The sequence below is a fragment of the Mixophyes fleayi genome, chromosome 3 (genome assembly GCF_038048845.1).
Source record: "Mixophyes fleayi isolate aMixFle1 chromosome 3, aMixFle1.hap1, whole genome shotgun sequence".
Classification (NCBI taxonomy): domain Eukaryota; kingdom Metazoa; phylum Chordata; class Amphibia; order Anura; family Limnodynastidae; genus Mixophyes; species Mixophyes fleayi.
In genome coordinates, this window is record NC_134404.1 from 26,822,538 (window position 1) to 26,894,626 (window position 72,089).

General features: G+C 40.0%; 1 protein-coding gene across 1 annotated transcript; it reads left to right on the forward strand.

Annotated features, from left to right (window-relative positions):
• Window positions 1–4,451: 4,451 nt before the first annotated feature.
• On the forward strand, window positions 4,452–41,382 carry LOC142143435 (cytochrome P450 2K1-like). The gene is made up of 10 exons (XM_075201276.1): window positions 4,452–4,515; window positions 8,723–8,918; window positions 11,096–11,258; window positions 15,864–16,013; window positions 25,698–25,858; window positions 30,889–31,065; window positions 37,264–37,405; window positions 38,810–38,991; window positions 40,335–40,476; window positions 41,158–41,382. The coding sequence occupies exons 2-10, from the start codon at window positions 8,736–8,738 to the stop codon at window positions 41,364–41,366; spliced, it is 1,509 nt and encodes a 502-aa protein (XP_075057377.1). The 5' UTR covers window positions 4,452–4,515; window positions 8,723–8,735; the 3' UTR covers window positions 41,367–41,382.
• Window positions 41,383–72,089: the final 30,707 nt, after the last annotated feature.

Below are 72,089 nucleotides of genomic sequence, written 5' to 3' on the forward strand. Positions count from 1 at the left end.
GAACCACTCCTAGACCTCCTCTTAATCTGTCCCCCTTTGAGATACTGTTCGGACGACAACCTCATTTGATCGTGAGTCTACAAGACGACTTAAAGTGTAATAATGAAGTGACTGTACAATATCTTATAAGAATGAGTAGACAGCTGAAACAACAACAACAAAAACTAAAAATGCTGTCACCTGGTATGCCAGAGACGAACTGTCATGATGTTGAACCTGGAGACTATGTTATGATCCGCAATTTCTTACGTTCAGGTTGTTTAACAGACCGTTGGGAAGGCCCGTACCAAGTGCTGCTGACCAGTACTACATCACTGAAGGTTTCAGAGAGAGACACTTGGGTCCATTCCACCCACTGCAGGAGAGTCCATAATCCGGAGAAAGTGCAAGACAAGACTCAGACCGACGACATAGAGCTGTCACTTGTGAGCCTGTTCCGGGAGACCTAAAGCCTGCAGTTGAGACACCTGAACCAGAGACGTTGCCTCAGAACTATCTTTCCAGCGATGGAGTGGCGGTTTTTGTTTTTCTTTTGTTCCAGGATTTTCCTTGTTTTTACTTTTTCTAGGACATTCTATTTTTGTGAAGGAGGATGGAGGACGGAGGAGAGTTCTGGGAGTGATACGGATGAAATAGAGGCCGAAGAAAAGTTAATAGGATATCCTGAGCAGCCCATTATTAAACTTGGTCCAGGGGTTATGAAAAGGTCTGCTAGCTCAGGAACTCGGAGGCAGTGTGAGGGGCTATTGTCTGATGAGTATTGTATCTGCAAGTTCTGCAACTCCCTAGTTGACGAGAGATGCATCCAACGATGCCAGTCCCCCAGTACTCTGAATATAGGCGGGCATCCTTTGGAGGATTATCACTCCCTGGTGGGTAAGGTGCTAAACCAAACTGAGTATTGGGTGTGCTCTCACGTGCCTCAAGGGCAGCATAACATAGGACTAGTGCCATTCCCTCTAAACATATCCGAAATACTCGAATTAAGGGGTGGGAGGCCCATAGAAGGGAGGTACAATAACACTAGGTCCCCTAGTCTGACGCTTCGACAATACTCCATAGGCAGATCTTTGCTGTGCCTAAACATATCTCATGCAAAGCGCCTGGAGAATTGGGAGGCTGACCTATCAGATCAGACAATGGCTCGCCACACTCATTTTAGAGAGAGACTCACAAGGTCACTACTAGGCAGGAATGCTGATGGAAGTCACAAGTTAGGGCGTATAACCAAACATAAGAAGGTATCTATTGGAAAAGTCTCTACAGATAAATGTGAAAATATCATTAATGCCGACACGTGTCTAGAGCAGATGGAGACACTAGGCATGGGTAGTTTTATCAAAACTCTGTGTGATATAATTCATGGGCATACTGTTCCTTATGTTCTCCCTGATGATGTGTATTTTGTTTGTGGAAGGAAAGCTTATTCCTGGGTGACTCCGAGTTCCAAGGGCTTGTGTTTCATAGCTAAACTGGTTCCTGAAATCATGACTATTACTCATGAAGAAATGGTAGATATTCACAAGACTACATCACCACCATACATACACACACAGTATGAACACCGTGGCAAGAGAAATATGATTCCTGGTGAGGAACCCATAGCTACAAAATTGATTAGTGAAACTGCTGGTTTCCAAGTTATGGTTGCTCTAGATCTCACCAGGACCGCTCGGGGAACATTAAACTTTAAATATATCCAAGACCTAGCTAAATTAATAGATAATATCACCGAGATGTATGATGACACTTTCAGGTATACTGGAAGGGAGCTACAAGCGTACAAGAAGGAGTTGGTGCAACATAGACTGGTACTAAATTATCTCACCTCTATTACTGGTGGGTACTGTGTGACACTGGCCACCCAGTTCGGTGTCAAATGTTGCACGTACATTACAAATAATACGGAAGACCCTAAAGAGGTTATAGACCGGAAGATGGATGAAATTTTGCAGCTGAAATGGGAATTTCGAAAGAGCCATAATTCTTCGTTATATGAGGTCGGGGGAAAAGGTGGCGGGTTGGTTCTCATGGTTGAACCCAGCAAAATGGTTCTCCGGTCTGGGGGAGTGGGTACAGGAAATGATTGCGAGTGTAGGTAAGCTCCTTCTCCTTATACTGGGTGTCATCTTAGCAATTGGTTTAGTTGTCAAATGTGTTCCTACTGTGTTGAAGTGTGGAAAACGGTCTCATAAGAGTAACACTGAGAAAGAGACTGAAAGGGTGGTACCAGATACCGAGATCATGGTCTGTGGAGAAGTATTGTACAATCCTGAACTTGAAACGGTGATTGGGTGATAGTTTATTACACTATCAAAGGGTGGAACTGTCGAAGTCAGTAAATTGGATAAAGTCATTTCAATTAAAGTCTAGCAAACTTGGTTGTCTTTGTTTGAAAAGATGCGTACGGTACGCATCGACGTACAAGGGCACGCTACGGCGTGAAAGGGCGTACGCATCCACTACACGTGGCAGCAACAGTAATTGGTCTTTTACCATACATTCGCAGAAACACGCATACTTATAAAATAGTACACATTAATGGTAGTTGCAACACATAGTCAGTTATGTCGAAATATAGTAGTATTTATATGTTATATCAGAGTTACATGCATATTAGTGAAATACACGGAACGGGTTAAAGGAATAACATCATGAGTGGTATCATAATGAACCTTGTTACATATCCTACTGTTTGGTTCACTCTGCGAGGGAATCGCAGAGTGCATACGCAAGTTATGAATGATAGGGAATTATGAACTACTTAAGACTAAGGAAAGGGAAAGAATGTGAAAAGGAGAGACAAGGATAAAAGAAAGAAAGGAAATACTGGAAAGAGTGGAAGTGTTAGAGAACAAAGGAGGTAGGGGAAGGGGGGCCATCATCAAGTGTAGAGAGTACTGCTAATTAAACATTTAATGGGACTTCATGGGACATAACTAAGTGTTTGTTTGGATGGTGAAAAGGGTCAGACTGAGAAAAGTGGATTAAGATACATATATAACCTAGGGCCCATATTTTATCTTTTCAATATGAATGATAAACCAAATGTATGATTTTAGTAATGAGACACGGGAAGGCTCATTTTGCTTCTAAAATTTGGCAAATAGCCGCAGTGCAAATATTTTTAAAACATGACATAGCAACAGAAATATCACAACTAACCAATTTACTGAACTGGTGGAATAAGAGATAAGACCCAAGGAGGCCAAATTTTCTATAAAAAAAATGATTTGTGAGAAAAAAAGATGTGTACACAAATAAAAGGTTTCCCAAGTAGGGTCTCCAAAACCAAAAACCACAGCCGATCAGAAGCTAGGAGTTTGGGCCTCCAGTCTACAGATATAATGCAGCTTCCTGACAATGATGGAGAGAAAGTATGGACTTCTTCCACTGAGATGCTGTATGAATTCTTACAGTTGAACAGATGATTTTAACCAAGTGATTGCTGGCCCATCTTAATCTTGTTTTATTATCAAACTGTATGCAGGGCCGGATTAAGGGAATGGAGGCCCCTGGGCTAAGGGCGCCTCCATTCCCTCGTGAGGCCTCCAATGTGAGTCACCCGCCGCCCATCCCATACCCCGTGAGGGCCCCCCCAAGCGCTTACCTGTCATTGTAGTCCGCCGTCCCCAGCGCGCTGTAAGCTCCTTAACTGAGAAGATCTCGCGAGAGTTCACTCGCGAGATCTCCTCAGTAAGCAGATTACTAAGCGTCGGGGACGGAGGACTACAGTGACAGTGCTCAGCAGCATTGATCGGGCTGGGGCGCCCCCGCCCCGGATCTATCAATAATGCTACTGAGGACTTTGAAGGGCCCCCTGGATGCCCGAGGCCCCTGGGCTATAGCCCAGTTAGACCTCGGGTTAATCCGGCCCTGGCTGTATGTGATATATGTTACTGTATGCAGCCTACGTTAAACCACCCGTTCTCTCCGCTTCTCTCCTCTTAAATCACAAGCAGGTGCATGTGTTAGGTGCAAGCAACTCTGCATATGTGTCCGGCTTATTTTGTGGGCATGCGCAGTACAAATTTGCAGATTTTGTGCTATGCAACTCAGCATTAGGCTCTCAACTGTCCCTAATTTCCAGTGACAGTGCGAGACCCCTCTGGTACTGGTGTTGTTCGGTCACTTATTTGGAATGTTCTGTTGCTTGATACCCCACTAATCTCGCTGTTAATAATGCACATTAAATTGTACAAACTAAAACAGACAGAAGCTGCATTTTACCAGGTTTAACTTTGGCCTCTCTCCTGTGTGATAGAGAAAAGCAAGGGTTAAATCAAATAGCTGTACTTCCAGTTTTTCCACAGTTGTTAACTAACTTGTATTTCAACTGGATTGTCCACATGTCTTTTCATGCCCCATAACACTAGCACTGTACATTGCAGAACTTTTCCAGAGGCTGAGAAAGTAATAGGATAATCTGGGTGGAGTTACTTTACGCACAGGAAGATCTATGTGCTGAAAAGCAAGCTATAGCTGAATATTGAGTGAAGTGTAGCAGACAGACAGGTAAGACAGATCCAATGTGTATGTTATTCTTTTCTTTGCTTTCAATACTGTAAAATATAGATTGGTAAGAGATGATGCACTCCCTACTGTAAATTATAAGATTTTTACATGAATTCCATGACTATATACAGTGAGTTTTATACATGAGGTCATCTAACAGCAAAGTGACTTCTAACATTCATAAAATAGGGAGAACGTTATATCTTTTGAGAAAAAACAAAATGTGAATAGCCCACACACTTGTGTTTTATACTTTGCAATATCAATGTACAATATAATATCTAAAATAAACATGAGGTCCTTAGTGCACATTTTGATCATATTGTAAATGCCCATGAACTGTAGTAACAATTCATTTCTGTAGCATGGGCACACACCTCTCTGCATAGAGGTTAGAGTTAATGCTGGTAGGCCCTAGGTGAAAGTTACACTAATTAAAACACCTATGAATAAATGTGTGGGGTGAAGGCAGTCACAGCCCTCAAAGTGTAAGCAGAAAAAGAAAAATGATCAAAATGTGGACTTCATCTCAGATATTATATTATAGAGTGATATTACAGAATTTAATATGCAAATGTTTGTTATTGTGATTAGTATATATTTAGTTAAACAAGTGTGCTCCTGCATAATAAACTTCCATTTTCACCAGATATTGGGTTTTTCACTGTTTGATAAAGACGGATAAGGAGGTTCATTTTGTAGTCTAGAGCATATTTGCCCACTCTCCCGGAATTTCCAGGAGACTTCCGAATTTCTGGGAGTCCTCCCAAACTCCCAGGAGAGCAGGGAAACCTCCCGGTTACTAAATAACTCTATATTAAAGTGGTGGGGGTGGTGCATCATCCTGGCCCCACCCCCTGCTGTAATTGGACAGAAACTGTGATGACGTTTAGGTGCGGGCCCACATGACGTGACCCCTGGGGCCCTGCCCGCAACATGCCCACCTTCCCCCCGATCTCCCAGAGTACCTCTTGCCAAATTTGGCAAGTATGGTCTAGAGTGGTTGTAAATTCAACTCTGCATGACCTGGTGTAGACAGAGTAGCATTCTTGGCAATGGAGTCAGCTAAGGGATTTCCTTTGGAAACCACAACTTGTTTTTTTTTATAGATGTGCAATGCATTTAATAATATCAACAGCAGAATGTATTAAGCATCTAAAACTGGAGCGCTTTTGACTTGTAACTCAGCTGAAGTAAGGACTCATTTGTTTCCATGGCTGCCCATATTCAAGTGCTTCCCAAATGTATATACGTAATCATTGTAAATGTTTACAGGTTTTTGTCTTAACAAATGCAAATGCTCTTGTGACAGCTAATTAGACAGAGGGTAAATGGCTAGATTGCAGTATATTATGAACCAACAGCTCATCCTGGACTAGTGTTCTTTTGTCATTTCTAAGACGAGACCCATCTACATAGAAAACACAAGTTTGTGAAAAGGTGTTTCTTGAAATTGATGCATGGCATAGACCTGTGATGAACAACAGGGAACACTTCAGGTGCTGCATGGTGTGGATTTCTAACATTCAAAAGGACTGCAAATTACCCTTAATCTCCGGAATAGGGACCGATGTACTGGTTTTTTTTTAGATATTGGTAAATATTCCATATCATCACTGCACCAGTTATCTATAATGGGATCAGAATTTTAGACAATGTTAGGCTTACTCCTTTAAACTGTTTCCTTAAGAAATGTAATGCTATGTTTGCATCTATATTTGTAGCTAGCTTTTGTAGTGTGAGATTAGTGGGGGTTAACTAGAGATGAGCGGGCTCGGATTATCGCAATCCGAGCCCACCCGAACAGTGCGGATCCGACGGCGATCCGAGCACTGTTCGGGTATTTCCGGCGGGGAGAATCAGTGAAACCGAGGCTGAGACTCCAAATCCCGCCATCGGATTCTCACAAGACTCGGATAGTATAAATTCCCTGCTTGCCGCCACCATCTTCAGTCGGGCTCAGATCAGGGAAGAGGGAGGTTGGATTTTTTAGTGGTGCTGTCTGTGTCCTGTCACTCTGTCCTGCTGAATCCAGTGGTTACTTCGTCCTGTGCTCTGTCCTGCTGAGTCCAGTGGTGCTTTGTCCTATGCTCTGTCCTGCTGAGTCCAGTGGTGCTTTGTCCAGTGCTCTGTCCTGCTGAGTTCAGTGGTGCTGTGTCCTGTGCTCTGTCCTGCTGAGTCCAGTGGTGCTGTGTCCTGTGCTCTGTTCTGCTAATTCCATTGTTATTTTAAAATGATTTAAAAATTATACAAAAATTATACAAAAATAATTCAAAAAAATTATACAAAAATAATTTAAAAAATATATAAAAAAATTATAAAAAAAGTATAAAAAATTTCTACTGCAATATATAAATACGTTCACTGTTCCTGCAGTCCAGAAATATGAGTACTGCAATATTTAACTACGTTCACTGTTCCTGCAGTAAAAAGGAATTTCTACTGCAATATTAAACTACGTTCACTGTTCCTGCAGTCCAGAAATATTAGTACTGCAATATTAAACTACGTTCACTGTTCCTGCAGTCCAGAAATATTAGTACTGCAATATTAAACTACGTTCACTGTTCCTGCAGTCCAGAAATATTATTACTTCAATATTAAACTACATTCACTGTTCCTGCAGTCCAGAAATATTATTACTGCAATATTAAACTACGTTCACTGTTCCTGCAGTCCAGAATTATTATTACTGCAATATTAAACTATGTTCACTGTTCCTGCAGTCCAGAAATGTTATTACTTCAATATTAAACTACGTAGTGCCACTCCTAGATGGGCCACGTGTTTGTGCTGCCCACTTGTGTCGCTTAGCTTAGACATCCAGCTACCTCGATGCAACCTTTTGAACTAAAAACAATATTGTGAGGTGTGAGGTGTTCAGAATAGACTGGAAATTAGTGGAAATGAATGTTATTGAGGTTAATAATAGTGTAGGAGTGAAAATAAAAAAAAAATATGGATTTTAGCACTTTTTATGCTTTTTTAAAAAATAATCAGAACCCAAAACCCAAAATCAGAACCAAAACCTTTCGTGGGGTGTTTTGGCAAAACAAATCAGAACCCAAAACCTCAAGCTAATCAGAACCCAAAACCCAAAACCCAAAACACCAAAAGTGGCCGGTGCACACCCCTATTTAAAAGTAATGTCCGGTATTATGCCCAAATAGTATATTAGAGTTGACGTTTCTCCCCAGAAGCCTTTCTTTCTGAGCAACAAAAAAATTAGCTTTGCTAGCTTAAAAAGCACAATCATTATAAAATAAGTAAACTTAAATGGTATACAGGTTAGACTAGTGTTGGACTTGGAAACAACAGGAAAAACAGGTAAGACAGAAAATTCATCTTTGTTAACAACTTATGTCTTGCACAAACCCATAAGTATACTTGTCTGTAATTTAGAAGAAAGCATAGATGTGTTATAATGTGATAATGTAGGAATAATTATACTTTGTTTCAAAAGGTCCTGTACAACAGGTCTTATAAGTTCCTTAGCTAAGGGAGACAAAGGATACTGAAGGACTTTAGCTAGTGGTTTGTGAGGATTTAAGCATATTTCAAACACACCAGTGATAATTTGTCCTCCCTAATTCGAATGTTGTGACCCCTAACAAGCTGGTAGAAAATATAAGTCTGTATCTTTGATTAATGTTATACAGATTGGTCTACAAAAATGACCAGTAACTCCTGTTCACTGGTCAAAAGTACATCTAAATACGTTCCAACCATGGAACTTAAAACAATACAGCCGAAAGTAAAATACATTCCCTGGAGATTAACAGCAGAAATAAGAATGCATGGCAATCAGTGGCAGGTCCAGTGGTCACAGAGAGAGGTTGTCAGACAAGCTGCATGATAGGCTGCTAGGTTAAGTGTTTAATGAAACACTTAGGGCTAGATTTACTAAGCGGCGGGTTTGAAAAAGTTGAGCTGTTGCCTATGGCAACCAATCAGATTCTAGCTTTCATTTATTTAGTGCATTCTACAAAATAACTGCTAGAATTCTTATTGGTTGCCATAGGCAACATCACCACTTTTTCAAACACGCAGTTTAGTAAATATACCCCTTAATTTTAGTAATACAGCCCTTACAACATTGTCGCTTTAAATTATAATCTTGACTATTCAAATAATTAGGTTAACATAATTTAGAAAATGCACTTGTGTACTGCAGAGGACATATGTATTTCTACATTTTATATTCTAGGTTTGCTGAAGTCATGTTCATTACTGATCCTGTGACGATTCTTCTACTGATTCTGCTGTGCCTGTTTTTAATACATATTTTCGATGGCTCCAAAGAAAATCTTTACCAAAATTTTCCACCCGGACCAAAACCACTACCGATCATTGGCAATATGCACATTTTAAATCTGAAGAGACCATACAAAACCTTTATAGAGGTATATCACTAATATATATTGTATTAATAAATAATCCAAAAGTGTTGTTAATCTAAGGGTATATCTGGAAACGATCTGTATAATGAGTGAGTTCTGATGTTATCAACTCAATGTTCATTAGGAAATGTTCTGTATTGTAAATTTCTATTTATGTGAACTGTGTAAAAGTGCTTAATTTATTAAATAGGCCAGAAAAGATGTAACAAGTGTTTTCTTAAACCTACAGCATAGTATATAGAGATATATATATATATATATATATATATATATATATATATATATATATATATATATATATATATAAATACATATACATATATATATATATATATATATATATATATATATATATAGATAGATAGAGTTTTGAGCTTTTACGTTATATAGATTATAGTAGATTTTATAAACATAAAAATTATCATATCAAATTAAATTGATTACATTAATCTATAAATGAATGGTGATGATGTCCCTCCAAATAATGTTTTAAATATGCATTTTTTTATTCAGTTAACTCTATCTGGTGTTTTGGAATTTGGATCTATAAAGAGTTGTTGTATCTTTAGGGCACAGCGCCTATTTATTATATGCTGGAGGAAACCTCACTTATCTATCGCTACATAGTGCTACTATGTACCATTTGGAGCTGCTCTGGAAGCCCCCTCCTATGTGGACATTTCTTCCTACACACCAGCAGCCTTAACACTTCTGGAGAATGGAGGAAGTGCTATGCGCAGGGCCCTAACAAGGGCTGTGCGATAGGGGCGACCGCCCAGGGCACAACGCTGAAGGGGGGCGCAATTTACAAATGTTTTAGGTTCATTTGGATAAAATTGAGGGCTAGGGGGGCGGCATTTGTCTTTCTTGCCCCAGGCGCTAGAATTCTAAGTTACGGCTCTAGCTATGCGTATGCAAGTTTCACTGTCATAGAGTGATCTGCCCAGCCTGTATAGCCTGGGGCTAGTTTCCCAATTAGCAGATGTAATCCATTCCCCTGTTTTAGTTGGAGCCAAACAATGGTGTCTATCACGCATGTTGGTTAGGATTTTTTAGGACTGGCACATCGCCCATATTTCTTTATTATGGGGTTTTCCGATTAATTTCAATGGAAATTCCAGTGCAATGTGGCATCTGCTGGTAGAAAAAGGGCACTGCATATATAAAAAACGAAAATGAAACTTAGCTCTTGAAAAAAGCTCTTTACGTTAAGCAATGTGTTTCCATAAAGAATGACAGCACATTACAAGAATGGCAACATAATATGCCAGAGTCGCTGTAAAGAATGTTACATCTGTAGATACATCTAAGAGGATTCTCAGAAATGTTGTCAGTGACTGCTGGTCATTTGTACGTATCATTGGATTAGAGCGTATTGTAGTACATAATGCACCATTATCTTATCTTGTAACAGTGTCTACCAATATCCATTCCCTTATTTTCCTTTCCCTTTCTTTACTTTATTTCCTTGCCCACATACATTAAAACACCATACAAGCATTATAAAAAAATGGATTGGTGTGCTGGAATTTTTTTTTTTACTTTTCGGAATACAGCACAAGCCAATTGCTGGTATACAGCTTAGACCCCATGTCAGTATATAGCAGGCCTGTCCAACCTGCGGCCCTCCAGATGTTGTGAAACTACAAGCCCCAGCATGCTTTGCCAGTAGACAACCTGTTGAAAGCTGGAAGGGCATGCTGGGACTTGTAGTTTCACAACATCTGGAGGGCCGCAGGTTGGACAGGCCTGGTATATAGTATAGTTATTTTCCAAAAACAGTATAGTCTTATGCCAAGACACAGCAAACGCCTCAACCAATCCATGGTTTACTGTCACATGCCAGTAAACAGTAATATCGCCAGACAACATATTCATATATTGCATGTCAGTATACAGTATGCCTCATGCATGGTTGGTCTTGGTCATTGTGTTTACCCTCTGCAGCCATTCAGAAAAGACTTGTCCACACACAGTAACATGTAACACGTTATTCCATTTTCACTGTATTCATCATCCCTGCTTCCACTCAGAACACCGAGGGCTGCTGCTGTTTATAGAGTGCTTAAGACTATAGTTTGCTGTTAATCTCTTGTAAGGCTGGGATGTGTTTTTCTATGAAAAATATGTGAACTATATGCACTGCAGAAGACTGATCATTAACCTTTACTTCTTTGCAGCTATCTAAGAAGTATGGTTCGGTGTTCAGTATACAAATAGGGGTTCAGAAGACGGTTGTCTTGTTTGGATATGAGACTGTGAAAGATGCTCTCGTAAATTATGCTGAGGAGTTTTCTGAAAGACCGGATATACCCATATTTCATGACATATCAAAAGGATATGGTAACTTTTGTTTTCAGTTGTCATGACTATAAGGTGTTCTTCCATATGATAAGTAGGGAAGTTTGCATCGTTTGTTACAGGTGATAAAGACATATCCTGCAAATCCTGCTGCTTCCTTAATGCATTATCCACATTCAAAACAATTTAATTTATTTGCTTCTATACATCCTCTTGTAAAATGCTTTCGCTCTCTGGGTTGTCATGTATGGTTATCATTAGGGATAGCTAGTTATCCCAATTGCATTTGCATATAACACAAATTCTGGACTCTTTGCTTTGGATACATCTATTTCCAGGAATACACTTTGTTATTTATCCCAGTCAAAATACTGGTAATAGTTACAGGAGAGTATGTATGAGCTAATAAATTAGAGTCATCTAAAGGTATACAAACTCTTTTATGACCATGTGTTATAGACACTAACTCTTTCAAGGAAATCTTGACGATGTCACTGTACCTTAACCATTGCAGAATCCTAGTGGTTTATGAATGTTGACTCAGCACAAACCCTGTCCACTGCTAACTTGTGTATCTGGACAGATGGTGGTAATAATGATCTTCTTGCATTTATTTACAAGGGCGGATAATAGATATGCTTAATATTTTTAATTGGTTCAAAAACACCTCTGTGTTTCATGTTCACTGTTTGAGTTACACCATTTTTGATTGAGATTTTCCATTTGCAGTTTGCAATTAAAAACCCACAAATGTATTCAATGTAGCTTGAACCTGTTTGAACTGTTTTGCACATGTGCAAATGGGCTCTCTTGTGTATGAATGGCTCAAACACATTCAAACATTTTCAAACTTGGTCAAATTGTAGTCAAATCATAGTCGAACCTGTTCAACTTTCTCAAACTCAATTTTTTTTTATCAATCTGAAATACCATATATATTTCAGTGAACATTAGAACACATTCTTTGAAGTAATTTGAGAATCGATATGCAGCCTGTTCAAGCATATCTAGCGGTTAGCAAGTAAAGATTGTGTAGTTTGCTAATCTGTTGATAGATGAGAGGTTCAATATTTTCCTATTGAATCAGTGAAATAACTATTGGAGACCAATGTTCACTTCATCATCATCATCATCATCATCATCATTTATTTATATAGCGCCACTAAATCCGCAGCAAAGTGGTGCTGCACATGTGGAGTGTTGAGAGAGAAAGATCAGTCTTGTAGCAGTATTTAGGATGGTTTGAAGTGGGAATACATGGGTGTCAGGAATGCCAAATAGCAGGAGGTCAAAATTGTCAAGACGATGATGAGAGTATGCATGTTGCACATTCTGGCAATGTTTTAAGTCGACAGGACTAGGAGAGTCTGGATGTGAGGAATAAATCAGATGACGGAGTTAAGTTGGACACGAACACAGCAGGCTTGGGAGACTAAGGAAATTGTTGTGCTATCGACAATGAGGGAGATTTGTATGGGAGGGCAGTGACTCTGGTAGAAGGGAAGATAAGTTATGTTTTGGACAAGTTGAGCTTTAGGTAACATTGAGACATCCATGTGGAGATAGCAGAATGACAGTTGGTTACACAAGATAGTACAGCAGGAGAGAGGCCATGGAAGAGATATAGATTTGTGTCTTTAGCGAAGAGGTGGTACTGGAGGCCGACTGAGCAAGTTAATCACCAACAGAAGAGGTGTGCAATGATAAAAGTAAAGGGCCAAGAGCAGAGACTTGTGGAACCCCAACAGATAGTGAGAGTGGAGGGAAGGACGTGCCAGATGTAGAAATAATAAAGTAGCGGCTCGATAGGTAGGAAGTGATTCAGGAAATAACTGTGTCATAAAGGACAATAGAGTGAGTGGTGTGTAGGAGAAAAGGGTGATCAACAGTGTAAAAATCAGCAGAGAGGTCCAGGACATTGAGCAAGGAGAAATGACCCTTAGACATTGCAGTAAGAAGATCACTGATCACATTGTGAGAGCAGATTCAGTGAAATGTTGGCAGATTTAAGAAAATCAGGAATGGAGTGAGAGGAAAGAAAGTGAGTCAGGTGGTTGTACATTCGTTCAAGCAGTTTGGAGGCAAAGGGGAGGAAAGAAATAGGGCGGTAGTTTGAGCGAGAGGCTGGAGAGAGAGAGAGATGATTTCTTTAGAATTGGTGAGATGAGCGCATATTTAAAGAAGGATGGAAATGTGCCAGTGGAAAGAGACAGGTTTAAGGGTTGAGCTAGAGGTGGGCATGGAGTGTGTGGAGAAGGAGAGGAGAAGATGGAAGGGAATAGGGTCAAGGCACACGTTGTAGGGTGAGATGATGAGATGAGTGAAGAGACTTCTTCAGTTAATGGAGAGAACAAATTGAGGGTGGATTGCAGAGTGTAGTTGAAGGTATGTTGAGTGTGTGTGTGTGTGTGTGTGTGTGTGTGTGTAATTTGACACTAGGAAATATCTTGTCCAATGGTGTCAATATTGTCTTTGAATTAGGTGGCAAAATTATGAGCTGTGAGGGAGCAATGGGGAAGAGCTGCAGGTGGGCAGAGAAGTTAGTCGGTTAGAAGACTTTGTGGATATTAAAGATCTGAAACATATTTGTTTTGCAATTGAAAGGCCAGTGCTGTAAGATGAAAGGATAAATTTAAACTTTAGGGAATCAGGATAGGAAAGAGATTTCCTTCAATGGCTCTCTACAGTGCAGGAGAAATTTTGCAGGTAGTGGGTTTGCTTGGTGTGCCATGATTTGAGTTTGGATCATTGGAGACTGTATGTGGAAGCTGAAGCTGCTTTGTCTAAGGCTGAAGTGATTTGTTGTACAAAGAGGCAGCCTGATAAGATAAGGACAAAGCAGTTCTAAGAGAAAGTAGTTGTTTTAGTGAAAATGAGACATGGATTGAATACTTAGGTGTCGCTGTGTACATGTGGATTGGGATGCATGGAGGAGGACATGTGGTAAGGTGAGGCTGAAGGAAAGGAGGTTGTGATTAGAGAGTGGGAAGGCTAAGTTGAAGAAACTAGAGACAAATCAGTAGCAGGAAAGACAAGGTCAAGGGAAGTTCCAACACAGTAGGTGGGAAATGAGGTTCACTGAAAGAGAGCAAAGAAGGAATTAAGGAAAAGAAGTTTAGTGGCAGAAGAGACAGTTTGATTATCAATGGAATTATTAGACAATCTGATCTTATTTTAAGTGTCATATTGAATGTTATGAAAGCCAAGTATATTGCTGTGATAAAGGGAATTTCATTTGAAAGTATACATGAAAGTCTATTCCTTACAGTGACGTATTGTCTTTATTAAGATAATGTTTTTTAATCTCTGAAGATCTTGGAATTTCTAATAAAAATAAAGGCACTGGATTATCATGGTCAAAATCCAGACGGTCTGTTTATAATAGCTATTAAAAAAGCTGCATGTGACCCACAAATTGAGGACACTTACTACAATCACAGATGCAGGCATCTTAAATACTGTCCTGTAATGTAAACTTTCACATGTATAATAATGAATGTAATCCAGTTCTACAGTTATGTAATACTGAAATATCTATTTTAAGGAGCAAAATGAATAGATAAAAAAGGAAATAATATATTATGCACTATAAGACTTGTCATCAATTGTTTCTATGTTATCTCTGCTTTATTTCACAACATGAGGATTCCTGATTGTTTAGGCAGAAGAATGTAATGAAACAATGCATCAATAAGAGGTATGTACCATTAATTATTTGTATTATTGCACAGGTTTTGTATTGCAGCTGTAAATTATTTTTTATTAAAACATATTGGAGAAGCCATGCCTTTATTAACATGTTAAATAAAGTTGGCATACCTGCGCTTCATAATAAAAATGAATTTATCATTAATTTATTGAGCAAATTATTTTTTTAGTTTATAGAGTCAAGACTAATTTATCATATTAAGGCTGCAAGATTACTGGATTGCTAAAATTATTTGACGTGATCAACGCTTAATATTTTATGATAGAGACACCATTTTTACAGCACATTTTTGGCACTGAAAATGCCAGCATGAGCATGGACGTAAGTGCATGCTGGCACTTATAGCCCCACAAGTATTGTGCATAAAGTATTGTCCTTAGCATGAAATAATAAGTATTACTCCTGCCATAAATAACTATTTGCCTGTTAGCAATAAAACAATATTGCCCCCCTAATATATAGAACAATCATTTTGTATTTTAATAACTTGATTAATTAATTTAGCGCCATAAATTAATGGTAATTTAATTTCCCCCTTTAACATATAAATAATGATTGCGCCCATAATACATTTGTCAATGGTGTCTCCTTTTATGGTATGAATGGCAAAATAGTTTATACAGCATGGTGTTTGGGCAGTTTTGCCTCTCTGAACCATCTCTATTTTTCTGTCAGTCTACCGGTCCCACGTTTCACAATAATCGTTTTTTTTTTTATTTAGTATATCATATTTCAATGTGTGTGGGGTGAAGGGAGCTTTTAGAGACCAGAAGTTACATTACACATGCTGAAAGAAATTTCACATTCATGTTTAAATAACTTGAGAATGTGTGAAGTAACAATAGCGAACAATTAATCTTGTGCCGGTAGGTGATACTTTATAAGCATTGTAAATGGTCCCTTATTGGTTTTGTTTTTCCTTTTAGTTTTTTTTTCAGGTGTTATTTCTGCTCATGGTGAGAACTGGAAAGTGATGCGACGATTTACTATTTCAACACTACGAGATTTTTGGATGGGGAAGAAAACTATTGAAAATAATATAAATGAGGAATCTGTCTTCTTAGTAAATAAGTTTAAGTCCTTCGGAGGTTAGTCCTTTCTCAGTCCACTCAACAGGTCATATTTTGAACCTTTGTGCTAATTTAACTACCAGCCAGAGTTTAGGGCTCTTAACTTGAAAAAGTAAATAAGGGATATTAAGAAAAACTGTAGCATGACCAGTCAGTCAATAAACAAACAAAATGGGATATATCTATAACAGAAAGATAATATGTAATCTACAGTAAAACAGGGAACATAAAAAACTACAAGATACATTAAAAAATTATTTTATTTTTTTCACAAGATTTTTTACTATCTGCTCATTCGGTTGTTATATCCTCCATGATTGATATGAATCTGCACTAACAGTAATGTAAGTGTATGTTACTGTTTTTTATCAATAAATTTATACAAGTTTTTGACGAATATTGTTTAGTTTCTGACCAATAAACATATTCCAATTGAGGTGGATATAACAACCGAATGAGGAGACTGTTATTAACTTTTGTCGCTATTGGTAAAAGGCACAGCCAATGCATCCTTGGCAAAAGACACATCATCTACAGAGAAACAATTGAGGACAAAGATGACAAACTACAACCTAGATGTGGGTACTGAAATACTTCACTTCATATCTAATAATACGATTATGTACTTCCCCTTTATGTCTACATTGGACACATAATTGGGAGATTAAATTCATCACAAGTAAGGAAGGATTCACGCTGGTTAATCATAGATGAATAACTCATTATCAAGACACTGTCACACCTGAGCATCTGTCTGTACCCGGACTGGTTTTTGTTTCTGAAGCTGAACTGGTGGCTACGTGCACAAAGCTGGCTGACTTGATTATGTTCCTTTGCATGGAAGTGAAAGGACTGTACAGATGGTGGTTACTGTAAGTTCAGGAGACTAGAGAACATGAATGGCACTGGAGACTGGCAAGCAGTCAAGAATAGTAGGATAGAGATCAGATTAGCAAAGGAGACCAGACAGGAATTGGATTGCTGGGCTAGAGTGGACCAAAAATGTTGGACCAGACTGTAACCAGAATGCTGCACCGGACTGGAACCAGAATGCTGGACTAGACTGTGACCAGAATGCAGACTGCACTGTCTGAGCAGGAATAACTGAGAAAACTGCAGACTGCTGGAATCCAGGTTGGCGTCTGAAGAATCAATGTTGCACTGGCAACAGGTTAGGGATCCAGGAAGTCCTTTTATAATAACTGCTGTCACCTGATTGGAGGCTGCGGTCAGCTGAGCTAAAGCAGCACTAAATGACTGAGAGGGACCAGGTAATCCAAGATGGTGGTGCCCAAACACTGGTTTTGGAGGGCACTCTGGAGTAGAGACAGACTGGGCAGCATCCTGGAGAAAGATCTCTGACCAGAAGAGCCTGTGGACCTCAGGGACAGCTTAGGAAGACAGCAGAGGGGTCAATAACAGGACCTGAGAGCCTGGTATGTGACAGTAATTCCCCTTTTGTGGGTGTAACCTAGACACCCCTTGGGCTACAAAGGGAATTTTGCATGAAAGATATGGACCAAACTTGGAGCTGAAGATGACCATGACAAATCCATGATTCAAGTATCCTTTCTATTTCAAATTCATCACTTCATTGTGTCTGGAATTTAGAAGACTTAGGGAGTGTAGAATGAAACCTTTTCAAGATCAAAGGCTTCAACAAGGGTATGTAAAAAGGGTTTGGGATTCGTGAGTTTGTTACGGTTCTCAGGAGTTAATCTCAATGTTAACGCTGGCCTTCCTAAGGCGCGGAGTCTAACAAACCCCCTGGTCTTCACCAAGAACCGCCACAAGGCGGCATGGATTTTGCTGCCGGGGGTCCGCAGGTCGCTGATGAGAGCTTCACCTATAGAAACCCCCTTTCCCATAGACCCGGATATGTTAACCGGTACTCATTTGTCCCCAGGACTTATTCTCGAGTAATGATAACTCAACTCCGGTAGGTAGGCACCACAGAGGACTTGACAGTGGGATGCTGAACAGAGATACTCCTGGACCAGATTAAGCAGGAACACTGAGTAGTAACAGGATACAGTACCAACCTCCACCAGTATTACAGGCTGGCAGTGTGGAGTAGAGGATGGTGTAGTACCAGCTGTGGCCTGAGTGAGGTGGAGCTAGATAGCAGCACAGTGTCAGGGAAATTGCTGTAGCAAGATGGAGCAGTAAATCTGTATTGTGAAACACTGCAGACACAGGTGAGCCTGATGGAGCGGAGAGCTGGCACCACGATCCTACGGATGGGAGGAGATCTCTCAGATGAAAAGTCCGAATCCAAGTAGAAGTCAGAGACACGAGCAAAAAAAACAAGGTCAGTATTTTTGCAGAGGACAAGGTCACAAGCAAACAGGCAAGGTCGGTATCCAGGCAGAGGTCACAATGGGTATCAATCAGGAAACTGGCAGACAAATCACAGAACCAGGAGCACGGAGAAGCAAGCATGTGAACGCTATAACTGGCAAAGGCAGAGTGAAGCTGACAGGTATTTAAACCAATAGTAGCTAATCAGGGCAGGTGTCAGATATAGCTGCAGGTGAGAGGAGTTCAGGTGATCACACTCAGGCTGAAAACAACACTGCAGCAGCCAAAAAGAGAACAGCAGTTACCCGCTGTTCCTAACACATGGGAGCAAGTAAGTTTGTGACAGAGTTTGAGTTTGTAAGCTACTGAGTTGATGACTCGCTCTATGGGAAATGGACCAATGTTGCGAGGGGCAAAGTTCATGGTAGTTTCTTTAAGTCTCAGGTTGTGAGAGGAAAGCCAGACTCGATCCTCTTGTTTGAGGCTGGGTATTGCTCGACATATGAGATCAGCAAATTTGTAATTAGAGGAAGCTTTTAACAGGGAAGAACGAACATCCTTCCATGTTTTAGTGAACTTATGTAAAGTATTATCAATAGCAAGTACAATGGCAGAAGGAAGAGGCTGGAACTCGAGTATTCTAGGATGAAGTCCATAGACCGCTAAAACGGTTGTAGACCAAGAGGAGGAGTGGTAAAGATTATTGTGGGAAAATTCTGTCCAGGGTAATAGTTCTTTCCAGTTATCTTGTACAGAAGAGACAAATACACAAAGAAAAGTTTCTAAGTCTTGATTCACCTTTTCACTTTGACTGTTTGCTTGGGGGTGATAGGCAGATGAAAACTTAAGCTTCACTTGTAGAGCTGCACACAAAGATCGCCAGAACTTACCCACGAAGTGGACCACACAATTAGAGATTATTTCTGAAGGAAAGCCTTGGAATCTGAAAACTTTCTGAATAAACAATTGATCCAGTTTTGGAGAGGAGGGTTGGTTGTGAGGGGGACTAAATGGGCCACCTTGGAAAAGCTGTCAACTAAAACCCAGATGGAATTGAACCCCTTAAAAACTGGTAGATCTGTAATGATGTCCATAGGCAGATGAGTCCAGGGATGGTGAGGAAAAGACAATGATTGAAGTTGACCTGCAGGTGTCTGACGAGATATTTTATGCTGGGCTAACTTGGAACAGGACGCTATGAATTTCTGGATGTCCTGCTTGAGAGTAAGCCACCAATAGGATCTTTGAAAGATTTTGAGAGTCTGGCTACCGCAACAATTGTCCTTGGATGGTTCTCTTACACACTGAGTTGGCCCTGACAAACAGAAGGACTCAAATCATCCACTTCAAGTAATAATGAGAATGTCTGGAGAATCGGGAGCATGAGATCATTGATGCAATTTATTGCGAAGTGCTGGAGCTACGAAGATTTTCCCTGGAGGAGAGGTAAAAACAATGTTGTAGAAAAAGACACAGGATAGATGATGGGTCTTCTTTTAGAGAGACAAACCCCTCATCTTGAACCATAGAATGAGAAAGGGCATCAGCCTTACAATTCTGGGATCCTGACCAGTAGGTTACCATGAAGTCAAACTTGGAAAAGAACAAGGTCCATCTAGTTTGTCTTGGATTGAGACTCTGGGCTGACTTTAGATACAGAAGTTTTTTTATGATCGGCGATGACAGAGATGGGATATTTGGTATCTTCCAACAAATGTCTTTATTCCTCCAAATCCAACTTAATGGTTAATAATTCCTGATCTTCTATAGAGTAGTTTTTCTCTGCCAGCATGAATTTGCGTGAACGTTTCATATCTAGTTAAGGAATATTGCCCTGATTTCAGCAATGAAAGCGTCTTTTGTTTAGTGTCTAGCGGATTGGTTAAATCTTTATAAGCGTTCAAAAGACTGTTTGCAGATAGTGATTTTCTTGTACATTTGTGAATCTGTGTTGAGATAAAAAAGTATATTTGTGCACTGCTTCTAAATCTGTCATAGGTTTATGGGATAGTTCTAATAGATCTCTCAATTTAGTTAGTCTCTGTTAGGCCCATCTGATGAAAGGTTGTTCAGTCTTGCCTTCTAAAAGTCAAGGTTTCCCAGATAGGTAAGGAACATGGATTATCATCTGACACCCTAGCTAGGCTCCACGTTTCCAGATGGATGATATTAGTATGTTGTCAATATTGACCTATTTAAGTTTAGAGATAGGTGTGTAAAGGACGTAGCTGAGTGCAAGATGTTTACATAGTTGAGTGTCTAGTAGTATGTTGGTGTAATTTTTTGAATTTAGATTCCAGTCTAAAGTAATTATGAATGTTATAATAATAGGGATTGGTAGATTTTTTTCTATCTCTTTGGGCTGATTGCTGCAGTCTGGCCAAAATGATTCTGGCTTTATTTCCAATTCCATATGAAATTAGAAATACTTATAATGAGTTTTTGGATGTCTGTCCTTCATTATAAGAGAAGGGAATGTATAACAATTTCATGAAACTGAACATCTTGACCAAGTTGCATTAGAAAAGGTTAAGGTATACAGTTTGTCAAGATCCCAATTATTTTCTTAATTGTTTGATGACTAGCTTAATATTATAAGAATATAGATGATTGGGATATGATGGTAGTTTTATCCCCAGGAAAGTTATATGATTTTGAGACCACTGAAATGGGAAGGAGTTATGCCAATCTGTTGTTGCATGTCCAAACATTGATAGTGCTTCAGACTTCTTGAAATCTATTGTGAATCCTGCAAATGTTGTGAGTTTGTGTATTGTTCCCATTATTAATAGGCTAGATTTGTTGGGGATTTGAGGTATCAATAAGCAATCAGCAAAAGGTGTTTTTTTTATTTCTCTGTTTCCTATATGATATCTCAAAACTCTTTTAATAAATGTAGGTGTCTGATTAAGTGATTTAAGGTCAAGTTAAATAGCAAAGTGGAGAGAGGGGACCCCAACCAAATTCCTCACTGTAGGATAAATGAGTTTGTGCTAATGTTATTGACTGTGCATTATGCCAAAGAATTGGTGTAAATGGTTTTAATAAGATTTCAGAAGACTGTACCAAAATTTTAAAATTTAAGGAATCTTGTGAGGTGTAGCCACACTATTTTGTCAAAGGATTTTAAACATCTAGGTTAATGATGCTGCTCTGGTTTTGTTATAATAGTTGGATGGCTGCAATGACTGCACGCATTCCCACCACAGGTATCTGGTTTTTGGACAGCCCATCATTTTTGTGAGAAATTTGAAATCTTGGTTAAGGGAGAGATCGGTCTGTATCAGCTTACTAGGGTAGGGTTTTTACCAGGTTTTTGCAGGACTATGGTTTTGGCTTCATTGAACCTATTAGGAGTATTTCCTGTTGTGTGAATGGAGTTATAGAATCTGGTAATAGGATTAGTTCTTCCATTAGGATTTTATAATATTTCACCTGACCCAAGTGATTTACCATTTGCTAGTAGTTTTATGGTATCTTTTATTTCCTGTTCTGTTATTGGCTCTTCTAATATTAACATTGAGAGCTCGCGCAGTCCCACTACTTGCAGCAATTTAATACCTTCCTCTTTTGTTATCGTGATCTGATGTGTATAAGGATTATAATATTGCATAAAGGTGTCACAAACATCATTTGTGTCTGATATTGGTATGTTATTCCTTGGTTTCCTTGGCTAGAGTCTCTACTTACTTTACAGATTTGTTTTCCCATCTGTGGAGTTTGTTTTTTTTGGAAATTATATTGCACTTGGGCTCCAGCTGTGAGAACAATATCATAAATTTGTTTTCCTTGCCGTTATGAGGTTTTATTGTTTGTTGTTTTGTGTTATTTGTATTTTTTTTAGGCTGTTGTGAAGGTTGAACTTAGAAATTTCAGCTTGCTGTGTTACTCTATGTTTTTGCTATGTATATATCACATGATGTGCTCTCTGAGTAGCACTTTGGAGGTCTCCCAGAAGAGATTGGTGTTGATCATGTGTTTTAGGTTATCATCTACATAGTAATGCCATGTTGATTTTTATAATTTTTGGAATGGTTCCACTTAATGGAGGTAGCGTTGGAATCTCCAATTTTTTGTTTGTTGTTTTGGAACATTTAGTGTCATGGTTATTGATATAAAAGCATGGTCTGAAATAAAAATGTGTTTTATTAGGACTTTTTCTGTTTTGTGGAATAGGTGTTGAGAGATTAAAAGGTAGCCTAAATGGGAATGTGTTTCATGGTGATGTGTTCCAAAAGTGGACTCCCTTTGTAGTGGATTACTAACCATCTGATCTGTCCATGGATGTCTCCTCTGATAATGAGATTTTGTCCTTCCCAGTCTATAATTTTCTTGAGAATATCTGCAAAGTGTTAGGCTGCTAGTAGTCAGATAACGAACCTGCAGAACAGACTGGCGGAGGTCTTCGCCTATAGCAGCCGCCTTTACCGTAGAGCTAGACGTGCTCACAGGTACTTGGATGTCCCCAGGACTTAACTCCAATGTAGTGTAGGATCGTTATACTAACCGCAGCGCAGACCGGGAGACAGTACAGATGGTAATGGATGGTCGGGCAAAAACCAAGGTCAGTGGTCACTTGCAGAGTAGAATAGTCAGAAATCACACCAAGGGTCAGGGTCACGAGCCGATCAACAGAATCCAAGGTACAGGCCAAAAGGTCAGGGTCACAGGCAATAAGGCAAGGTCCAGTAAACAGGCAAAAAGGTCACAACAGAAATCCAACAGTATATCAGAGCAGGTCAGCACAAGTACCAAACTAGGACGCTATAACTGGCAGGGAGGCTAAGCCCTTCCTGCCTTATATACCGACATTGGCCAATCAGGGCTTAGCCCTGCAATGATTACCAGGCTTAGACTAATAAATGAATCCACAATAATTAATTAACCTGCAGGCTATAACCCTAGCGCATGCGCCCGGCTTCAGCACTTGCAGGGGTGCACTGCTTAATACACTCGGCGTGCAGCCGTTGCCTTGGCAACGGTCAGATCTGAGTAACAGGAAGTGATGTCCCGGTCGTCATGGAGACGATCAGGACGTTCACAACGGGAGGAAGTGAGTTGCAGCGGTGCCTGTGCCCGCCGCGGCTCCTGACACAATGAAGGAATGATTAGAGTAGCTACGAGCATACTGATAAACTATAGTATATGTAATTTTGTTAATATACCATGACATATCTACCCTAGGGTCAGTTTAGTGTCTGTCTATGGTATATGTGAGTGATTTACAGAATAAGATTGCAGTCCTTTTTCTTCTTGTGGTGTATGAGGCAGAGGTACATTCCCCTATCCAAAAGTCTTGCAAAAAAATGGGCTCATCAGTTTTTGGTGGCAAACATGGGTGTTCATGTTTACTAACCATTGGGAGTTGTGGTTTCAGCGGTCTCATGCAATCTTTCAGTTTATATGTTTTTTCGACTCAATTGGGTCTTCAAATATAATTGTTTTGTTTCATTATTTTCAATTTGGCAGTGTATAACAGGGAGAATTTGATATAGGTTTTAAACATTGTCTAAAATTTGGTTTTAATTTTTTCTGTTAATGACTGAACGATGAGTAGCTTTTCCCTTTGTAGTTGAGGTTTGGGTTCTTCTGTAGTGTTCCAATAGTTTAGCTTTGTCTGCATAATACATCATTCTCATTATTACTTGAAGTGGATGATTTGAGTCCTTCTGTTTGTCAGGGCCAACTCTGTGTGTAAGAGAACCATCCAAGGACAATTGTTGTGGTAGCCAGGTGGTTTGAATAGACATTAGTTCTGGACCCTTGATTGATTCTTGCATTCCTATTGTTCTGAAGTTGTTCCGTCTGCTGCGGTTCTTCAGAACATCTATTTTTTCTGTCAGAGCGCTAATTATTAAGATTGTGCATCTATGGTTTGTTTGGAAGATTTTAAGTCATCATCTGCAGATGAAATTTGTTGCTCTGCTTCAACGAGGCATTGTTTTGCATTTGTGTCTTCTCTAAGGATTCCTAATGCCTGCAAGCTTCTTGTTAGGAAGTAGTAAAATTGCAACTATTTCTGAAGGTTTCATTTTTGATGTTTTGGGAGTCTGAGGATTGATGTGTTTTCTTGAGTCTTCAGTGGCTGTTCAGAATCACTGGGGTAGCCACTTTGGACGTCTCTGTTGGATAAAGCTTTGCTTGTTTAAGAAGAGGTGGATTTAGGTACTTTAAAATTAATTTTATTTTAGAACTGTAAATGTAGTATGTAGCTATTGGGTGGATAAAGAAGGATGGTCACAGATGAAGTGAAGTTCACACTCTGCTAGCTGTTCAGATTCTGTATTGACTTTGAATGTGGAAACAAAATGAATGAATACATTGGAAATGAAGCTTGTGAGTTTTGTTAATCTCTTAGTAAAATTTTTTGGTTCCTCACTTGTATATGAAGAAACTTGTATATGTGGTGAGGCTGCAGTGAGCACAATCTGAGCTGTTTTGCCGAGGTGTAGAAGCTCCTTCTGGGTGCAATCTAGCTCCCGATGTAATCTGGCATCACCTAGGAAGCTTCTGGGGTTGTGGTTGATTAGTTGCAAGCCCATTTTCTGTGTCCACATTTACCCGCCTATCACAGGATTACCTGTGTGTGTAGTCCAGAGGCGGGAATGGCTGCTGAATAGTGTTGGCAGCTGGGTTCCATGCTGCAGAGATGGTACAGTGCCCACATTGTAGGGCAAGCAAGATTCCATTTCATTGGCCTGGATCGATGATGCTTGATGCCAGTGCATTGATTTGGAGCCAATCGGTGCTCCATGGGGAGAACTAAGCCTCTTTTTTTATTTCTTTAAAGACCATATTATTGGAACCAGTGGGTAGCCTGTCACTTGTGCCTGATAGATCTGTCAGTCTTTTACAAATATCTGCGGCTAGATAGCTAATGGTTTAGGCTTTGCAGTTGGAAGTGGCCAGAGCTCTCACAATGAGTGTCTGGCTATCTTGGTTGTTAAGCCATGCCCCACTAACATTTACTTTTTATTTTATTTAAGTTATGTCTTTGATATTAGTACAAACACATTGACAGCACTGTTAAGCTGTGGTTGGCATTACTGCCTCAAACTGAGGCCATGGATTCAGTTCCAACCAGGAGACTATCTCTGTGTTGCTTGTATATTTGTGTAGCTTTCCGCAATATGCTCTGGTTTTCTCTCAGTTTTCTTATGACAGAATGGACCCTAGTGTGTATTATAGTGTAATTAAGTTTAGACTGCAAGCTCCACTGGGACAGAGATTGATGTTAATGGTTAAATTTTATCTATAAGATATCACTTAATATATTGATGCTATATAAATTAACAACAGTAATAGCCATCTTTACTTATCGTGCATCTTGTATCGTGTAACCTACATCTTTGCTACATAGACAATTTATGTTTTCTCACTTAAGATGTTTTCTTATTCTAGGAAAACCATTTGAAAACTCCATGATAGTGAATGCAGCTGTATCTAATATAATTGTGTCCATAGTACTTGGCCATCGCTTTAACTATGAGGATCCTGTATTTCTGAGGCTAATGAAATTAATAAATGAAAATATAAGACTATTGGGATCTCCTATGGTCATAGTAAGTTTATTTACAATATCAGTAGACATTTATTGTTCTTCCCTCGCCTACTGCAATTACGCTGAAGACCTATTTTTCCCTTTCAGTTGTTACTCAAACTACCATAACTGCTACCATAGCTCCCCCTTAAAATATTTCACCAAAGCCTGTCCTAACACTAAACAGCCCGAATTTGTGTATAGGAAACATTCCTGTCTACATTTGTCACTCTTTACAGCAATGAGACCAAGCATGGCAGGACCATGTCCCTACAGACGCTTGATTTTGCACTGCCTATGTCACTCTTCTGTCCCAATGGGTGTGGTACGGCATATCGATGCCAAGAAGAGCGACAAGACTCACACCATCGTGACAGTTCAAAAGGAGCTAGTTCCCGACCATGAGCGATGACAACTCCTCTTCACCCTGACAGCAGCCAATGACAATGAAGCAAGAAGGCGGCTGTAGCTGATGACATCATTGAGCATGCCGACGGGATTGTCGCTGTTGTTAAGGGAATGAGGTAAGTATGCACCCATGTACAATGTATTTTAGAAAGGATTATACATTGTACATGAGTGCATACATACCTCACCCTTTTAACAACAGCGATAATCCCGTCGGCATGCTCAATGACGTCATCAGCTGCAGCCGCCTTCTTGCTTCATCGTCATTGGCTGCTGTCGGGGTGAAGAGGAGTCGTCCTCGCTCAGGGTCGGGAACCAGCTCTTTCGGAATAGTCACATCGGGGTGAGTCTTGTCGGGGTAGTCAGCATCGATATGCTGACTACCACCGGTCCCAATCTCCCACCAACACCTTGTCCCAGACCCAACTGCATCCATCTGTGCCAAATAAATCAATGGAAATAATGCAGACTAAATTGTTCACATGGTTAAAAGTTTGGAACTTGTAAATAATAAATTATCACTATAGAAAGACATAAAGAAGCAATCATGAAGTGCCTATGTACCTGCATAAAAAATAGAGATGGGCGGGCTCTGTTTCCTTAAAACCAAACATACCCGAACTTCAGGGTTCTGAGAACCGAGCCGAGTCAGATTTCATAACGAGGCAAAATGTCATCGTGACGTCGTCGGATCTCAGATCTCTGGACTTTTAGAAGCAATGAATACCCGCCTCCACAGCGATATAGCGCCATTTGAGAAAGGGACAGAGAAGGGTTAGGTCACAGGAAGAGAGCAGTATAGAGCAGAAAAGAGCAGGCATTTTGCTGAATTTGCACTACAAAGTGTATGGGGTGTCATATCCCCCCTTCTAAAAAAAACTGTATTTGCTGAGTGCTGAAATTGCAATATAGCAGCACTGTATATTTCTGAATTTGAACTGCAAAGTGTTTGGGGTGTCATATCACCCTTCTAAAAAAACTGTATTTGCTGAGTTGTGATATTGCAATATAGCAGCACTGTATATTTCTGAATGTGCACTAATAATTGTAGGGTGTAATATACACCCTTATAGAAGAGCTGCTTTGGTCATTTCTATTTATCTACAAGTCTTTGCAGGCTTGTTTTAGTATTTTGCACTAATAAGTGTAGAGTGTAATATACACCCAAAGAGAAAAGGTGCTTTGGTCATTTTGATTAATAGCGTCCTTAAAGCAATTCATTGGGGCTGATTCTAAGCTCACTGATGAACTGGCTTTTTACTGTGAATTTCAACAGCTCTTTTTAGTGCGTTGTCTGGCACCCTGGATTAGTTTGTCTGATAAAAGCACGCATCCTGGGGGGGGTCAGCGTTCGTTGCCATTTATTAGCTGTAGAATTACCTCACTTATCCAAGAAACAGGTGGATCGATCAATGCCATATATTAGCTGTAGAATTACCTCACTTATCCAAGAAGCAGGTGGAGCGATGTCACGAGCCGCGGCGGTACTCACAGTCGCCGCGGCTCACATCCTGTTGGTCCCGGCCATCGCTATGACGACCGGGACGTCACTTCCTTCCAGCTCCCGACCGTTGCCAAGGCAACGGCCGGCAGCGTCGCTGCAGCCAGGCACGCCTGCGCATTAGGGACTAATAGTTAGATTCAGCCTGTGGCTGAATTAGCAGTCTTTAGCATGCAGGTGTGAGATTCAGGGCTAAGCCCTGATTGGCCTTTTAGTATCTGGCAATTAGTCTGCAACTGTGGCTCTGTTTGTGATTGGCTCTGGGCTGCATTTAAGGCAATGAGGGCTGATGCCTCATTGCCGGTTATAGCGTTCTGTCCTCAGTCCTGCTGCCTGCTTGTACTATCCGTTTAGGTTCCTGCTACCTTAGATTTGACCACCCGTGTTTGACCCCTGCTTGTTATTGGACCCGTGAACCTTCTCTTCTGACCTTGACCTTTTGCCTGGAATTCGGATTTTGCTTCTTTGCCTGTGAGTTTGACCCTTCGCTTGCCCTTGGATATTGCATCTGTGCCTGTGACCTTTTGACCTTGGATTTCTCTTATATACCGTCCACCAATCACTCCTGGGAAACTCCTTTAAGTCAGTATACGCTACTCGACCCTCGGTCGGCCCGCAGCCAAGTCTGTCCCCACCACTAGAGGCTCCAGCGAACACCTGGCCTTCTGAGTAGTTCCCGAGTTTCACTGTACTGACTTGGGAGTTCCTAACAAGCAATTGATCGTTGCCATGTATTAGCTGTAGAATTACCTCACTTATCCAAGAAACAGGTGGAGGGCTCGTTGCAATGTTTCCTAGATGTGGTAGGAACTGCCGTGTGTTTGAGTCATTGCTCTGTCGCTTACCATCCAGCCAGATCGCTGCAGTATTTGGCTGAAAGTGTATGAAAAGCATATTGTGACCTGTGAGATGGTAAAAATGGAATGGAAATCACTGGAATTTAGTGTTAGTGAGGTTAATAATAATGTAAGTACAAAATAATAACGAAATTATGTAATTTTACCCCAAAAATGAAATTTTAAAAAAAATAGCTAAACAAAACCAAAGCCAAAACACGCAAGGGCAGTTTTGGCAAAACCAAATCCCAAAGCTAATCCAGATCCGAAACCAAAACACGGGGGTCAGTGAGCATCTCTAATAAAAATACAAATTACACACTAAATCCATATATTTATAGAAGCAGACATGAAAGAGTTCTCCAAGGTGCTATAAAATAGTGATGTAATGAACAGTGGTAGTGTAAAATAAAATAAACATGCATTTATTTATAGGACCATAGTACAAATGTAGCCTCTGGCCAGAACTGTTAAACATCATAAATTACATCAAATACAAATAACAAAATGCAAAATTACATATTCGGATCCCAAAGCATGTACAGCTTTATCACTATGGTTGCAGGTATAGTGAACCAAAAGTCATATAAAGGTATCTGCAGGGCAGAAAAGTCTACCACCAGGTTGTTGTAGTAGAGTTATAGTCATTTTCCAGCTGTAACATATGACATGAAAGTTGTAGGTGCAGGCACCTGTAGTTAACAGTTCGGTGTGTATCACGAAGATAGGGTGATTGAATGAGAGGAGCTGGCTTCTCAAATGTCCAATGTGTATGCAGGTGTCTCTGTTATTTTCACTTGTGTCTCTCCCACTCTGTGCTGGGTGTCGGCTAGCGGAGAGCTCAGCTGGTGCTTGTGTCCTGATGAATAAAGAAATTATTTTCCACTTCAATAGATGGGAGGCACAGTCAAAACTTATTAGTGCACAGTATATTAGGTGTAAATATGTGTAAACAGGTGTAAATATTCAACATGTTTCACTCGTCTGATCGAGCTTCCTCAGGGATAAATGGGGTCTTGTCGATTGTTAGTAAGAGGCAGATTGGCAGGTGGGAGAGACACAAGTGAAGCTAACAGAGACACCTGCATACACATAGGACATATGAGAATCTGGCTCCTCTCATGCAATCACGCTTTATCGTTAAGTACAGGTGTCTGCACCTACAACTTTGTGCGCTAGTGGTCCATTGTCCATACTATTTCTCTATCTCTGGATCTTTTGAATCACAGAGGTAAAGGGAAGTACAATCAACTGCAATATTACAAAAAAAAGATGCAGCCAACCATTTCTCTGAACTAGAGTAAAGGACTGCTGGGAATGCAATCTCCATTTTCCCCTCAGAGATCGAGTGGTAAAAAAAGAATTACTGTTAAACAGCTCTTCTGGAATATATTAATAAGACATATGGAAGACCGCAAGAGTACCATAGAAGCTGTCACTCTGCAGAACTGTAACATACTTTGCATATATTGAAGTCAGTCTATGCTAAATATCACATGCCGCTTTGCTTTACATATCAAAGTGAAAGGACTTTTATTATCAGTATCTTTATAAAGGAGCATTTAACACCTTGCATTAGAGCTCAATCTTGAATCATATGTTACATCTGGAGAATGACTATAACTCTATAACTACCTGGTGAGCAACTTTTCTGCCCAGCAGATACCTTTACACATACTATATAACTTTTGGTTCACTGTACCTATAAACACAGCGATAAACTTGTACATGCCTTGGGATCCGAATTTCTAATTTTGTATTTTGTTATTTATATTTGCTGTAATTTATGTTGCTTAACAGTTCTGGCCAGAAGCTACATTTGTGCTAAGGTTGATAATAAATGCATGATTATTTTATTTTACTCTATCACCGTTCATTACATCACTATTTTATTGCGCCTTGGAAAACTCTTATATATGTCTATTGATGCTTTAGGGGATTTTAGGTTTATCTTATACCCCCACCTATTGGCTGCATTTATTCTCCTACATATATGGGGAAGCACAGAGAAGGCCAACTCTGTTTCTCATATTTATAAAAGTACTTGTCAGAAGAAACACTGACATCTGCAGGAAGCCTCTCGGCATCATTGATTTAACCACTGAGATCCTTTCCCATATTAAATAAAACTCTTCCAAGGGCTTTCATCAAAATTCAATGAATTTGCCACCAAGTCATTAACTGTACTACACTATTTTTATTTAAAAGGGAAATCAATTTTAGTTTTGGTGTAAGCTGTAACTAGGTATGGGTATAACTTTCTACACCAAAGCTTTTCATAATTAATTACCATTTTCTTCCTCCTAGTTGTACAATATTTTTCCATCTGTAATGAGATGGTTACCAGGAAGTCACAAAGCCATACTTGAAAATGCCACTGAGACACAAACATTTATCAAAGAGATAATCAGAAAGAGCAAGGAGGAGCTGGACATAGATGACCAAAGAACTCTTATCGACAGGTTTCTCATCAAGCAACAAGAGGTATTTTTCACCTAATTGTAGATGTAAATGTTATGGTTCTGTTCAAAACCGATTCCTTAATTATAGCCATGGAGCCAGACACGTGATATAAACATTTAAACTGTTTATTGCAGAGAAAGTATAGTCCAGAGTAGGCAAAATAAACAGTAAACAGTTCAGGCTGAATGAAACAAAAGGACTTCCAGATCTTGGCAAACAACAGGTAAATAATAATAAAATGCAGCAAATAACTTAACTGAAACCAGTTTGCAGTAGCAGCCAGAAACATGCAGGTAATCCAGGAACAGAGACACATGAACAGGCTAGGAACTTCAATGACCAGCAAAGGATTCTGGAAAAGGCAGGCATATATAGGCCACAGACAGGTGTGGATAATTAACTAGCAGTGCTAGTTAACCCCTGATAGTAGGAAAGGCCGAACAGCAGCACCTCTGGAGAATCACAGGTACTGCAGGGTAGTATGCACACAGGGTAACAAGGCAAATAATAACACAGAGTAAAATGCACACAAAGATACAAGGCAGATCATAACAGTATAAAAACACTACTTTTCATATTATTGTCCTTTATGTATAGAGCATCAATATATTATACAGCACTGTACATTGAGGGAATCAAGACGGAGATAAATACTGTACAGTGACATTATGCAGAAAGAAAAGATGGCCCTGTCCAAATGAGCTTACAATCTAACAGGTTTGGGGAATAATTAATTAATTAATAATAAGTCAGTGGAATAACAATTGTTGGCTGTAGGTGTGTGTGGCTATTGTAAACATATTAGACACCAGTAATAAAGCAACAGTTTTCTACTAGAATTTCTGTGCAGCTGGTTATGAGGAGAGACATCTATCTACATCAATAATCACTTGTATCATCTACGTGTCTTTTTGTCATATTATACATCAAATTTTGCAATTATATTTAAAACAAAATCACATCATATTTATGGTATATGGCACATCATATTTATAAAACAACAAATATAGACTACCTAATATTATTTGATCAAAGCAGTCTGTTCTTGGAGATACGGTAGAGCCCTACGGGGGTTAATATTATCATGTTTAGTTTTGTTAATATACCGAGAACAGAGAGTTTGAGCCTTACTTAATTCACTATATATTTCATTTTTATGCAAATACTTTCAGGTTGCCATCCAATTAAGTATTAGTCACATGATACTGTTTGTGTGTTTTTTGTTTTTTATAAGATACTAGTATGGGTGATATTCTGCCATTCATGTTCATGTTCTGTATATGTTTTCATCATATTTGTGCTTTAGCTACATTGCTATTGCATAGTCTGATGCTGGAAACTAAGCAGGACTCTGTCGGGTCTTTATTAGGATGGGAGACCGTATTTGACCGGCTAGTTTGCAGAGCCTGCCGTATTTTTAATTGGAATCTAAAGTAATAATTTCTAAACCGGACTTGAGCCCAAGTATTTTTTATAGATACATCTCCTGTTCACATGGTTTTTATTATAAATGTCATTTTTTATTGATATCTATAGGGATTTTGAGTCAATTATGCCTAATGATAGGTATCGGGAACTTTTAAAGGTTGATACTAAGGGCTAGATTTACTAAGCTGCGGGTTTGAAAAAGTGGGGATGTTGCCTATAGCAACCAATCAGATTCTAGCTGTCATTTTGTAGAAGGTACTAAATAAATGAAAGCTAGAATCTGATTGGTTGCTATAGGCAACATCCCCACTTTTTCAAACCCGCAGCTTAGTAAATCTAGCCCTAAATGTTTGATTGTATAATATGATTATCTGTGCTTAAGATTTGATTATCTTTGCAATTGGGTTGTTGTCTATATCATATGGGTTTATAGACATAGTTTATAAACAGAGACCACTATTTATTTACTTATTTATTTGTTCACCAAACTGCCGGATTTCCTTGAATAAACCTAATGAAAGAAACCTGCAAGCTTTGAAGGTCATATGACCGTTTAAGAAGGAATAGGCTAATTGGATGATTCAATTTTGGCTTTATGTGATAAATACCCACTCATGCCAGTACTAGGAATATGCTTCTGAGGAAACGGCATCTGTGCCTAGAAACGCATCAAGCAGTTTTATAGGACTTTATGCTCCCTATTACTTGGCTTTTGTGAACCCCGGGGTTACTACATGTTTCAGCGCTTCTAGTTTTGCGGATTCGAGACTGAACTGATCACACACTCCATTATCTTCTGCTACTTGTCCACTCCACGGGCTGGATTCCTCTGTAAGGTATATTCTAATACTGGAACATACATTCGGACAAAGGTACCGATAATTACTTAATGCTATTTGCATAGGGAGTTGGATTGTGTATCATATTGACAGCCTCATATTGCACACTGTGCTTACTTGTATACTGGAACTGGTTACATCATAACAACCACATTACGGGGAGGACATACATCTATCTTTCTCCTCCATCCAGGCTGAGGTTTTCACAGATGGATACCGCATATTATCCTGTTATCATTCAAGTTGATACATTCTTGATTATGTATACTGTCATAGATTTATTTGTTCAAACTGTGTGATATATATTCAGCGCTTAACCCAAAGTATGCTTACTCCCTTGTAGGGAGATACTTGGCATTTAATTCATTTATGATTATTATGTTTTAATTGACTCGAGGGTCCTTATGGCCATAATCACTGTGTATTTTATTATGTGTGTATTATTTTTTAATAAATAATAATCAAGTGTTTTACCTAGCGCTCCTTCTTTTTCTTTTATTGTATTTATAGATAGCAAGCAAGCTGTCCTTTTACTGCAGAGATTATTTATGTAGAGATCTGTCTGCTAGAATTGTGTGCTGCTGATCAATAGGGTGTCAGAAAGGTTAGTCTGAGTAGTATCTGAAGAAATATACAGTGGATAAAAACAGGGTGCTATTGCTATATCACTGTGAGCAGCACACACCATAAAACAAATACTAAATACATTTCTTGCTTTTAAAATATGTTTGTGTAAGTGTTTGAAGCTAAAAAAAAAAATCCTGATGGGCAGTGTCAGTGAGTGTGGCATCTGAAGTATTTATTGGAGAAAAAATAAGGTACTGTATTACTGTGAGCAGTATCCCCCCAAAAAAAACAGATTTCTTTCTTAATTTCTTTATTTTAAAATTCATAGTATTGTTCTACCAGTCAAAGCAATTGTTGTGAGGGGCAGTCAGTGACATGGGGCCTGATTCATTAAGGATCTTAACTTGAGAAACTTCTTATTTCAGTCTCCTGGACAAAACCATGTTACAATGCAAGGGGTGCAAATTAGTATTCTGTTTTGCACATAAGTTAAATACTGCCTGTTTTTTCATGTAGCATACAAACACTTGATAGCTTATTTGTACACTGAAATTTAAAGTTGATATTTGTGTGCTACATGAAAAAACAGTCAGTATTTAACTTATGTGCAAATTAAAATACTAATTTGCACCCCTTGCATTGTAACATGGTTTTGTCAAAGCAATTTTTGTGAGGGGCAGCAGCACCCCCAAATAACATATATTTCTTTACTAAAATGAACATGCAAGAGGACGATGATGATGAGGATTGTGCTATAGTAAAGCAGAATATTAGGTAACAACTCATGCCATGAGCTTTAGATTTTCTGACGGGCCAAAACCAGGGTGTTGGTGGAGTCTGAGTAGCAGCACCCCACAAAAAACACAGATATTTCTTCTTTTCTTTCTTTAAATTTCCAATTGTTTTTCTACCAGTCAAAGCAATCTTTGTGAGGGTCCGTCAGTGACAAAGCCAGGGTATTACTTCTTACTGCCTCTTCACTTCCCATGAGGCATGCTGTCTAACATTACAAATTTATTGCGTGCAGTCCTTCACTTTTTTTTATGGGTACAGCCCACTTTAGTCTATCTAAATAGCTAATGATGCTTCTGTCAGTTTACTGATCAATTTTTCAAGTCTTCTAGCTTCCCAATCAAAAGTTTATTGTTTGCATAGTCTTTTTATTATTGGGTAATGCCCACCTTCGTCTATCTAAATGTCTAATTATGCTGCTATCAGCTTAATGACCTTTGCTGTCTGTGATGAATGCCCTCTACTATTAAAAATGTATTGAGTGCATAGTCTTTCAACATTTTTATTCTAGCTGCAGCCCACCTTCGGCTATTTACTTATGTTAAATCTTATCAGCCAGTGCTCTAAAACTAAGTTTCATATTGATTGCATGCAAAATTTGCTTGTTCAGAATTGTGTATAGTAAAAAGCAGCCTAGCATCAGCTAGCAGATGAATGGATAGACTGTTCATGCTATCTTCATGGTCAACACCCTCATAGTCCAGTATCAAATTTTCCAACTAATGATTCCCAAGAGACATCCTTGTGCAGGATAGCTGCTGATGGGGGTGATACTTTTATACAGAAGGTGACCAAGAAAAGTAAGTATAATATTAAACAACAATTGTCTGTGAAGCAACGGTTTGCAACATGAACCAAGAAGGACAGCCAGCATCCTGTTGCACAGCAGATCACTAAATCCATGAGAGCTAGTGTTATCATTGGACGTGCGTAAAATTTCTGCCATCAATGCATCAGCTTTTAGAAGATTAGTTGAGGTTATTTGTCCACGCAACAAAATTCAATTATCCACTTAACTATGGATATAGGGACGAGCTATACTGGTCATACAAAAGACTACACATTGTCTAATATATATCTTTGTTTGTAAAATGAAAATGCAATTATTAATCTAATATGCCAGCACTACATCAAATCTGAAAAATGTAGCCATAATTAAGTACAGCTCGCACATCACAGCTGCTCCCTTAAGAGTGGAGTGGACTGGCTGCAGCCTTCAATGAAGCAAAGAACAGTCTGGAACACTTATGCAGCCCTCTGCAGTCATTCTTTCCTCAAATGTGGAGCAGTGAGCCCATGCAGCTTAAGTTCTCTCTGAGTGGCTAACTTTTCAGCTCCTCTGTGACCAAATGAATCTGGGTTAGCTGGTTTACCAAGTCAAGATCCTGAGCCTGTGCTCTTGTGGGTGGGTAACATATTCTGATTGGGTACAAACTAAAGCAATGTGTTGTGTTCACTGGCTATTCCTGGCTGCTATACCTCTCCAGTATGTCACACATGCTGCCTAACAGATAACTATTTGGTGTATCTTCTTTTGTAAAATGACAATGTAATTTATCTAAACATCTTTGATGAGGATGTTGATGAGGGTGATAACATTATCACCAATGAGAAAGATGACCACTGTTAGCCAAATGCTCATACATACATGTTAAAATCTATTCTACAGTTCAACACACTACTACACTATTAAAATATACACCCCCATTTCCCACATTTATATATTTTAAATCTATATTTTGAACCAATGGAATTCCTATAATTTACACTAATCCTGGCACGATCAGCAGGATACCTTCAGGATAATTGCAGTAAAATTGTATGTCATACTTGGCATCTTTCATTTCTTGTTCTCCGGGAGATCCCAGATAGGGGTCGTGGTGGGAGGGTGAAAGAGGGTGAGGCACAGCCAATTGCGTCATTTTGACCCCACCCCCTGCATCAAAATCGATATACTGTTGCAGGGATGGGGGCAAAATTACATTCACTGCAAATGGAGTCATTGAGACTCACATCCTGCCCACTTCACTAGGAAGTGGGCAAGAATGGGAAAATTTCCTTCTCTCCCAGCAGTCCAGGAGACCTACACGAAATTCCGGAATCTCCCGGACATTCCGGGAGAATGCAAGTATGCTCTATCTACATTAGAGGAAGGAATGATTCAGCACAATCTTGCAATGAAAGTGGGCTCCTGATTTGATAAGTGTGAAGCCATCCAGTCAGTACCCAGCTGTCAATTCAAGGCAGAGCATTGGATTTCTTCTTCCTCCAGCTGTTTATTGCAGCTGACGAGAGATGTCATGGCTGATTGTAAGTACCAGGACCCTGCTGAATATAGTAAATGTTAGGAGTTCCATGGGAAAGGTCCCAAAATACTCATATAAGAAATGGTACTGGATTGTCTACCAACAGTTTGGCCCCAGCAAAATTTCCAAAGCTTGTGTGGATGCAGATATGCACAGAGATGTTTACAGCATAATGTTCATTATTATGGATAAGCTTATTAAATAACCTCCATGCTGAATATCTGTCCTTTTGTCTCTGAGTTTAGTCTTGAAATTATTTAATTATGTTTATTTTGAATCACTTTTAGGAGAAAAAAAAATCTACAAAATATTTCTGTGATGAAAATCTAACAATGATCATCAGCAACTTGTATGGTGTTGGAATAGATACAACCTCAACCACTCTGAGATGGGCTCTTCTGTTAATGATGAAATACTCTGAGATCCAAAGTAAGATAACTAGTCACACTTTACACATATACCATGGTGCAATGAGATATTTAGTAACACAAAAAATGCATGTGTGCAACAGGAATGTTCCAGGCGCCAATTAAAAATAAATTGCAAACATGACTGTCATCTTGTACAGGTAGAATTTATAAAGCCAATGCACATGGAGAACAGTATTAAAACTAAAGTTTGTCTTTTTAAAATTTTTACCCTTAAGCTGGAGAGCTTATAGTGGCATAACATGTGTGCAATACACTGTGTGCTATTGCTCAATATTTATAGGATAACCATGGTCTCTGCACTGCAATTTCCCAGCATATGATCAGGAAGAATTAACACCTGCTCTCCAGACCAGTTAGAAGATACATACTTTTCGAGTGGTTTTTACTGAGGTTAATGCTACGTGTATTTGTGTGTCTTCTTTCCTGATTTTGCATAACATTTACATAATATTGCATTGTTAAATGGTTACAGTAATTTGCACAATATTCCCCTGTTATCACATAACACACACAATTGCATCAACCAGATTGGTTTCATACATGTTGACAAAATTCTGCAGCTCCGGACAATCAGTATAACAAATCATACAAAATTATATAGAAACAGAACAAGATCATGGGTCTGATTCATTAAAGATCTTAACTTGAGAAACTTCTTATTTCAGTCTCCTGGAAAAATTCCCAAACTTATCCAGCTAAACATGTGGAATGAGGCTAATATTTAATGGAAAGATTATTGGGTTTTTTTGCTCATCTTTTCCTGTGAGCCTTCCCTCCTTCCCAACAAGCATTTCACATGTTTACACCAGGCCTTTTCTATAGTTATAAATTACTCCAACTAAAAGGTGTAATTTATAACTTTTCACCTAGGCAACTTTAAATTATGTGGACAGATTTAGAGTTGAGAGGAGGCACATTCAGGCTCAACTCTAAATCTCAGTGTTAAAATAAAGCTGCCCAGTGTTTGTTGGCTGTATTCGACGCAGTCAGGACATTTGGTTTGTCCAGGTGCAGTTTGCACTCTTTAGTTTTTATCTCCATATGAGGCACCAAGTGTATGTACTGTAAGCAGACAAACCATGGTTCCTTAAAGGATGAGAATAAAGAATCAAGTGGTTTTTGCAGCACTCTGAGCAATAGTAATTATGGCAGTGAGGGTTTACATGCAGTACTGGGCTCATTTTAAAAAAGGTACTGCATATTTAAACATCTGTCAGAGAACTGAGAATGCAAAATGGCATAATAAATGGTACATTGCTTATACTTGCCACATACACTCAATAATTTAATTCAATATTTTTTTTGGAATTGTTAAAGTATGGAAATGTATGGATGACCTGATGATGATTTTCTGTTCATAGTACAGCTAATGCTGTCTATCTACCCCTTTTGTTGACTACAGAAAATGTTCAAAAAGAAATAGAAAAAGTAATTGGTTCGGCTGAACCTCACACAGAGCATCGGAAGGAAATGCCCTATACAAATGCCGTTATCCATGAGATTCAAAGATTTGCTAACATAGTACCAACTGTACCACATGCCACTGCCCAAGATGTTACGTTCAAGGGTTATTTTATACCAAAGGTAAGCAACAAATATATATGTATTCATTTTCACTGTTTAGGTGCAACCTGTATTTGTTCTTAAAATAACAAAAAGAATGCATGTCTGTAGTACAGAATATACAGTTTATGGTTAAGAATGTGGCCATTTATGTTCCATTTGTATAATTGACATTTAAATTCATTAGCGACCACTGAGGTTCTCTTTGACTAACTAAATGTATTAAGGGACAGCAGATAGCTTGGTTACATTACAAGGTATTTTAAATTGACTTTATTCTTAAACAGATAAATACATGGACTGGATAGTCAGTCACTAAGGTGCTCCAAAAAAGGGCTGAGGTGTGTGTGTGTGTGTGTGTTTATGTGGATTTGGCATTTACATAATTTTTATCATCATTGGGCAGTTCTTTTTGCAACTGAATAACTATAGAAAGTCATTAACCCTCTTTTAAGTGAAGACCCCAACCACCCATGATAGTTTCCACTGCCCCATATAAGATGGTACTTTAGATGTATTTTGATGTTCTAAGCTTCTCATTGTTATTTACAATTTAGTTTACAGTTGAGAAAAAGTGTCTTCTATGCATCTCTTTCTATTAGACACATGTATTCCTAAAAAATAAACATAAATTACTTTCTATATCGGGTCATTAGCTCTTTTTTGTCAAGTTTTGCTGTAGCCTTTATTGTTATAATTTGAAAATGTGTAGCTATTATTTTGTTTTTATATCATTTGGTAAAAATTACATTTTACAATTTAAAATCATTCAAGACCTTCCATTGATCAAATAGGCTATTTTAATTTAATTTCATGGATTGTTTAGTAATTGAATATCAGGAGCATAGTTTCAAATGTGTAAGTCAGAGAGAAAAGTTATAACGGACCCACTACGGACCAAATATATACCCACCACAATGTCTACTTCATCTCCAGTCAGTGAATATCCAATAGGATAAATTGTAGCAATATGATACACTAGTCTGAATTTTATGTATAGTCATTTTTTTTCTCATTTTCCAAATCCTATAACGTCCTGGATACATTTTTTATGAAGGGATAAGAAGTTTGCATTCTTGGATAGAATGTCTACAGGGCCATGCCTGCCAAGGGGATATAGGAGAAATTAGCTTTGGGTGACACTTTTATATAAATCTGGAGAAGCAGTAAAACCCCCTGGTAGTACAACAATTGGCCACCAATTACCAGATTGAGATACATTTATTTTTTTTCCTTATATAATTTAGAATATAAACATATATCTCATAAAATGTGCTTTATTTGATTATTCTACAGATGATACAATGAGAGTTTCCAGGTTAGTTTTTACTGCAACTAAAATTTAAAAAAAATATTTTTTTCAGGGGACATACGTCTTCCCATTACTGACCTCTGTTCTCCGAGATGAGGCTCACTTTGAGAAACCAGATGAGTTTTACCCTCAACACTTCCTGGACTCTGATGGACGTTTTGTGAAGAAAGAAGCATTTTTGCCATTTTCAGCTGGTAGTTAAATTTAAATCTCCATGAAAAAAAGAAGAAAAAACTAGTGAAACATCTCTTCTATTCCATCTACTGTATTTCTACTCTCATAATATATCTCTCAAAGTATCTTTATCCTTTGCTGCCCTTACCTCCTGAGACCAAAGTTTTGTTGGCAGAAAAATTACTTTAGCCTCAGGCAGTATCAAGGTTTTGATGCATAAGGCAAATGTGGCAAATATTGTCTGATACGCTATACCTTTAAACATAATCATTCAATGGAGTATAGAGTACATTGATAAGATACACGGGGCGTATGTTTGTTTAACTCATACCAATTAATGTAAGCGGGAATGGTGAAAACACAATTCTCTGATTGTTCCTCTCAAGGAAAAGAAAAATATACTCTATGATGGCTCCGGGCTCCTCATCTTGGTTGAACCAAAAGTATTTGCCTCTTCTGTCTGTCCCACAGTCCTGGCTGCAAGTCACAATTTATAGCTCTACAGCAGTTTTGATACCACAAGTACAGATTCACGCATTTCTTTTACAAGGGCTGGTATTGTAAAACATTGGTTTATATTAAACCTCAATTTAGTATGTGTTTATGTATTGCTATATTTGGTCTATAGCAATAAACTACTACAATACTAGCAAAATATATGACAGATATCAGATGCATTTTATTATATCTCATTTCTATAGGTAAAAGAAGTTGTGCTGGTGAGAAATTGGCTAGAATTGAGCTATTCATCTTCTTTACAAGGCTGTTGCAGAACTTCACATTCCAAGCTCCTCCTGGAGCTGAGCTGGACATAAACTCTGCATTTGGATTTATAACACCTCCTATGCCCCATTCCATTTGTGCTGTGCCTCGCACCGAAGATCAGACTACCAAGGGAAAAATATATTAAATTAACTGCTACCTAAATTAAAGGGGTTTTCTACTTTCCGTTTACTGTAATAAATTGGTCTGTACATGTCTTTCTTCAAATTTTACTGATTATATCCCTTTATGTTTCTGGCTTCCTCCTGTGCTTTCCATCAAAGCCTTTTATATAAGCTAGGTAGAGTTTTTAATTTATTTCACCATTGGAGCTCAGCTCTGAAGATTGGATGCATAGAACAGTTTTGTGTCAAAATGATATTAAGGCTTTGATGGAAAAAAAAAGTAGTAGACAACATCTTGGGCTAGATTTACTAAGCTGCAGGTTTGAAAAAGTGGGGATGTTGCCTATAGCAACCAATCAGATTCTAGCTTTCATTTATTTAGTACCTTCTACAAAATGATAGCTAGAATCTGATTGGTTGCTATAGGCAACATCCCCACTTTTTCAAACCCGCAGCTTAGTAAATCTAGCCCCTTGTGATTATTATGAAAGTAAGGTGTAGATGAATAGGAAATGACTGAAGTGAAAAAACTGTTTAATATACAGGTGGAAGTGGAAATTTAGAGGTGGCGTTATGAAAAAATGTAACAGGAATGTAAGTGAATTAAACTTGTTAGCTTTAGAATGAAGGTAGAATGAGAACTGGCGGTATGGCATACAACCAAATACATCACGACCACTTGTTATAAGTTGTGTTGAATTTAAGAAGTTTCACTTTTTCTGTTTTAATAATTTAACAAATCTGTTGATTTTGGTTAATAAGAATTTTACTTTTTTACATGGAAGAAATGTTATGAGTTGTTCCTAAGTGATGTAAACCTGGGTACACACTACAATATTATACATACAATATTATACATATTATGCAATACAACAATATAGTAAATATTTTGGAAGAAGATACTTGAATCTTCGTGGCTACATTGTGACACATAGCCGGAACGTATTACACTATTTCCTGCTACTTTTTGTTTAAATTCTAGCGCCGTTAGAATCTTCAAGCCTCCAGGATGAAATTCAATCTTGAAATCGCTGCCATTTAATACATCAGAGAAGCCTACAATTTTTGTTGTTTTGGTACGAGTTTAATAAGCACTATTGCAATTTTTATGTGTTTTAAGGATTTACACTATATGTGGTGATCTCTTTTTATTTTTTGAATCTCAAGATTGACATTTTGCAAACAAGTGTTTTAATGAGAAGAAGCTGCCTACTACATATATTAAATTAAGAATATTTTATATTGATTTTCACTTATTCACGTATTGGTGTATCACCTAGCACAATGTTGGCTAACCTTTGACACTCCAGGTGTTGTGAAACTACAAATCCCAGCATACCCTTCCAGCAATAAGCTCTATATATTGGCAAAGCATCCTGGGACAAGAGAGAGAGAGGGCAGAGAGAGGGGAGAGGGAGAGGGGGAGAGAGAGAGAGAGAGAGAAAGAGAGAAAAAGAATCTGGTGGGCGGTGCTTCTGATGCTGGCAAGCAGCCGGACAATAGTCAGGGACTGTGGGCTGAGATAGTGTGTCAAGAAGTTATGGATTATTTATGTTTGTGATGTGCTGTTTTATGCTGCAAATAAAACAGCTACTGCTTAAGAAGCCTGGACAAGGAGTCTTTATTTGGTGATTTCTCTGTTTCCCTACTATTCGTTTTATCCCCATGGAGATAAAATGTAGCAAGGTGCTGCTATTTAAGATATTTATTTTTTTGTGTGTGCATATCTTTCTCTGTTTTTCTACTGCTTGTTTGCTCCTCCTTGGTAAAATGTAGCAGCTGCTGCTTGCTAAGACATTACTGCTTACGCTGACATTTAAAAAAAAAAAGTGGGTTTTTCTTTTGTTGTTGTTTTTTTTTTTAATTTGCTTGTCAGTGTATGATAAGGGAAGCACAGTTTCACTATCCCACCAGATCAGATAACAAGATGGAAGAAATCCTCAGAGCGTTAACTAATATGGCAGCTACACAGCAAGCCCATCAGGGCCAAATGCTAGCCGTTGCCGAGGCTCATGTGGAAAGTAACAGACTGTTGTGGGCGGAGCTCAGTCAGCTCTGACAAAGTGAGCATGAACCCGCTGTCTAGAAAAGGATTACCTCCTTGGCAAGGTTAACAAAAATTTGATTGGAGTCCGACCGTAATACACTGATAAGAATATTGGAAATCCTGGCTATTGACCACTGTGAGCAAAACCTAGGTCAGGAGATACAGAGATGGATTCTGCAGACCGCTCCTTACTCGTTTGAGAGCTTGCTATTGACCGATATTATGCTGTCGAAAATATGGCCCAGGCAGCTGAGAAAGTTGCCAGACCGGACTTCAGGTCGAAACCAACACCAGAGGTTTGGACAGACAGCAAAGTGATCCCAGTGAAAAGTTTTGAGTGAGGCAAGCAGGGGCACTTCCAAAGGCATTGTCCAAATCGTCCAGAACCGATAGATTGTTCGGTGGTACAACTAGACCCCAGGTTTCCTGCTTGTTTCACTATGTCTTCATCCGAGGGGAATCCACTGCTGTTCCGGTTGACTGTCCTGACATGGCAACAAGTGGTGTTAGCGTTGGTGGACTCAGGGAGTGAAATTACCTTGGTATTTGGTACTGTAGTTCCAGAAGACCTGTCGACTCAGCTATCATCAGTGAAAGTCATGTGCCTTCATGGGGTCACCGAGGCATATGACTGTGTCAATATTCCCATTACTGTAAAGGGACGAACAGTGCAGGTGGTAGCAGCAATAGCCCCAAGGCTGCCATACCCACTTATTCTGGGGCGAGACTTTCCCTGTTCCGGGAAATTATAGCCGACCGGATCGGTAAGGAAATGCCGGCAACTGAGTCATGACCAGCCCCCAGATCCTACTTGATCTTGTCTTTCAAACCCCAGAACTAGAGATAGAGTCCGAGAGGCCACAATACCTGGAGCCTGAATACCAGGCTTTGGCTGCAACTAGGCCAACGTAGCATTCCAGAAGATGGGAGAGAAAAGTCCTAGCTAGAGAAAGTTGAGAGGGAACAAAAGCCCTGCCAGGGTGAAGATTGGTCCCCAATATCCAGGACTGTGTCACTCCAGGACTTTTCTAGGGAATAACTTAATGATATCGTTTTGACAAATGCTTATAAATATGTGGTGGAAGTGAATGGAGTGTGAAAGACTGAGAGACCAGCCAGGGGAGAGCCTTATTTATAATAAAAGGGGATCTGTTGTATAGGGTGGCAGTGGTACAGGAGAAAATAGTTAATCAACTCTTATTGCCACAGGTACACATTCCTTTGCTATTAACAGCCCATACAAACCTTTTGGGGGGCATCTAGGAGATGAGAAGACTCTAAATAAAATGGTCCTGAGGTTTTACTGACTCAAGAAATACTGTCAAGACTGCCCAGTGTGCCAATGGACAGCCCCTAAACCAGACTATCAAGCTCCCCTGGTACCTCTTCCTAAAATTCAAGTTCCATTCGAGCATGGACTTAGTGGGCCCTTGGAGTAGTCTGTGCAAGGGCATCAATATGTATTAGTAGTCCTTAATTATGCTACACGATACCCTGAGGCAAATCCACTAAGGAATATTAAATCAAACACTATTCTAACAGATCAGGGAACTCCCTTCTTGTTGGGGTTAAGGAAGGAGCTATTCAAATTGTTAGGGGTACAGAGACAGCAGAACTCTGTTTAGCATCAGCAAACCAAGGACCCTAAAGCAAATGAGTAGTTGTGCTGTGGCTCAGGATAAAAGAGATTGGGACATCCTATTGCCACACAGCTGGTAATATATATAATATGGGATATATGGAGCACGGGCTTGTTTTTTCTCTGGGACACCCTATTACCCTATCTCATGTTTGCAATAAGGGAGGTGCCTTAGGCATCAACAGGGTTTAGTCCCTTTGAGCTTCTGTTTGGGAGACAAACCCAAAGAGTTCTAGACATCCTCAAAGAAGGGTGGGAACAGCAGGGTCCCAAAGAACCAAATATAGTACAATTTGTTGGGCAATTATATGATCGACTACAACAGATCGGTCCGTTGGTAAAACAATGTCTGACGGCAGCTTATGGATGGTAAAATAAGGGTTATGATACCCGAGCCACCCTATGCACCTTTAACCCAGGTGACAAGGTCCTCGTCCTAGCACCAACTCAGGAAAGCAAGTTGTATGTACATTGGCAAGGCCCTTATGAGGTAATAGAGCCCTTATGGCAAGTAAATTACCGAGTGAGGCAGCTCGGTAGATGGCAAAAATAGCAAGTCTATCATGTCAACTTGTTCAATCCATGGGTGGAGGAAATCCCACATTAACATTGTCAGCAGTAAAAACCGAGGACTGCATAGTCCCCGTAGAATCTTCTCTGACACCAGCTCAGAGACAACAAGCCTTAAAAATGATAGCTCAAATACGGATGTTTTTTCGACTATGCCAGGATGTACCAAAATAATTGAACACGACATTGTCACCCCATCAGGAGTTATAGTTAACCAGCAGCCATATAGAATATCTGCGGCAAGAAGGGCTGCAGTAAAGCAAGTGGTGGTGGACATGCTGCAACTCGGAGTAGTGGAGGAGTCCACCAGCGAGCAGAATAACCACATAGCCCTTGTGCGGAAGCTTTCAGGGGCCATTCGCTTCTGTAATAATTTTAGGAAGTTGAATAAGGTGTCTAGGTTTGACACATATCCAGTGTCGTGGGTAGATTAGCTAGTGGAAAATCTGGCCAGTAGTCAATATCTGGCTACCCTAGATTTGACAAGAGGGTACTGGCAGATACCACTCACTGCCTCAGCCAAACCCAAAACAGCCTTTTCAACACCTGAAGGGCATTTCAATATAAGGTGTTACCGTTTGATCTGTATGAATTATTGAAGCTTCACCGGGAATATGCCACTGCTTACCTTGATGACAGTCATCCACAACCAGGACTGGGAGTCCCATCTTCCCAAGGTGGAGGCTGTTTTGCAGTCATTAAGGCATCATGGCCTCACAGCAAATCTCCTGAAGTGTGTGTTAGCCATGGCAAAGGCTAAGTTTCTGGGTTATGTGGTCGGTCGGGGGAAAGTAGAACAACAGGTGGATAAGGTAGAGGTTGTGAGGAATTGGCCTAAATCAGAGAGTCTCAGCTACGGACTTTCCTGAGGCTGCTTTACCCGATTCCTGAGTGTTGTAGCAGCTAACATTGCAATATTTCTACTGAATGCAGATGGAAAAATTGTTTTACCCATCAGGTTTATTCAGGTCTGAGGAGTTTTTCAGGCATTAATCCCAGAGAAGTTTTAAAAACAGGATACCTTGAAGGTCATTAGCTGGTTTACATGACATATCTGGACAAGGATACAACAGGATTACAGATAAGCTATTATATCTTTTGCATTGGAGTGCCTTTGGTGGAGGGTTCCACATATCTAAAGTGATTACACTATTGTGTGATTTTTTCTGTTTATCCCTATTTCCATGAGAGAACTCTGATATCCAGAGGGATCATCTATTCAACATAACCAGTTGATGAAGTGTCTGTTTTTATCTTCTTCATGGTACGCATATACAGTGAATTATTTTGAATATACTAAATGGGCCTACTTCATAATTTCTTTGGAACTATTTGCTATGTATCTGGACTAGGAGCTAACCACTGCCTACATAAGACGTTAGGCTTTAAGACTGTGCCCAGTTCCGGTTCAATCCTATCTGTCTACATCAGCACGATTTATCTTTTGCTGATTGAGCTATTCAGGTATTATACCTGCAATAAATACAAGTACGCCGGCTGGTTTACTTGGTTTAATATTATTTTGTCCTTCAAGTATTGTTGTTTGGCGTTTCTTTCCCTCTCTTCTCTCTTCTCTCCCCCCCTTGACGCGCCAGGGAATTTGACCACTGTATACCAATAAGGGTTTGGGACCATTCCCTTACATTTTATCCCCTTGGCTGCATCCACCTTCCCTAGGGAAGCGCAGATTATCCACATTTTTTTTTTCTCTATGTATCTGGACTACCCTACCAGGCTTGAAGTGGTGCATCCACCTGTACATTTGGGACTCATTCTCATGTTATTTATATATCTGTCTTGATCAGTTATTTAGTGGAGCACCATTTGTGTCCTCATTTGTATTGTGTATGTATGTATATATATATACATCTTATCTCCTGATGAAGTCTTGGTTGTCACAAGACGAAACGCGTTCAGCTGTATCCAGCGTTACTTCCATTACCTCATGTGAGGTTTTTTATTACATTTTAATAAAAAATTTTGTATGCATACCAAATCATCTTCTTTTTTCAATCTGATCCATTTCCGCCATTTGAATGAGGTTGGGATTGTGAAGTTAATGGTGTTGCACATGTATCAAGCTACTATCAAGTCTTTTGAGATGTGAGATTCCTCATGATATCTGGTACGCAGATTTTAGATACATTTTTTACACTCACATGGGTGTCCTGTAATGATATCTGGGATCTGGGTCTCAGACACTCCATAGAATCGTGGGGTATATTGGTGAACTGCCCCTATTGAATACATTACGGTATTATACTATGTTTGCTTTTTTCACATTGATGTACTGACTGGCTGAGATTTGGAGGAATATGACCATAGCAGAGGCTACTCCATCTTCTCTGATACCCACTGCTGCTTACCTTACGGTACGCATGTTATTACTTATTCCCACCCTATACATTTGATGTTACACTTAGAGGCGCCTGCCTGTCTTTTTGTTGCAGTGTTTTCCTTATCCAGATCAACCATCTGGTTTCAGGCTATCAAGGCTGCCACTCATATAGGAGTCAATTGATACTTATATGGACTCTCTGTTTGGGACTGATTTTATGTAAATGTGTTTTGAGATATTTATCTTAGTATACACGCTGTGGTGATTAGCGCCATATATATCTTCTGTCAGTATTTTTTCATATATATATATATATATATATATATATATACATATACACACACACACACACACACACACACACATCTTTCATTGTATGATTGTATGTATAATGGTTTCTACAAAGAGTGAAGCAATAGGGAGTCTATAATAACATCTTGAATATGTTCTCTGGAGATATTGTATAGTGTGCTGTTTTATTACATGGTAATGAGTAGTAATTATGAATATTGATTATTAATATATCATACCGTCCTTTAACATTATTACTGACATTATGGGCCTGAGTCATCAAGGCCCATTTTTGAACCTATAGTCTGCAAAATCCATCTGCGCATTAATAAAACTAGGAAATACGTCTGTTAGAGAAGGCAAGGACGATGCTTTTGGGGACACAAAGCACACTTGCTACAATCTACAATTTTTGGGAGTGAACAGGGCGGGGAAGGGGTGTATGGCCGTACTTATTTTAAAATGAGAACTTTGCCATACAGCAACGTTCAAGTCAAGCTCAGGCGCACGTACGAGTGAACTGGGTTCCAGGTAAAGTTTGCACTTGCTTTAAATCTAGTTTAAATCCCTGCTGTCAATAGTAAACACACACATATGCACATCGCTCGTCATCTAATGGAATTGTGAACTTTGTTCCCTACACCTGCATGCACTACTTTAATTAAACTCCACAATATTAAGACTAGAGATGGGCGTGTCCGGTTCCCCGAGAACCGAACCCACCCGAACTTTGGGTATCTGAGTACCGAGCCGAGTAGATTCGGTACTCTCCCGCCCGCTCGGAATACAAATCGAGGCCGAACGTCATTGTGACGTCGTCGGATCTCGGGGCTCGGTTCTCGCGATACTTGAAGATTATAAATACACGCCTCCACAGCAATCCATCGCCATTTGACAGAGGGAGAGAGCAGGGTGTAGTCACAGGCTGATTAGAGCAGGGACAGAGAATACAATATTCTTATTCCAATAGAGCTATCAAAAATCGCTAGAGAAGAGAGGAGGATAGAGGATTTTTTTTTTCAATATTTGGCACTCCCCAGTGCTTTTGGGGTGTCCCCCATAATTGTGCATAAATATTTCTGGCTGTCAAAATTACAATCTGTCAGCAGTATCTTGCCAAATAATTTTTAGCACTCCACAGTGCTTTTGGGGTGTCCCCCATAATTGTGCATAAATATTTCTGGTTTTTAAAATTACTATCTGTCAGCAGTATCTTACCAAATAATTTTTAGCACTACAAGTGCTTTGGGCTGAGAATGGATTCAAAAGCAGTCCACATATGAGCAGAATGAGCAACCAAGTTCTGTCCCCACTAACTGATGTTAGTGTTCCCAGTACGTCATCTGGGCAAGGCGATGTCAAACTACAAGTGTTTCGAAATCAGTCCAAAAAACAACAAAAAAAAAATACTGTGTTGAAGCGAAAAATAAGTGTTACTGAGCAAAAGTTAAGTGCCAATAAAAAAAAAATTGCCAACATGCCATTCTACACACGCAGTGGCAAAGAGAGAATGAGGCCTTCACCTTTGGCTATTAGTGGCAGATCCCAAAAAGTTACCGAGCCTACAATTGGTGCACAACTACTGTTACGCGTCAAAGCCGAGCTGCAAGATAACAGTAAGGCATTAGAGGATAATGTTTGCTCTGATTCACAAATGACACCAATCCCTGTGGAGAGTCCATCCAACAGTGGGATGTCTAATCGTGAGCATTCTGCTGATATGTGCCTTAATAGCCCGAGTGTAGCCGGTGATACACAAATTGAGGATGCCACTTTGGAATTAGAAGAGGATGAGGCGGAGATTTGTGTAGGCGATGAGGGCGCTAATGAGGATGTTGATGAGGATGAGGTTGTTTATGTAAGTCCTGCACCAGTGGCAGCAGTTCTGGCACATGACAAGAAAAAGGCCATTGTCATGTCTGGCCATAAAACAAAAAAATCCACTTCTTATGTGTGGAATTATTTCTACCCAAATCCAGACAACAATTGTATAGCCATTTGTAGTGTATGTCAAGCCACAGTCAGTCAAGGGAGGGACCTTAACCATCTTGGAACCTCGTCTATGTTACGCCTTTTAACGAGAGTTCATGGCAAAGTGTTGGGAAAAGCTGAAAGTTCTTCCAAAAAAATTACAAGCACTCCATCATCAGCTAAGTGCCTCCGCTCACCAACATCCCGACGGCTACAAAATACACCCACCACACCATCCTCATCAATATCCTCAGTAGCGCTCGGAGTTAGCCCGACATCCCACTTAAGGCTGGATGACTCCTGCACTATTATTGATTCCTCTGAAGAAAGTGTTAGTCCCACTGCTGCTGCTGTTGCTGCTGCTGGGGGTGAATCGTCATCCCAGAGGCAGGTCAAGAAAATGAGCAGTCCTACATTTCAGCAATTACCTGTGAAACAATCATTTGCGAGGGGAAGTAAATATGACAGCAGTCAACCAGTCGCCAAGCGAATCACAGACGCCATGGATGCAATGTTAGTGTAAGATCTGCTTCCAATCTCCACAATAAATGCAGCTGGTTTTTCACAGATAATTGAGGCTTTTTGTCCACGTTACAGAATTCCATTGCGACACCATTTCTCCCGTAAAGCAATTCCACAACTATACCAAAAAGTGTGTAAAAATGTAGAGATTGCGCTGAAAATGCCATTCTGCCCACTGTCCACTTAATCACAGATATGTGGACAAGTGGAAGTGGCCAAACCAAAGACTTTATGAATGTGATAGCCCACTGGGTTGGTCATTCACCTTCACCAGCAGGAACAACAGCAGCATGTACACCACTACGTAACATTTGTCACAGGCAGGCCACTCTTTGTATCACCGGCTTCACTAACAGGCATACAGCTGACAATTTGTTATGCAAACTGAGAGATGTGATTGATGCATGGCTTATACCACTTGGACTCTCCCCAGGGTATGTAATTTCTGATAACGCCAACAATATAGTGCGAGCATTACAGCTGGGTGATTTCCAACACATTCCCTGTTTTGCTCACATCATCAAGTTGGTGGTGCAGAGCTTCCTACGAAATAACCATGAGGTGCAGGAGATGCTTTCGGTGGCCTGTAAAATTTCAGGCCATTTCAGGCATTCAGCCACAGCATGTAGGAGATTACAGCAGCTCCAAGAGCAGTTTAACTTGCCCTGCCACCAACTTAAGCAAGAGGTGGTAACTAGGTGGAATTCTACCCTGTACATGCCTTAGAGGATGGAGGAACAGCGCAAAGCCATCCAAGCATATTGCACAAGCCATGACATTGGGAAAGGAGGGGGCATGTATTTCACTCTTGCACAGTGGGGAATCCTTTCAGTGCTGTGCAAGGTGCTGAAACCATTTGAAGTTGTGACATGTGAGGTGAGTGCAGACTCTGCTAGTTTGAGCCAAGTCATTCCTTTAATTAGACTATTGGAAAAGCAGCTTGAGAAAATGAAGGAGGATCTGAAAGCAAGCAATTCAGCAAAGTATGTTGGCCTTGTCAATCAAGTACTTCATTCGCTTCACAATGATCCTTGAGTTATTAAGATCTTGAACTCAGATCAGTACGTTTTGGCCACTGTGCTTGATCCAAGGTTTAAGACCTACATTGAGTCTTTACTTGTAAATGAGCGAGATGTGAACTTTTGCAAGGATCTATTGCTCAGCAAGTTGTCCACTGAACTGGGCCTTGGCTTGATGACGTGTCCTCTTTCAGTTTCTCAAGCAGTTGCTGCTCATAAAAAATGAAAGGTGAGGATGAAGCTGAAGATAATGACGATAACATCTTTTTAAAACTTTCTATGTAAGTGTAGGGTGCAATCTACCCCCAAAGAGGAAAGGGACTTGTGGCCTTTCCATATCACGTACCATCTTGAAAGGCTGCTGTTTGGGCAATTTATCCTTAAGGATAGGGTGTCATAGACAGAGTGACCCCAAACTGGCTTTGTCCATTTCAATTAATATTGTACAGTCTATAACGGCTGAATTTTTTTGGATTTTTCGACAAGTGGAGGGGGGCCTAGAGAGCCAGAGACCCAACTGGCTTTGTCCATTTCAATTAATAGTGTACAGTCTATAACGGCTGAATTTTTTGTTTTTTTCAACAAGTGGAGGGGGGCCTATAGAGACAGAAAGCAAACTGCCTTTTTCCATTTCTTTACATATTTAACTATAAGTGTAGGGTGTAATATGCTTTCAAAGATGATGGCTGCATTGCCAATATGCATAGATGGAGAGGAAGACAATATGTTTTGTGTGTAGAATAAATGAAGGCCTACCTACCAGGAATTAAACAGTTTTTTGGATGATTTATTACCTCTACAATTAGATTACTTATCTATGAAACAGTTGGAGCACTAAATTGGGTTATTTTAGGCCCAAAAACATTGATTTTCCAACAAAATAGCAAAACAAAACCAAACAAAACCAAACAAAACCAAAACCAAAACACCGCAATGGCGGTTTTGCAAAACCAAAACACGACGGTAATCCAGATCCAAAACCAAAACACGGGGGTCAGTGACCATCTCTAATTAAGACCCATCCGAGGATACTTATTAAGTGTCATCTTGTCAAAGTGGATTTTTCTGAGATTAAGGGAGCTGCATTGAATTAATTAGGGATTTATTCTTTTCTACCACTATATTTATTTTTTGTTCCTTTTTCTAGGTTAATGTTTACTCATACATTTATACCCTATTAATGTGCCACATTGTTTTTTTTCCATTGTTATGTGCCTGTTTTAATAATAGTTCAAGTTTTTTCTTCTTCTTTTGCTGTTATTACTCCTTATAGGTCGTGTTCAATGCATTTATATTTTCATATTCCTTTTTTTAAAAATTGTTTTATTTGATTTTGCTTTACAGTTACATAATGAGTTTAGCAAGCCCACTTGCAGGTATAAGTATGTTTGTAAACTTTCTTGTCCAGACAGCAAAAAAAGTTTATAAGTCATTAGGTAATGTAATTACTTTCTGGACCCATTCACTCTCACGTATTGTGTTTCTTTGAAATGGACACGGCCCAGGTGGCAGAGCAGGAGGGCGACAGCCGTCAAACCCTTCAAAAACAGCAACTGGTCCATCATTGCTGGCCCATAGAGCGTGTCTTAGGGCCACGTATCAGCCTCTTTAGGATGTCTGAAGCGGAGGTGCCTCATACGGGTGAGAATATTGCTTATTTCCTCTGTGTTGTACTGATTTGTGAGGTTGAATTCACTAAGATTTTGATAGCATTTGTACAGTGAATCCTGGCCATTGACTTCTGCTTTCTTTTCCATCTGATGCTCTACAACATCACGGTTCTCCTCCACCTGTTCATCTTCTAAAGTATCTCCCTACCCACCTAGAACTAAAAGAATATAGTCACCAACAGAAAACTATTAGCATTATCTTAAATTATGAACCACTGTGTGGTAACAAATTACTCAGATAATTGTGTGTGCGAATTGAAAAAGCTTTATTACATCTTACTAGATCCACCAGCACATATATGATTTTTGTTTTTGTTAACTTGGGTCAAATAATGGTAGTTTACTTAAATCTAAAAGCTAGAATTCATTCAAAATGACCTGGTGGTGTTAGAGGCTCCAAGAAAGGTGGGTTTCATGCAGTGTCCATGTGGCCCACCCCTTGCACCATCTCGTAGTTGATACAGACCAATGCCATGGTCTCAAAGGGACTGAGGTCAGAAGGAACTGGGGGGACACCACCAGTTGTGTAAGCCTGTCTGACGTGGTCCCTCAACTTGTCCTTTAAGTTAAGCTTAAATTCTTGTGGGCAGGACAGTGGCTAAGTGGTTAGCACTTCTGTCTTACAGCACTGGGGTCATGAGTTCAATTCCCGACCATGGCTTTATATGTAAGGAGTTTGTATGTTCTCCCCGTGTTTGTGTGTGTTTCCTCCGGGTGCTCTGGTTTCCTCTCACACTCCAAAAACATACTGGTAGGTTAATTGGCTGCTAACAAATTGACCCTAGTCTGTCTGTGTTTGTGTGTGTTAGGGAATTTAGACTGTGAGCCCCAATGGGGCAGGGACTGATGTGTGTGAGTTCTCTGTACAGCACTGCGGAATTAGTGGCGCCATATAAATAAATGGTGATGATGATGATGATAATGATGCCACCATTAATGTTTCAAATAAATTAAAAATATCTTTTAATTAGTGACCACAATGCAAAAATGACCTTTTTTCTTCAATATATTCTTCTCATCATGTTTTTTATTTTCATTTTTGTTATACAGTGTGTTAAACCAAGCAATTTTGTCATAATATTTTTTTCAATGTTACCTTAATGAAATTATTTGAATACATGTTTTATCTCTACTCTATGGGCTAGATTTACTATCAGGCGTGTTTGTAAACCCGCCGAATTTCGGCGGGTTTGGCGGCGGTTTAGCCATCGCCGGATTTACTAAGGCTAAACCCGCCGTCCAAACGACCAGAAAAGATGTTTTCAAACCCGCCTCTGTATACATCGCCATGACGGTTTCAACAATGTTCAACATACAAACAGCCGGATTTACTATTAGGGGGTTTATAAAGCCGCCGGAAAACCGCCATTCAATAGACCAAAATGAAAGCGCTGCTTGTGAGCGGCGAGATTGCTCAAACAGTGTGCTGTTTCTGATATTTGGGCAATCAGAACAGAAGGAAAAGGGCCATTTCATGTACAAATTGTTTTACTTTGGGATTGTATATGTTAAAAGGCCAGTGTCTTGTAATTGCAGTGTTGTTTTGGTTTCTTTTTCTCTTGTGTCTTCCCACCATGCAATTTATTTACTGATTTAGTAGAGGTGTGTTATAGCGTACCTTTGTACTTTGGTAAACTAGATTCAGGTTACTAGAATAATCGGGTTGTGTGGCTATGTATGCACCTGAAAAGGGGTCTGAAATTATCCTGGCTGGCTGTTTGATACATAATCTAGCAATACATCAACTTACCCCACCGATTATTGCAGTAGACAGTGAAGAAGAAGGGGTCCGTGTCACATCTGGTGATGTGCAGAGCACAGAGGGCGGAAGGGAGATTAGAGACCGTCTAATTGCAAACTACTTTACTTGTAAGTACATAGTATGAAAAACATTTTTTGCTCAAAAATGTGTTTTATGTGAGTGCAATTTTAGTATTTTATTGTAAATTTTTTGTACATTGGAACCTTTAAAAACAGGATAGTGTGTACTCCTCATGTGGTAAATATGAACATCCCTGGAATGTGACAGCCAGAGGTCAATGTTTACGTGAAATTAGTGCATAGTTGTTAAAAAATCAGTATACTCTTGTTTAATGTGCAGAAAAGAAAGACTGACACAATAGAAATTTAACTGCATTTATTGCAGAACACAATAAATAAAAACGTATAATCGTTATAGAAACTTGACAAAACATTAATAAATAACAAACATTGTGCTAGCGATGCCTTTTTGCAGGCATATCGCTGTGCTTGGTGCCACTCTCTCCCCTCCTTCGCCCACCCCTGGTGCGAGCACCTCTCCTTGGAGGAGTACTCTGTAGAGATGTGGTAGGCGTACTAGCGGCACTGGTGGAGGCCGATGAAAAAGGGGCCGGCAAGCGGGCAATCAGTTCCTGCTGGAGTTGGCCTGCCAGCCGGATAACGTTGGCATTCCCCTCGCGAATGGAGGAATGCATGGCGTCCACAGACCCAGACATTTGGGCCAGCTGCACATTTGTCTGCTCCAAAGCGCTTGCTAGCCGGTTTATTGCAGCAGGGATTTGGCTCGTGGAGCGGTGTATTCGCCTCAACTGGGCCGCAATTTGTGACATGTGCCCAGTTTGCCTGTCCATGAATAATGTCTGTTGCTGCTGGAATGCGCCAATAGACAGCGCCATTTCTCTGGCTGGGTCCATAGGTGCAGGTGCAGGTTGCTGGTGTGATGGTTCAGCAGGGCCAGGTGAAACTTCCTGGAGGCCAGACACAGGGGCATCCACTGTTACCAGGGTGATGGTTGTTAGATCCTCTGGCTCAGGGGACATTTCCAGGGACTCCGCCTGAGGTGGCTGGTATGAAGAGGGCCCTGTGTATGAAAAATGACGGTAAGTATATAGTATATAATATGTTTGTATATTGCATTCTGAACACTGGATATGAAAGAATAATCTTTAGCAACTACAGATTCTTTCACAATGTTTGCATTCCTGATTTCTAGTCCTATGCTACCTGCTTACGGATGCACTTATTATCCTTTTAATACCCATTATCATTAGGACTGTGTAGTACATGCTGGGTTATTTTGACTAAAGTGCATGCTATCAAAAGTGGAGATGTTGCCTATAGCAACCAATCAGATTTTAGCTGTCATTTTGTTGAATGCAATAAATAAAGTAAAGGTATATTCTGATGGGTTTCTATAGGCAACATATCAGTTGAGTAAAATGTAGCCCTAACTTCTCATTGCAAACAATAAAAAGAAAAAAAAAAAAACAACATTGACAGCAACATTTGCACAGAAAATCAAGTAACTCCATTATTTCTCTCCTAAACAGAAATCACGCACCTGCTTGCTCGTCTGTGCCCGAATCTCTCGCTGAAGGTGGAGGTGTAGGTCTGGCACTGGGACTGAACTGCGGTCCTGGCGATTCTGGATGTATTAGAAAAAGCATACAATGTATTTCCAGATAAAAAAAATTTTCCAAATATACTGTTTATTGCACAAATGTGTTTGCAATTTTTTTTTTTTTCTATGAGAAATTTTTTTTTTTTACAAACTATTAGAGGCAAATATACACTTTGAAAAACAAAACAAAAAAATAAAAAAAAAACGTTTGCAAAGAGAAAAGCAGTTTTAAAAAGAGAAAAGCAGTTTTAAAAAGAGAAAAGCAGTTTTAAAAAGAGAAAAGCAGTTTTAAAAAGAGAAAAGCAGTTTTAAAAAGAGAAAAGCAGTTAAAATACTGTTAGGGTTAAAAAAACAAATAACTCACCAACTACTTGGCCAAAAGAGGGCGAGTCGGTGTCCTGGACATTTATGCCCTCTACAATTTCTGCCGGCATTATCTGGCGCAGCTCCTCCTTGTTCGTGGTGTACTCCATACGAAGTGGGGGGCCACCACCCGTGCGCCTTGTCGACCTCCTTTCCTGGGCCATCTTCTCTTTAAGCCTCCTCTTAATATCAGAGAAGCGCTTGCGGCAGTGTGGCACTGTCCGCTTCAGTGGGCCCACCGCGTTCACGGCATCACAGACTCTCACCCACAGTTGGTGACGCCGCCTTAGAGGAGTCCGGGCTGCCAGGTTCCCTAGGATGACCTCGTAGCAGGGAATGATGTTGTGCACCAACACACAATTCTCATCATGTGAGAAGCGCACATTCCTCCCTGTCTTGGTCTTCCTGCCCTGTCCTGTCTCCTCAACCTCTCCCTCTCCCTCCTCTGACCCCTCAACCTCCATCTCCCTCTCCTCAGCCTGTTCTCCCCTCCTATCTCTGGACATTTTTACCCAGAAGACAGAAAAACACAAAACACTGAAGGACTTACAAACACAAAGAACAAACTACACTACCTACAGACACACTCTCCACACAGTCACACACAAGTAACACAGACAAAGGACAAATACAAAAAATACAAGACAGAAAATAAATGAGAAAATAAATGTACAAAACAGGAAAAAACCACAGGACTACTCACACTTCAAACAGATATCGCTCCACCAATCCACCAAACTCCAACTCTCACCAACTCTCAGCAAACCACTATCCTCCAAACTCCTCTCAAAAAACTCCTCAAACCCCTATCAAAGAAAAAGTGTCAGGCCAGTGGTTTATATAGGCCTTGTGATGTCAAATCTCCTGATTTTTAAAATAGCCAATAGTAACAGGCCAGGAGACAGGTGTAATTTTCAAAAAAACCGCCTTTACACAAAAGCGCCGTCATTTAAAGCAAAAGCGCCATGTTCTATTCAAAGCCGCCGGCGGCTTTCAGCATTACATCCCGCCGTTACATCGCCGGCGGCTTCGAATTGAAGCTGAAATGCGCCCATTAGTAAATCCGGCTGTTTGCAATGCAAACACGCCGGAAAACCGCCGCGATGCATGGCGGTTTGAAGCCGCCATGCATCACGCCTGATAGTAAATCTAGCCCTATGACTTCATTCTGTTGTCTTTTTTCCACAAAAGTCTTATCATTTTGGCACAAAATTATTCTATGCATCCAATCTTCAGAGCTGAGCTCCAAGGGTGAAATAAAGTAGTAACTCTACCTAACGGATATAAAATGCTTTGATAAAAAGCACAGGAGGAAGCCAGAAACATAAAGGGATATAATCAGAAAAATTTGCAGGAAGACATGTACAGACCAATTTATTACAGTAAACTGAAGCTAGAAAATCCCTTTACTTTAGGAAGCTGTTAATTTAATGATTTTTTTTTCCTTGGTAGTCTGATCTGAGGTGCGAGGCACAGCACATATGGAATGGGGCATTGGAGGTGTTATGAATCCAACCACAGAGTTTATGTCCAGCTCAGCTCCAGGAGGTGCTTTGAATGTGAAGTTCTGCAACAGCCTTGTAAAGAAGATGAATAATTCCATTCTAGCCAAGTTCTCACCAGCACAACTTCTTTTTCCTACAAATGAGATATAACAAAAGTTATCAGATATCCATTATTACATAGTGTGCTAGTATTGTAGTAGTTTATTGCTATAGACCAAATACAGCAATAGATAAACACATGTCATTGCCAGCCCTTGCGAATCTGTACTTGAGGTATCAACATTTCTGTAGGGCTATAAAATGCAACTTATAATGCCCAGACTGTGACAAGAAACAGGTAGAAGAGGAAATTTATTTTGCTGTAACCAAACTAGCAGGCCCAGAGCATATTTTTCTTTTGCTTAAAAGGAGCAATCGGAGAATTGTGTTTTCACCAACAGAGCAGATATCCATTTCTGCTTACATGAATTAGTATGAGTCAAACATGCATATGGATAACATTTACCCCGAGTATCTTATCAATGTACTCTACACTCCATGGAACAAGTACGTCTGTAGACAGAGTCAGACAATATTTGCTACATTTGCCTTATCTGTCAAAACCTTGCCGCTGCTTGTGGCTAAAGTCAGTTTACTGCCAACAAAGCTTTAATCTTCAGTCTTTGGAGGTAAAGTATTTTTACTGGGAAAAGAGAGACTAAAATAGGTGCACTGTTGCTCTCTAATCTATATACAGGAGAAAGTAGAACTAATAAAACTTAACTTTTATTAGGGTCTATCTAAATAGAGTTAATAGATAGTCTTTGGAGGTAAATGCAGCAAAGGATAAAGATACAATGAGATATATATTATAAGAGTAGAAGTATAGTAGATGGAATAGACAAAAGTTTTCCCTAGTTTTTTCTTCTTTTATTTTATGGATACTTAAGCTTAATAACCAGCTGAAAATGGCAAAAATGCTTCTTTCTTCATAAAGCATCCATCAGAGTCCAAGAAGTGTTGAGGGTAAAACTCGTCTGATTTCTCAAAGTGAGCCTCATCTCGGAGGACAGATGTCAGTAATGGGATGACGTATGTCCCCTGAAAAAGGATTACATTTATAAAATTCTAGTTGAGGTAAAAAAACAACCTAGAAACTCTCATCATATAGTCTGTAGAATAATTAAAATAAGCACATTTTATGATATGTATGTTTATATTCTAAATTATACAATTAAGATAAAAATAAAAGTATTTCAATCTGGTAATTGGTGGACATTCGCTGTACTGCCAGGAGGTTTTACTGCTTTTCCAGCTTTATATAAAAATGTAACTTAAAGGAAAATTTTCCCAATAGCCTCTTGGCAGGCATGGCATGGCCCTGTAGACTTTCTATCCAAGAATGCAAACCTCTTATGGCTTCATACCAAATATATCAACAAAGTTATAGGATTTAGAAAATGAGAATAAAATGATTATAAATAAAATACAGATTAGTGTGTCATATTGCTATAAATAATCCTACTGGATATTGACTGACTGGCAATGGAGTAGACCAGGCCTGTCCAACCTGCGGCCCTCCAGATGTTGTGAAACTACAAGTCCCAGCATGCCCTTCCAGCTATCAAATGGTTGTCTACTGGCAAAGCATGCTGGGGCTTGTAGTTTCACAACAACTGGAGGGTCGCAGGTTGGACAGGCCTGGAGTAGACATTGCGGTGGGTATGTCTTTGGTCCGCAGAGGGTCCATCAGCATTTTTCTATTCGGCTTAGACATTTCAAATTATGCTCCTGATAGTCAATTACTAAACAATTCATAAAATGATATTTAGATAGAGGATTTGATTATTGGAATTCTTAAATGGTCCTAAATTGTAAAATGTAATTTTTATTAAATGATATGAAAAAATAATAGGTACACACTTTCATATTAGAACAAGAAAGGCAACAGTATAAACTAGTTTATATTTATTCTTTAGGAGTACATGTAATTGTGTTTATAGTATAAAAAAATATTTTAACAAGAATTGAGTACTCAGGGGATGCACAGGGGATTGTAGTGTGATGGATGATACAAAGTTTACATAATGTTTGTACTTATGGGCAGTGCTGTTTTGCCCATTGGATAATATAAGAGAGCTGATAACCCTCTATAGTTAAGGCCACCATCCTGGATGGTTTCTGATGCAGGAATCTAGTACCTATATGGCGTTATGACTTTCCCTGGAACCTCCTATATATGATTATCTGTAAATGTCAACAATGTCCTACACAGTGTACAGCTCTATTGCATGTATATTAGACTTTCAAACAGAGTCAGATGCATATAAGTAGGGCCGCCATCAGAAATCGTGGGGCCCAGTACAATGAAGAAGGCCACCCACCCCCGTCCCCCGATAATCCCCCCCTATGAACCAGGGCCATCTTTCCGACAGGGCACGATGGGCAGGTGCCTGGGGGCCCAAGGCAATGAAAAAAAAAAAATCCTGTAGAAAAAAAAACTTAACTTTTGTGGTCACGATCCGTCTCCCTCCCTGGTCCACTCTTCCATGAAGGGGGTCAGACTTAGGCAATTGAAAGGGAAGTTAAGGGGGGCATTAATTATATGTATATATATATATATATTTTTTATGTAAAAAAAAAAAAGTGATTATATATATACATATACACACACACACACATACACATACACACACACGTTAACCCGTGCATGATACTCATGCATTCTAGAAAATGTTTGTTCCCCGGGGTATGTTAGGGCGGGGGCGATTTAGGCCCCACCCCCTTTCCGACTTCTGAGGCTGCCGGGGGCTGCACAGTATGTGCAGGTCCGCTCGGCAGTGACAGGCAGGGACAGTGTGCTGCCCGGCTGCTCTGGTTGTGTTTAAAACACAATCAGAGCAGCCGGGCAGCACACTGTCACTGCCAAACGGACCTGCACATACTGTGCAGCCGTCGGCAGCAAACCCCTGCTAGGGGGGGGGGGGGCGATTGCCCCGATCGCACCCCCCTGGATCCGCCACTGTACACATGTGTGTTCATGAGGTAAAATTACCTCACGAAAATGAGTTTGACCCCTCAACTCGTCAATAATGTCAGTATACCAAATTTCAGCCCTTTTTGAGGTTTTTTTTTTTCACACACACTAAGAATTTAGTAGGTCAGTTAACCCGTGCATGATACTCATGCATTCTAGTCAAATCAAGCTACTTAAGGTGTTAAAAACTCCCCACTGTCACCCCCGGCAACCACCAACCACTCCCAACTGTCACTTTCCCTTCAAGAAATATATAGGTCAGTGTATAACTCTGCCCAGCAGGTGGCGCTGCAGCTTGTTTTTTTTTTTTTTTCACACACGCCACTAGGCATTTATATAGTAGATATACACACAGCCTCGGACTGGCCTGCCGGCCAGCCGGGCTGTGCACCGGTAGCCCTTGTAACACTGGCCCGCTGTTGGGGCGGAGCTTACCAGAGGTCAGATGTCAGCGTATCAGCACCCGACACCCGCATCAGATGATCCCTTCAGTAGTACAGCAGCTGCGGTGCTGCTGTACTACTGTCAAAAATGTCCGAATTGGAGCTTCTGCGCATGTGCAGCAGAAGCAGAAAGCAACAAGAAAGTTAGCAGGTGAGTGTCACACATATTTATACAGTTAAAAACAAATAAATCAGATATAAATAAATATCAAGAAGGCCCTTCACAGCATAGTATATTTATTGTTTATTGCTTGATTAAATATGTCACCTATAGCAGTGAGAATATATATATTTTCTTGCTGCTATAGGTGGCTACATTTCACATTTAATCAAGCAGTCAAGTAACAATCATGCTATGAAGGGTCTTCTTAAATATGTATATACATATGTTTATTTTTTTTTATCAGCTATATCTCAATAAATATACACTGAACATTGTTATTAATGTTTCATTTGTAAAGTAATCACATAAGCCAGACACTTATATTAAAGCTTGAATGAGAATTTAGTATATATATTAATATGTGTGTGTGTGTGTTATCTAATTAAAAGCTTTAATATAAGTGGCAGGCTTCGACAATTGCTTTACTATTGATTAATAAAATAGAGGATCCTCTAACATAGTTGCTGCATTATATAAGGGTATACATACATAGCTACACACATACAGACATATATAGTTAAAATTGGTGTTATGTTATCAATGTTTATTTTTTTATGTTAGTTTTAGTGTGTGGTATCATTGCTAGTTTTAGTGTGCGGTATAATTGCTAGTTTTAGTGTGCGGTATAATTGCTAGTTTTAGTGTGCGGTATCATTTGTATTTTTAATGTGCGGTATCATTGCTGGTTGTAATTAGGGATGAGCGCACTCGGATTTATGAAATCCGAGCCCACCCGAACGTTGCGGATCCGAGTCGGATCCGAGACAGATCCGGGTATTGGCGCCAAATTCAAAAGTGAAACTGAGGCTCTGACTCATAATCCCGTTGTCGGATCTCGCGATACTCGGATCCTATAAATTCCCCGCTAGTCGCCGCCATCTTCACTCGGGCATTGATCAGGGTAGAGGGAGGGTGTGTTAGGTGGTCCTCTGTGCTGTTTAGTTCTGTGCTGTTTAGTGCTGTGCTGTTTAGTGCTGTGCTGTTTAGTGCTGTGCTGTTTAGTGCTGTGCTGTGCTGTGCTGTGCTGTGCTGTGCTGTGCTGTGTTCTGCAGTATCAGTCCAGTGGTGCTGTGTGCTGTGCTCTGTCCTTCTGAGGTCAGTGGTGCTGCTGGGTCCTGTGCTGTGTCCTGTTCAGTCCAGTGGTGCTGTGTCCTGTGCTCTGTGCTTCTAAGGGCATAGTTATTTCCCCAATATTCCCCTGTGTTTAAAAAAATAAAAAAAAGTTTTTTTAAAAAATACCAAAAACTACTTTAATTTTTTTTAATTACCACAAAATTTGCACAACCAATCCTGCAGTATAAGCCCATTGGTACTGCAATATTACCAAGTTCACACATTCAGCAGTAAAAGTCCAGTGGTACTGCAATATTACAAAGTTTACACATTCTGCAGTATCAGTCCAGTGGTGCTGTGTCCTGTGCTCTGCCCTGCTGAGTTCCGTAGTGCTGCTGGGTCCTGTGCCGTGTCCTGTTCAGTCCAGTGGTGCTGTGTCCTGTGCTCTGTGCTTCTAAGGGCATAGTTATTTCCCCATTATTCCCAAGTTTTTAAAAAATAAAAAAAAAGTAAAAAAAAATAAAAAAAATTTTAAAAAAAAATAATTAATAATAATTATAACCAAATTTGCAAAACCAATCCAGCAGTATAAGTCCATTGGTACTGCAATATTACCAAGTTCACACATTCTGCAGTATCAGTCCAGTGGTGCTGTGTCCTGTGCTCTGTCCTGCTGAGTTCCGTAGTGCTGCTGGGTCCTGTGCCGTGTCCTGTTCAGTCCAGTGGTGCTGTGTCCTGTGCTCTGTGCTTCTAAGGGCATAGTTATTTCCCCACTATTCCCAAGTTTTTTAAAAATAAAAAAAAAGTAAAAAAAAATAAAAAATTTAAAAAAAAAAAAATATATAATAATTATAACCAAATTTGCAAAACCAATCCAGCAGTATAAGTCCATTGGTACTGCAATATTACCAAGTTCACACATTCTGCAGTATCTTGTGCTACATATAATGGAGACCAAAAATTTGGAGGATAAAGTAGGGAAAGATCAAGACCCACTTCCTCCTAATGCTGAAGCTGCTGCCACTAGTCATGACATAGACGATGAAATGCCATCAACGTCGTCTTCCAAGCCCGATGCCCAATCTCGTAGTACCGGGCATGTAAAATCCAAAAAGCCCAAGTTAAGAAAAAGTAGCAAAAAGAGAAACTTTAAATCATCTGAGGAGAAACGTAAAGTTGCCAATATGCCATTTACGACACGGAGTGGCAAGGAACGGCTTAGGCCCTGGCCCGTGTTCATGACTAGTGGTTCAGCTTCACCCACGGATCTTAGCCCTCCTCCTCCTCCCCCCCCCCTACAAAAAATTGAAGAGAGTTATGCTGTCAGCAACAAAACAGCAAACAACTCTGCCTTCTAAAGAGAAATTATCACAAATCCCCAAGGCGAGTCCAAGGGTGTTGGTGGTTGTCAAGCCTGACCTTCCCATCACTGTACGGGAAGAGGTGGCTCGGGAGGAGGCTATTGATGATGTAGCTGGCGCTGTGGAGGAACTTGATGATGAGGATGGTGATGTGGTTATTGTAAATGAGGCACCAGGGGGGGAAACAGCTGATGTCCATGGGATGAAAAAGCCCATCGTCATGCCTGGTCAGAAGACCAAAAAATGCACCTCTTCGGTCTGGAGTTATTTTTATCCAAATCCAGACAACCAATGTATGGCAATATGTAGCTTATGTAAAGCTCAAATAAGCAGGGGTAAGGATCTTGCCCACCTAGGAACATCCTCCCTTATACGTCACCTGAATAACCTTCATAGTTCAGTGGTTAGTTCAGGAACTGGGGCTAGGACCCTCATCGGTACAGGGACACCTAAATCCCGTGGTCCAGTTGGATACACACCAGCAACACCCTCCTCGTCAACTTCCTCCACAATCTCCATCAGATTCAGTCCTGCAGCCCAAGTCAGCAGCCAGACTGAGTCCTCCTCAATACGGGATTCATCCGAGGAATCCTGCAGCGGTACGCCTACTACTGCCACTGCTGCTGTTGCTGCTGTTAGTCGGTCATCTTCCCAGAGGGGAAGTCGTAAGACCGCTAAGTCTTTCACAAAACAATTGAACGTCCAACAGTCGTTTGCCATGACCACCAAATACGATAGTAGTCACCCTATTGCAAAGCGTATAACTGCGGCTGTAACTGCAATGTTGGTGTTAGACGTGCGCCCGGTGTCCGCCATCAGTGGAGTGGGATTTAGAGGGTTGATGGAGGTATTGTGTCCCCGGTACCAAATCCCCTCGAGATTCCACTTCACTAGGCAGGCGATACCAAAAATGTACAGAGAAGTACGATCAAGTGTCCTCAGTGCTCTTAAAAATGCGGTTGTACCCACTGTCCACTTAACCACGGACATGTGGACAAGTGGTTCTGGGCAAACGAAGGACTATATGACTGTGACAGCCCACTGGGTAGATGCATCCCCTTCCGCAGCAACAGCAACAGCTGCATCAGTAGCAGCATCTACAAAATGGCTGCTCATGCAAAGGCAGGCAACATTGTGCATTACAGGCTTTAATAAGAGGCACAACGCTGACAACATATTAGAGAAACTGAGGGAAATTATCTCCCAGTGGCTTACCCCACTTAGACTCTCATGGGGATTTGTGGTGTCAGACAATGCCAGTAACATTGTGCGGGCATTAAATATGGGCAATTTCCAGCACATCCCATGTTTTGCCCACACCATTAATTTGGTGGTGCAGCATTACCTGAAGAGTGACAGGGGTGTGCAGGAGATGCTTGCGGTGGCGCGCAAAATTGCTGGACACTTTCGGCATTCAGCCAGTGCCTACCGCAGACTAGAGGCACATCAAAAAAGCATGAACCTGCCCTGCCATCACCTCAAACAAGAGGTTGTGACGCGCTGGAACTCCACCCTCTATATGCTGCAGAGGATGGAGGAGCAGCAAAAGGCCATTCAGGCCTACACAGCCACCTACGACATAGGCAAAGGAGTGGGGATGCGCCTGAGTCAAGCGCAGTGGAGACTGATTTCCGTGTTGTGCAAGGTTCTGCAGCCATTTGAACTTGCCACACGAGAAGTCAGTTCCGACACTGCCAGCTTGAGTCAGGTCATTCCCCTGATCAGGCTGTTGCAGAAGCAGCTGGAGAAAGTGAGGGAGGAGCTGGTAAGCCATTGCGATTACATCAAGCATGTAGCTCTTGTGGATGTAGCCCTTCGTACGCTTTGCAAGGATCCGAGGGTGGTCACTCTTTTAAAGTCAGAGGAATACATTCTGGCCACCGTGCTCGATCCTCGGTTTAAAGCGTATGTTGTGTCTCTGTTTCCGGCGGACACAAGTCTACAGCGGTGCAAAGACCTGCTGGTCAGGAGATTGTCCTCTGAAGAGGACCGTGACATGCCAACAGCTCCACCCTCATTTTCTTCCACATCTATGGCTGCGAGGAAAAAGCTCAGTTTTCCCAAAAGAGGCACTGGCGGGGATGCTGATAACATCTGGTCCGGACTGAAGGACCTGCCAACCATTGCAGACATGTCTACTCTCGCTGCATTGGATGCTGTGACAATAGAAAAAATTGTGGATGATTACTTTGCTGACACCATCCAAGTAGACAAGTCAGACAGTCCATATTGTTACTGGCAGGAAAAAAAGGCAGTTTGGAAGCCCCTGTACAAACTGGCTCTATTTTACCTGAGTTGTCCCCCCTCCAGTGTGTACTCGGAAAGAGTTTTTAGTGCAGCGGGGAACCTGGTCAGTGAGCGGCGAAGGAGGTTGCTTCCTCACAACGTTGAAAAAATGATGTTTATAAAAATGAATAATCAATTCCTCAATGAAGTACAGCACTGCCCTCCAGATACTACAGAGGGACCTGTGGTTGTGGAGTCCAGCGGGGACAAATTGATAATGTGTGATGAGGAGGAAGTACACACTGTAGGGGGAGAGGAATCAGAGGTTGAGGATGAGGACGACATCTTGCCTCAGTAGAGCCTGTTTAGTCTGTACAGGGAGAGATGAATAGCTTTTTTGGTGTGGGGGCCCAAACAAACCAATTATTTCAGCCAAAGTTGTTTGGTAGGCCCTGTCGCTGAAATGATTGGTTTGTTAAAGTGTGCATGTCCTATTTCAACAACATAAGGGTGGGTGTGAGGGCCCAAGGACAATTCCATCTTGGAACTTTTTTTTTTGCATTATATGACCAAGCAACAGTCGTTTGCCATGTTCAAAAAGTAAAACCAAATGTAAAAAAATTCAAGAAATTAAACCAAAAGTAAAATGCCGTGTCATAATTTAAAACAAGAGGTATTGACGTGCTCTAAAACTACTGTATTGTTGTTTATATTTTATAAACACTACACTTGAAAGCTTGAGTCTTTCAATAGAAAAGTAACTGTCCATTGCACGAATATTTGCAACAGGGACAATTTTAGGGTTAAGAAAGTCAACTAATAATAACACTTCGACGCTGTCTGTCTTTATAAACACTACACTTGGAAGTTGGAGGAGGTATTGTGGCCCCGGCACCAAATTTACTACCGGGGCCACTCCACTGTGCAGTCCATATTTAGGTGTATCAGATATTAAACAACGGTGACAGTTGATGCCCAATTTTTTAATTATATTGTGGCCTCGGTACCAAATTGTGTACCGGGGCCACCACACTACGCAGTCCAGATACTTGTTTGGTGGAATTCAGACCAGTTGAGGGTTTTATTATTATATTGTGTGGATCACTCTATCTATACCACACTACAACTCTATACCACTCTATTTCATACTTTAATTCTATTTCATACTTTAATTCTATTACAAATTACCATAAAGAGGAACAAAATAAACCAATTTTACCAAAAGTATAATATGACTTAGACTTACAAACACTACACTTGAAAGATCGTGCCTTTAAATGAAAAAGTCAGTCTTCATTGCACGACTATGTGCAACAGGGACAGTTTTTTGGGTTTACAAAGTCAAACAATAACACTTTGACCCTGTCTGTCTGGGATCTCAATGACGAATTGTCTGTACCATGTTTGGAGGAGGTATTGTGGCCCCGGTATCAAATTGGGTACCGGGGCCACCCCACTATGCAGTCCAGATACTTGTTTGGTGGAATTCAGACACGTGGAGGGTTTTTTAATTATATTGTGGCCTCGGTACCAAATTGTGTACCGGGGCCACCACACTACGCAGTCAAGATAGATAGATGCGTATTGCGTATCATAGATAAAGTACATTCAGTGGTGTGGGGCAAATTGAAAAATATTCAAAATGCACTGACATTATCAAAAACAAGAGGTTGTCACACGCTAAAACTCCAACATGTATATGATGGAGAGGATGGAGGAGCAGCCGTATGTGTAGTGTAATGCAGATCTGTTGAAGGTTTTTTATATATTTTATTGTGGTGCCCAGTGCCCACTCCTCTACGCAGTCCAGGTACAATTATTGGTGCGAATCATAAAAGTTCAGGGTTTTTAAGATATTGTGGTGACCCACTCCTCTACGCAGTCCAGGTACAATTATTGGTGCGAATCATAAAAGTTCAGGGTTTTTAATATATTGTGGTGACCCACTCCTCTACGCAGTCCAGGTACAATTATTGGTGCGAATCATAAAAGTTCAGGGTTTTTAATATATTGTGGTGACCCACTCCTCTACGCAGTCCAGGTACAATTATTGGTGCGAATCATAAAAGTTCAGGGTTTTTAATATATTGTGGTGACCCACTCCTCTACGCAGTCCAGGTACAATTATTGGTGCGAATCATAAAAGTTCAGGGTTTTTAATATATTGTGGTGACCCACTCCTCTACACAGTCCAGGTACAATTATTGGTGCGAATCATAAAAGTTCAGGGTTTTTAATATATTGTGGTGACCCACTCCTCTACGCAGTCCAGGTACAATTATTGGTGCGAACCATAAAAGTTCAGGGTTTTTAAGATATTGTGGTGACCCACTCCTCTACGCAGTCCAGGTACAATTATTGGTGCGAATCATAAAAGTTCAGGGTTTTTAATATATTGTGGTGACCCACTCCTCTGCGCAGTCCAGGTACATTTATTGGTGCGATTCATAAAAGTTCAGGGTTTTTAATATATATTGTGGTGACCCACTCCTCTACGCAGTCCAGGTACATTTATTGGTGCGAATCAAACAAGTTGATGGTTTTCTTATTATATATATTGTGGTGACCCACTCCTCTACGCAGTCCAGGCACATTTATTGGTGCGATTCATAAAAGTTCAGGGTTTTTAATATATATTGTGGTGACCCACTCCTCTACGCAGTCCAGGTACATTTATTGGTGCGATTCATAAAAGTTCAGGGTTTTTAATATATATTGTGGTGACCCACTCCTCTACGCAGTCCAGGTACATTTATTGGTGCGAATCATAAAAGTTCAGGGTTTTTAATATATATTGTGGTGACCCACTCCTCTACGCAGTCCAGAAAGATACCTTGTTGCAACGTTTTGGACTAATAACTATATTGTGAGGTGTTCAGAATACACTGTAAATTAGTGGAAATGCTTGTTATTGAATGTTATTGAGGTTAATAATAGCCTAGGAGTGAAAATAAGCCCAAAAACTTGATTTTTAAACTTTTTATGTTTTTTTCAAAAAAAATCCGAATCCAATACCTTAAATCCGAACCGAGACCTTTCGTCAAGTGTTTTGCGAGACAAATCCGAACCTCAAAAATAACAAAAATCCGGATCCAAAACACAAAACACGAGACCTCAAAAGTCGCCGGTGCACATCCCTAGTTTTAATTTGTGGTGTCAATGCCCATTTTAATGTGGGGTTTTGACGATTGTTTTAATGTAAAGTATTTTAGTTTGTGAAAGTAATGACTTTTCTTGTGCAGACAAGCTAGGCGAGCCCTCTGGGAGAGCTGTAAATGTCGTACTAGCGGGCTATAGGTGTCGTAATGCAGGATGTGTCAATGTTTACAGCCTTATACCCAATGAAGACACTTTGCTCTTAATTTTAGATTTTAGGGGCCCCCTCCCAAAGCCTTAATCCAGCTCTGGGCGGCGGGGCCATTTCCGTCACAAACTCACTACCGCGCAGGTGTAGCGAGCCATGTATGGGCTCTCTGCATCTGCGCGGTAGTGTGATTTTCACTTCAGCAGGGGAGGAGGAGTGTGCCGTCTTCCTGGTATCACGGCCGCCCAGAGGAGCAGGATGCTGGAGCTTTCCACACAGGTAAGTGAGTGCCCTCCCAAGCCAGCCAGTCTGTCATTTTTTTTCATCCGAAAGGAGCAGAGAAGCCCTGAGGGAAATAGGGGAATGGAATCAATATACATACTGCAGACTCCATCTAAATGGCACCTTATAATGAATATATATATATATATATATATATATATATATATATATATATATATATATATATTTATTTACCAGGTGTCCTTGTTCTTTACATTGTAAGTTGCCCTCCATGGACCGACCACACACCCTTGACTGGCCACACCCACTCACAGTTGGCCACACCCCGATGTAGTGGGCCCCTCTCACTACATTCCCCCAGTGGGCACTTCATGCCCCAGTCCGACACTATATATATATATATATATATATATATATATATATATATATATATATATATATATATATATATATATATATATATATATATATAGAAAGATAATAAGCAAAAGGCGCTTAGTGCAATATTAGAAAAACACCAAAATGTGTGACAATGATTTACATATATATGTGTGTACCTCATACACCATATAAATATAAAAAACATACAAATTTGCGCAGCAGGCAGCTCCTCAAAAACAAGCACTCATTTGCAAGTGCTCAAATAATTCTAAAAGACAAAAAAAGAGAAGCGCCACGCATAGTGTATTAAATGACCAACAATTAGTCTTCTCAAAATGGCAAACAAGTGAATTGGCCTCGTACCAAAAGACAAATAATAAACAGCTTATCTGTAATTAGATTCCCGACATCCTATATAGACTCCATACCCAGAATCCTCTTGAAAAAGTCGAGTGACGAAACGCGTTGAGGGGGATAAGGCGTTTTCTGTGTGTTGTTTTCCGTGGATCACCACATCTACCCCGGCCAGGTGGTTTTGAGAGATCCGTGATTACCATCAGGAAAGACTGCAGATAAGCCTATATTTGTTTTATATGATGTACGGGCGCATTTTATATACATTAAGGATTTTATCTTTGTAATAAAACACTTTTATGGATCATAATGCTATGAGCTTGTGTTGGTACCCAGCTTTGAGGAATTGTTGGTAGCCTTATTTGGCATACTACACCATAATAGTTTTGCTCTGAGTCCATAGTGATCTGAACTTCTGGAACCATAAAGACTGGACATCAAGGAGTCTATATAGGATGTCGGGAATCTAATTACAGATAAGCTGTTTACTATTTGTCTTTTGGTACGAGGCCAATTCACTTGTTTGCCATTTTGAGAAGACTAATTGTTGGTCATTTAATACACTATGCGTGGCGCTTCTCTTTTTTTGTCATATATATATATATATATATATATATATATATATATATATATATATATATATATATATATATATATATATATATATATATATATATATATTAGGGGAGAGGGAGGGAAAGAAACACTTCAGTCCCGCAGTGGAACGCATATGCGTTCCACCAACAGGAAGTTTGGCATTTGGAACATCCTGTTGGTGGAACGCATCCACCGCGGAAGTTAAGGCTGGCGTCTTCGCTGCTGTCTTCAGTCTGGTTGTCACAGTGACAGTCAGGCAGAAGATAGCGGGCCCCCTGGTACGAGTGT

Bases quoted from the DNA above. Each gene is read 5' to 3' on its own strand.
- LOC142143435 (XM_075201276.1), top strand. From the start codon at position 8,736: ATGTTCATTACTGATCCTGTGACGATTCTTCTACTGATTCTGCTGTGC. The intron at 25,859-30,888 runs GTAAGTTTATTT...TCTTCCTCCTAG, and splicing joins TGGGATCTCCTATGGTCATA to TTGTACAATATTTTTCCATC. The intron at 31,066-37,263 runs GTATTTTTCACC...AATCACTTTTAG, and splicing joins TTCTCATCAAGCAACAAGAG to GAGAAAAAAAAATCTACAAA.